General features: G+C 41.5%; 3 protein-coding genes across 6 annotated transcripts; 1 reads left to right on the top strand and 2 right to left on the bottom strand.

Annotated features, from left to right (window-relative positions):
* Positions 1 to 20,782: 20,782 nt before the first annotated feature.
* LOC115042836 (piggyBac transposable element-derived protein 4-like) lies at positions 20,783 to 23,529 on the bottom strand. The gene is made up of 2 exons (XM_029501094.1): positions 23,300 to 23,529; positions 20,783 to 22,499 (listed from the first exon to the last, which is right to left on the bottom strand). The coding sequence occupies exons 1-2, from the start codon at positions 23,464 to 23,466 to the stop codon at positions 20,783 to 20,785; spliced, it is 1,884 nt and encodes a 627-aa protein (XP_029356954.1). The 5' UTR covers positions 23,467 to 23,529.
* A 5,233-nt stretch (positions 23,530 to 28,762) lies between these two features.
* Positions 28,763 to 35,304, top strand: pmm2 (phosphomannomutase 2). 2 transcript variants are annotated; one of them, XM_029511843.1, is made up of 8 exons: positions 28,763 to 28,951; positions 30,457 to 30,568; positions 30,655 to 30,731; positions 30,852 to 30,943; positions 31,024 to 31,123; positions 31,796 to 31,871; positions 31,956 to 32,071; positions 34,721 to 35,304. In XM_029511843.1, the coding sequence occupies exons 1-8, from the start codon at positions 28,877 to 28,879 to the stop codon at positions 34,823 to 34,825; spliced, it is 753 nt and encodes a 250-aa protein (XP_029367703.1). In that variant the 5' UTR covers positions 28,763 to 28,876; the 3' UTR covers positions 34,826 to 35,304. The 2 variants fall into 2 exon arrangements, with proteins under 2 accessions (XP_029367703.1, XP_029367711.1); XM_029511851.1 differs by lacking the exon at positions 28,763 to 28,951 and adding an exon at positions 29,056 to 29,244.
* A 237-nt stretch (positions 35,305 to 35,541) lies between these two features.
* On the bottom strand, positions 35,542 to 52,520 carry mtmr7b (myotubularin related protein 7b). Of its 3 annotated transcripts, none has more exons than XM_029500333.1 (14): positions 52,279 to 52,520; positions 51,144 to 51,269; positions 50,707 to 50,869; positions 50,002 to 50,159; positions 48,944 to 49,072; positions 48,686 to 48,820; positions 48,363 to 48,495; positions 47,940 to 48,049; positions 47,736 to 47,861; positions 38,042 to 38,091; positions 37,448 to 37,648; positions 36,990 to 37,124; positions 36,737 to 36,863; positions 35,542 to 36,344 (listed from the first exon to the last, which is right to left on the bottom strand). In XM_029500333.1, exons 1-14 carry the CDS (start codon positions 52,300 to 52,302, stop codon positions 36,003 to 36,005), a joined length of 1,959 nt encoding a protein of 652 aa, XP_029356193.1. In that variant the 5' UTR covers positions 52,303 to 52,520; the 3' UTR covers positions 35,542 to 36,002. The 3 variants fall into 3 exon arrangements, with proteins under 3 accessions (XP_029356193.1, XP_029356200.1, XP_029356208.1); XM_029500340.1 differs by having other exon boundaries at positions 51,158 to 51,269; XM_029500348.1 differs by having other exon boundaries at positions 36,164 to 36,344; positions 36,691 to 36,863.
* Between the last annotated feature and the right edge of the window lie 242 nt (positions 52,521 to 52,762).

Below are 52,762 nucleotides of genomic sequence, written 5' to 3'. Positions count from 1 at the left end.
ACTGAGCAGTCACTAAACATAGAAAAATAAAAAATACAATGCTCAGGACATGAAGCTCTCGAAATAAATGTTTATTGTTCACTGTAGGCTAAATGTAAGTTGCAATACAAAAAACCTGTGCATTAGCACTTGTACATAGTAAAAATATAAAAGTACAATAAACAGAAATCTTGCACATTTACACTTAGCACTTGTACAGTACAAAAGCAAACAGAAATCTTGTGCATTTAGCACTTTTATACAGTAAGCCTGCATAAAAATAAAGTGCCAAAATATACAAATGAGAAGCGTGTTACTGAGCCACGGCATCATTTTTATTATATTGAACCACTCTCTAACCCGGAGGGCTCTGTGAAAACTCACATTGTCCCAAACAACAACATAGATGGGATGCTCATCCTGCTGCCCTAACATAGCATCTCACATGTGATTGAGGTTAATGAGGAGCTGATGAGTGTTGTAGGGCCCAAGGTGCATGATGGTGGACCACCTCATGATTCCTGATGGCAGCACACAATGTGACATTGCCACCAAAGTGCCCAGGGACACCAACAATGACCCGTTGGCCAATCACACTACAGACACTCTTTCTCTTTTGGGTGAGATTAAACCCTGCTTCATCCATGTAGATATAGTCATGGGGTCTTTCCATTGCACCCAGTTGAAAAACTCTCTGTAGAAATAGACATAGTTTTGTAAGTGATACAGAAAAAGTGATTTAGGCCACTACAGTAAATCACTACTTACAGCAATCAACATTGAATGTGTCTGGATATATACCAACCTGTACATACTGGAATCTTTGCTCTTTGACTCTGTCTGAGTTGTGTTCAAAGGGCACTCTGTACAGTCTTTTGCGCTTGAGGACACAATCAGCAGTAGAGAGGCTGACACTGTTGATAATCCTTTAAAGTTAAATATTACTCCGTGATCTTCTGCTGGATTTTATGCAGTTTAATGGTGTTGTTCTCTTGGACCATATCGAAAATTAGGGTCTCTGGTGTGTGGAGAACATAGCTGTCCTCCCACCCCCATGTGGCAGTCTTTCAATTCTACAAAAAGAGAACATGCAGTTACAAAAATATACATGGAATACAAGGCCTACAAACAGTTAGACTAACCCTACATTACAATACTACAGTACATCGGCACAGTGATATACTGAAACATATATTTACTTACAGTATGCTGTGGTACAGTATATAGTATAGTCATACAGTAATTGCTGTCAACTTTTACATACTATAATGTCAAAAAAGGTAATTGCCTGTTCTCTTCTCTCAATCTTCAGATTATGGTGGACACAATGGATCTACTGACGTTTGGTTGTACCCTTTGTCCGGCCTCCCTCATGCTCATACCATGGACAAGAACATGGTCAATCAGAGTAGCTCTGATTTCATGAGTTATTACTGTTCTTTGTCTTCACTGATGACCTTGACCTCCTCGACCACCTCTCACACTTCTATCCATTGTAGTGCCTCACAAACAAGTGCTCTCTGAATTGGCTTGTTCCCGCACATCATTAGCCACAAGTGTGATCAATTTTGAGTTGTTGTGTTCAACTGGTGACACCTGTGTTTTAATTGTGTTTGACTTTTGCCACCTGTGCTCGCCAACATGCAACACAGGTGCATCACAATGAAAATGTGTTGGCAAGTTGTGTCTAAACAGGTGAAAAGTGCTTCTGGTTTTGCCAAACGAGTGACTGATTCACTCAGTGGGTTCAGGCAACTGAGCATTTGGTTCAGGCAATAGGGTTTAGTGTTTTAGCAATTGAGAAAACTGCAAGCCACAGGTAAGCTCTCCGTGTGGAGTACAATAGGGAGCAGGAAGAGTGAGAATTAGAGGAGGCAGAGGAAGAGGACAAGGAGGTGAAGAAGTAGGAGGAAGAAGAGGAGGAAGAGGATGTGGAAGTGAAGAAGCGAGATGGAGAGGACAACAAGGACAAGGAGGTAAAGTAAGAGGAAGAGGAGGAGGAATAGGAAGGGTAAGAAGAGTAAGAAAAATAATTACTGATGACATCAGAGCTACAATAGTGGACCATGTAATCAACCATGGAATGACCCTGAGGGAAGCTGGCCAGCGGGATCAGCCTGACTTGAGCCGCTACACTGTAGCAAGCATCATAAGGACATTTTGAAATGAGAACTGGTTATTGTGGTACATGGTGATTGCAAATAATTCCATAAGGCTACAAGAAATACAGCAGCACATAACTCTTGATAACACCACCTTCCAAAACATACACAATGTGAGCATTTGTGTATTATCTCATGTACTTACCCGCAACAGAATCCGAATGAAAAAAATCTACAGTCCCTTTTTAAAGAAACAGTGAGCATGTAAAACAACTGCAGTGTGACTATGTGCAGGTAAGCTATAGTATCATTGGTGCTGAATCGGGAAGTGCATACTGTAGTGCTGTGCTGCATTTGTTTTGTCTTTTCCAGAGAGTGATGGTGTTGGAGGCAGATGCCATGGGTCATGAGCTGCTTTTTGTGGATGAGGCAGGTTTTGACCTCACTAAAACATGGCAGGAACGTTATTGGACACCATGCCATAATCCATGTCCCAGCACAACGTGGTGGTAACATCACCATGTGTGCAGCTATAAGTCAAAATGGTGTTGTTCACCATCATACAACCCTAGGCCCATATAACACTGCACACATTATTACATTCCTGGACACCTTACATGACATTCTCACTAATGTTCACAGACCAGATACATCATCATATGGGACAATGTTAGTTTCCATAGGGCTGCTTTGGTCCACAACTTTACAAATCACCCACTCTTCACTGTACTCAACCTCCCACCCATACTCTCCATTCTTAAATCCAACTGAAGAGTTTCTCTCTGCCGGGCACTGGAAGGTCTATGAGCGTCATCCCCATCAACGCATTGCCTTTTCACCGGCAGTGGAGGAGGCATGTGGGGATATTGACCAGGCATCATGTCAGGTCTGGATACAGCGTTCCAGAAGATATTTTCCCCGGTGCCTTAGACTAGAGGACATTGCATATGATGTAGATGAAATTTTGTGGCCGGACCCAGAGAAGGTTAGGGTTAGATGTAGACTGATTTATTTATTTATTTATTTATTTATTTATTTATTTTTCTTAGTACAATTACTATTTTGTGTTTTGACTTGGAAAAAAAAACACTCGTGTTTTTTTTTTTTTTTGATGAGTGTGAATAAACACCAATACTTGAGGTTTGGATCCTCGTATGTTTACAGAACTATGACAAAAGTATGACCTCAAACTGACATAACCTACTTTGTGCACAGACAGTAAATTAACAGTAATTTGTAAAAATCTTTTTTCACTTCGACATGAATTTTTTTGCAAATTTGCAAATTCAAAAAGTACAATTATATTGACCATGTTTTCATTTATTAAAAAAAATGTCCAAGGGGGCTGGATATTTTGTACATCATTTAGAATTTAGAGAAAAATACAAGAAACTTGTACGACAAAAAGGGACCAGACTCAGTGATTACCTTCCTAGCAACAAACTTTCGCCCTGCTCTATGTGCCCTACAGATAATATCCAACTAGGCCAGTGAGCAGTGATAGCTATCATGTCTTTGGGGTCATCAGGTGGGAACCTCCTTTCGTCTGTGTTTCATCTAGTTAGGCCCACAACACCGCCAGGAGGCTAGACCGTGAACACTGGCATCCCAGAGTCACCCCCTAATGCCAGCCATCACCACTCCTCACACAAAGACAACTATCTCAAACAGCACAACTGTCAACTACTCTGACCTCTCACCAATTGCACCGGTGGGGATACAGACCCTGGTTTGGGTAGGGGAGAGAAAAAGTGGAGCTAAAAGTAGGGATGGGATACAGACCCTGGTTCGGGTAGGGGGCATGAAAGTATAGAGGGTGCAGAGGAGGAGCAATACAAGCTACACTAGCAGATTCAGCAACTAAACTCACCTGACAGTTCTCTACTCAAACAAAATCAACATGCCAACTCATCTGGACTAACGGCATGGTGTCAAAGAGGCTCAAACAGGCCACACCCTCCACTTAAATACACTTCCCCTTCCTGGATTTCTTCCTCTGCTTCTCCCTACAGTCTTTCTATCTTAAGCGCTCCCCCTGCTGGGCCCCCAGCTACTATTACTTCTTCTAACCCAAATCCACTGACTGGATCTTACTGCCTCATCTGACATTTCCTTCACTAATTTCCTCACCCTCTGTCCCCTTCCTCCTAACTCATTCAACAAAGCAACAGCAGATCTTGCTACAAACCCTCTACATCCTACTTCCACTGGACAAATCCTAACCTTCCATCCTCGCTGCTCAGCATTCTTACCAAGATCTGCATACCTGAGCTTTTTCCTTTCATATGCTTCTTCAACGGAATCCTCCCACAGCACAGTCAGCTCTATGAAATATACTTTCTTTCTACTCCTAGACCACAAAATTATATCAGGCCTTAGCTTTGTGCAGGCTATTTCCTGGGGAACAACAAGCTTTCCCCCTAAATCTACCTGCATCTCCCAGTCACTAGCATCCTCTAAGCTGCCTTGCTTCCTTATTATCTTATTAACTTTCCCTCCTTCCTGAACAAACTGTATTGCAACTCTCTTTGTCTTAGACCCTCCTGAAATTGCCTGCCTCCATATATATCTTCAATGCCTGCAGCTAAGCTTTTTAAAACCTGGTTATGTCGCCATGTATATCGGCCTTGTGAGAGACTAACCTTACAACCAGACAAGGTGTGCTTTAGAGTTGCAGCACCTGAACACAACGAACATAACGGGTCTCCATTTACCCAGAGTTTTAGGTTCTGGGGAGTTGGCAACACATCATATGTTGCCCCTATCAAAAATCTAATACTACTTTCCTCCATACTTTACAGCTCTTTCCAACTAAGCTTTTTCTTCTCAACACCTTCCCAGTTCAACCACTGTCCCTGCTTAGCCTGAGCCACTGCCCTCGCACCCCTTAATATTTCCTCCTGTCTACGAACCTGCTCTACAACTAGCTTCCTATTCTCTTTGGGACCTGCTCTACTCCACTCCGGTTTGCTAGGGCCAACCCCAAGCCTCCCTGGCGTATCTGTACATTACTCACAATCTCTGTATGCCTAAGAGTTTGCTATGCTTCCTGCACTGCCATTCTTGGATTCCATTTTCTCCCCTTGGTTGGGTTTGGAACCACCTGACTAACAACCACATCTTTACTCCCAGATAACAGGAGCTCTGTCCTAACCTTAGTACATTTCAACTCCTCCACTAGACTAGATACTGGGAGCTGAAGTATGCCTTTCCCATACAGTCCCACAATGCTTAAACATCTCGGACCACCAAGCCACTTCCTAATGTAAAAGCTTACTAGTCTTTCCATTTTCTCTGCAGCAGATATTGGAAGCTATACTGACAGTAGCCACCTGGGAAATAATCCAAACTGCTAACACCACAGCTTCCACTTTCCTGGAAGTCCTGATTTATCTGTTCTATCCAGTCCCCTCAGCAACATCCTTCTAGAACTGCACTACCTGTTCTCCATCATGCAAATCTGCCTTATACCACCTACCTAGGCTCTTTACTGGTTTTTCCCTAATTATTGGAATTTCCTCTTCATCTATTGCAAACTTTCGATCACTTAATCTTCCTCTACTTATTGAGATACTTCTAGACTTACTAGTCTTGATTCTCAGTTTTTATTAAGTCTCTCAAGTATTCTTTTCATACATGGCACCGTTAATTGGTTTAAGGCACATCCCATCCTGCCACCTCTCTCCACCTACAACCCACCTAGAAGCTCTAATAATTACCTTCATTGCCATTGTGAATGCTAATGGAGAAATCTTACACCCTGCCATAATACCTATTTCTATCCTCTGCCAACCTGTTGTAAAGCCTGCAGTACTTAAGCATAGTCTGATATCCTGGAAATATCTTCTTACTAAATTGACAACTGCTCCAGTCACTCTATAATAATCAAACGCCTCCCAAAAAAGGCTATGTGGCACTGACCCAAATGCATTTGCTAAGTCCAAGAATATCACATGCAAATCTCTTTTCTCACTCTTGGCTGCCTGAATCTGATGCCAAATCATGCTAGTGTGCTCTAAACACCCTGTGAAACCTGGTATTCCTGCCTTCTGTACTGTAGTATCTATTAAGCTATTCCTTTCTAAATAACTAGCTAGCCTCCGTGCAACTACACTAAAGAAAATCTTCCCCTCTACATTCAGGAGAGAGATCATATGACTCAGCTCTGAAGACTCCTTCTCCTTAGGAATAAGAACACCCCGCCCTATGCCATGCTCTGGGAATAGACTGTTTCTTCCAAACTATTCTTATTTGCCTCCACAAAAACTTTAGGATATCAGGTGTGCTTTTATAAACCTGGTAGGGGACTCCATTTGGCCTGGGGCTGAAGAAGCCTTTGCACGCCTGACTACTTCCTCAACCTCCTTCCACCTAGGTGGTCTAACATCCATTTCCTGATCTATCTCCCCTAATGGTGGCATTTCAGGTGGAAGTCCTACTACTCTATTCTACTCAGAATCTGAATATGCATTTCTCATATACTCTTCTACTTCTATCTTTGTCGCTTTAAGCTGCCCTCCCTTTTCCTGGTTAAACAATCCTTGAACAAATTTGAATGATTATGATTATGCACCATGGCATGCACCACAAGTTACATGTTGTGGTCATTGTATCTCAAGTACCAGAAAATGTGTTTAGGCAATTGAGAAAAACTGTAATACTGAACAAGCAAAGGCCCAAGTCACTGATGAATGGAGAAGTGTTTTCCATTCAACATACTGTTTTACATTGAGCACTTCAGTGTTCAACCGGGTCTTATAAATGTCTATTCATTTTTTGGTTTGTGTGTGTCATTTGAAAACAATACACCTTTTTGAGAAGAAATAACATAGTTTTGAACGTAAATTAAATTTTGCAGGAGATTTGGGGGGTGTTGCCCATTGTGTGCATGTTTTTTGATTTGTGTGTTGAGTTTTAAGAATATGAGGCATGTGTAGTAAATTTGTGTAGACAATTGAGGAAAAACTAAATAAATATATTTATACATATATCATTTGTAGTACAAAAATTCTTGCATAATTTTTTCAGTAGGCCTTCACTCAATATCTTGAAGGCCCAGAGGGTTCCCCTCCACAATGTACAGTTTACCTCCCAACCAACACAAAGTTGCACATACAGCAGTCTGCATACAAAACAGCAGAAGAATTATTTACTCTATAAAGTAACAGTAAAAGAAAGAAAGAAAGAAACAAAAAAAATATGCTACTATGCTACTACACACAATTGTGTGTAGTGTTTTGAAAAAAAGTGTCATTTAGAACTGCAATTTGAGTGTAAAAAAGGAATTGTGCTTGTAGTTCTGCAGAATTGTTTCAGGTGGTTGGTGCATGAGTTACATGCTGACAATTGACATGACAATTGAGAAAAACTGTAATAATGTTGTGAGAAACGCACCAAAGCGACTGAAAAAACTGTAATAAATATCTTGAATGAATGTTTGAATGTATGGAGTGGAACTTGAATATATTGAGTGAAAGTTTGAATATATGGAATGAAACTTGAACATATTGAATTAATGTTTGAATATTACTAATAATTGTTTTTCTACAAGAATGGCAACTGCCTTCAAAGAATTCCTGTGTGTTTGAGTACTTGGCAGATAAAGCTGATTCTAATTCTTATCATGATTTGCAATATTACTTATTGCTATTCTTTCCAAATATATAATTCACAGTCTGTATGGATAATCATTTTATTGGAATTCAAGTAAATTTCCCATTCATGTATCCATGAATAGATGAATGGCAGATTATAATGTTTGGTGTTTGCCTCTGCTACCACCATTCACCAGAGACCCTCTGTATCCTTTTTATGGTCACTTATGGTCACTGCTGCTTGTAAAGCTATGAAATACACTCTAAAAAAAATTTTTTGGATAAAAAAAAAAAAAAAAGCAATTGACAACTGTCTTTTTGAGTTATGACAACTTCTAATGAAATTATGTTCAACCAATGAACTACATTGAGCTAGGTGAATTAACCTTTCCTCTATACCCAGAAGTATTTTTAAAAAAGTAATCACTGGTAGCATAAACACAAGTTGAATGCTCATAAAAATCAAGTTGTTCCAGCAACTTTTTCTGCATTATTTATTTTTCTAAATTTCTTTACTGATCTTTATTGACAGTTCAGAAAAGTACATCAGTTTTACATTACATCAGAGCGTCTGCATTAAAGTGAAAAAACAAAAAAACAACAAAAAAAAAACAAAACAACCCCATATTGCCTTGTGAAATTAAACATTAAGCATACTCAATTATGCTACCACAGCAAAGTTATAGGCCTTTACATATTTAAAACCACAGTGCCTAACTTGCAAAATTATTTTGTAAAACCTTTTTAAACATTTTGTAATACCACAGTAATGTTCCGAGCAAGCGCTGATAAAACTTTCAATGGCCACCAATGTTCTAAAGGTCATTTTTTTACAAAAATTGTAAAGGACATGTTTTTGCAGCAGACATTATTTGAAACAATATGAAAAATTTCAACACAAAATGCTTGGTCATCTATCAGTACACCTCTGAGGATTAAATGCTGGCATGGCATAAAAGACTGAGCGGGTTCTAAGGCGAGTATAAAAGATTTTGGAACACATCGAAATACATTTTAAACAATTGTGACCCCCTTAAAACCTGAGTCTTCATGAAAATAACAGCCAAAGTTAGGTAACGTGGAATGGAATTTTCTTGAGACTTTCAGTTGAGGCTTTCAGTCCATCAAGTTCAAGAAACAGCTTCTGAAACACCTCACAAGTATATTTAAGTTCTTCACAATAGCTCAGATTCAGAGCATATATTATGCCTATCAGCAAAGCACAGCACCTTGGGATATCCTTTTCCTCCAGGATTTTGATTCCTTCGATCACAATGGTTGCCGTCTTGTGGTCAGATCCTGGGATGAACCGATGACCGATGATGGCATTTTTCATCACTTGCCCATCAAGGTGTGCTCTGTGTCCTTGTAAAGCAAATGAAAAAATAGGTTAGTGTGTTAGAGAAAATTAATTGAATGATTACTGCTGACTGTTTAGTCATTCGTAGTGAATTCAGTTGATCAATGGAGCCATTAATTATATTAATTTTAACCCCCGATGAGCAAGCACTTGGCAACAGTGGCAAGGAAAAACTTCCTTTAAGAGGCAGAAACCTCGAGCAGAACCAGGCTCAGGGGGGGCGAGAGAGAGGAGAGGAACTGGGAGAGACAGAGACTTTGGCAGAACATGGTTAGTAAATGCAGTATAAATGCTTAGAACTGGGTGAAACTGTTGTTTTTTTTTTTTAAGAAGGATGGTTTTTATCAGCGCATGCAAGGAGGGAGTTAGAGAGAAAGAGGGAGAGGGGGAGAGAGGGAGAGGGGGAGAGAGGGTGACAGGGAGAGACAGAGAGAGACAGAGAGAGAGAGAGAGAGAGAGAGAGAGAGAAGCTCAGTCCTTCCCCCAGCAGCCTAGGCCTATAGCAGCATACCTAAAGAGTAGAGGACTTTTTAACTGTATGCTCTGTCATACAGGAAAGTTTTAAGCCTGGTCTTGAAAGTTACTAAAGAGTCCGCCCCCCGGACCGATGCTGGGAGTTGGTTCCATAGTTGAGGAGCCTGATAACTGAACGATCTGCCTCCAGATTTACTCTTGGAGACTCTAGGAACCACAAGTAAACCTCCATCTAGAGAGCGGAGTGGCCTGCTAGGACAGTAAGGAACTATGAGCTCTCTGAGATACGATGGAGCTTGGCCATTAAGAGCTTTATACGTTAAAAGAAGGATTTTGAATTCTACTCTATATTTTACTGGCAGCCAATGAAGAGCAGCTAACACAGGAGAGATGTGATCTCTTTTCCTAGTTCCTGTTAATATTCGTGCAGCAGCGTTCTGAATTAACTGAAGGCCTTTTAGAGATTTGTTTGGACATCCAGATAGTAATGAGTTACAGTAGTCCAGCCTAGAAGTTACAAATGCATGGACTAGTTTTTCTGCATCATCCTGAGAAAGGATGTTTCTGATTTTCCTAATGTTTCTCAGGTGGAAGAAAGCTGCCCGACTAACTTGTTTTATGTGAGGGACAAAGGACATGTCCTGGTCAAAAATTACTCCAAGGTTTCTTACAGTGGAGCTGGAAGCCAAAGTAATGCCGTCCAAACTGATGAGATGATTAGATAGTATTTTTCTGAGGTGCTTAGGACCGAGTACAATAACTTCTGTTTTGTCAGAGTTGAGAAGTAAAAAATTTCCAGTCATCCAGACTTTTATGTCTTCAAGACATGCCTGCAGTCTGACTATCTGACTGACTTAATTTGGCTTCATTGATAGGTACAGCTGAGTATCGTCTGCATAGCAGTGGAAATTGATGCTGTGTTTCCTGATAATGTTGCCTAGAGGAAGCAGATAAAGCGTAAAGAGGATTGGTCCAAGTACCGAACCCTGCGGGACTCCATGACTGACTACAGTACATGAGGAGGAGCTGTTGTTTACATGAACAAACTGATGTCTATCTGATAAGTAGGATTTGAACCACTTTCGTGCAGTTCCTTTAATTCCAATTTCATGTTCCAGTCTCTGTACTAAAATATTATGATCTATGGTGTCGAATGCAGCACTAAGATCTAGAAGGAGAAGTATGGAGGCTGATCCATTGTCTGAGGCCATTAGAATGTCATTGGAGACTTTAACCAGCGCTGTTTCTGTGCTATGATGGGCTCTAAATCCTGACTGAAACTCTTCAAACAGACTGTTCCCATCCAGATGCTCGTGTAGTTGTTTTGCTACAGCTTTCTCAATGATTTTAGAAATAAATGGAAGGTTCGATATGGGTCTATAGTTTGCCAAAACATCTGGATCAAGATTCGGCTTTTTAAGATGGGGTTTGATGACCGCAGTCTTAAGTGCCTGAGGTACATAACCCAGAAATAAAGTCAGATTAACCAAATCTAGAATGAACTGCTCAATTAAATAAAAGATCTCTTTAAAGAGGCTAGTTGTTACTGGGTCTAATAGACAGGTTGACGGTCTGGATGATGAAACTATAGAAGCTAGCTCTGAGAGATTCAGAGGTGAGAATGATTCCAGATGTAAAAGAGGCGTCGCAGCTGATTCAGCAGTTGCCGTCTTCAGAAGGGGATTTTTATCTAACGTAGGCAAGAGCTGATAAATTCTTTCTCTGATCATGAGAATTTCGTCAGAAAAAAAAAACTAATAAAATCATTACTGCTTAGAGCTAAGGGGATCACTGGTTCAACTGAGCTATGGCTCTCTGTCAGCCTGGCTACAGTGCTGAAGAGAAACCTGGGGTTGTTCTTGTTTTCTTCTATGAGTGCTGAGTAATATGAACTTCTAGCACTGCGGAGAGCTTTTTTATACGTTTTTAGGCTGCCTTTCCAGGCTCTGTGAGATTCTTATGACTTACTGGAACGCTAGTTTCTTTCTAATGTCCTTGATGTCTGCTTCAAGGCACGGATTTGGTAACTATACCAGGGAGCCATCCTCCTCAGATTGAATACTTTCTTTTTGAGAGGGGCGGCATTGTCGAGATTCAAACGCAGTGTGGCCATAGTGCTAGTCAGGTCATCAACCTGCGTATGGGAGAAATCCTCATTTGAATTTAGATATGGCATTGTTGGGAATGATGACCAAATGTTCTCTTTAAATTTAGCCACAGCAGCTTCAGATAAACATCTTCTATAGCTGAATTTATTCCTCAATGCTGTGGAGCCCATTAAAGTAAACTCAAATGTAATAAGGTAATGGTCAGATAGGAGAGAATTTTGGGGAAGAATTGTTAGCTTATTGAAATCTCCCAGAATAATGATTTTATCTGTACTGAGTACTAACTCTGATATAAACTCAGAAAACTCTGATAGGAATTCTGAGTACGGACCAGGTGGACGGTATACTGTGACTAACAGAACTGGTTTTTCACCTTTCCAGTCTGAGTGGGAAAGACAAAGAGTGAGGCTTTCAAAAGACCTGCAGCCAGATTTTGGTCTGGGGTTGATTAATAGGCTTAACTGAAATATTGCAGCCACCCCACCTCCTCGACCTGTGGTATGAGGGATATGAAAGTTAACATGAGTTGGGGGTGTAGCTTCATTAATGCTAACATACTCATCCTGCTGCAGCCACGTTTCAGTTATACAAAATAAATCAATGTGATGATCAGCTATGAGATCGTTAACTAGCAGAGATTTTGATGATAATGATCGAATGTTCAACAGTCCACATTTGATCGCAGTGTTATTTGAGACTGAATTTGTGGCTGTTTTAATTACAGTTAGGTTTTTGTTTTTAGCTCCTGTTCTGTTTAATTTGGGTTTTTTAACTTTTCTAAATTTAGGTGGTCGGGGGACCGACACAGTCTCTATAAAGCTAAACATAGACAGACTCTATTCTATTCTCGGCAGATGACCGCTCTGACTGAGGCGCAGAGGAGCGTGTTAAACTGCGGCTCTGCCTCCTGGTCTCGACCCGGGATTGTCAGGGTTTTGGATTTTTAATAAAATCGGCCATATTTCTAGAAATGAGAGCGGCCCCGTCCACGGTGGGATGGACACCATCTCTCCTAATCAGACCAGGTCTCCCCCAGAAAGACTTCCAGTTATCTATGTAGCCCACGTTGTTTTCGGGACAACACCTCGACAGCCAGCGGTTAAATGACGACATGCGGCTGTACATGTCATCACTGGTCCGATTGGGGAGGGGGCCGGAGAAAACTACAGTGTCCGACATCGTTTTAGCAAACGTACACACCGATTCCACATTAATTTTTGTGACTTCCGATTGGCGAAGTCGGGTGTCGTTACTGCCGACGTGAATAACAATATTAGCATATTTACGTTTACCCTTAGCCAGCAGTTTCAGATAAGACTGGATGTCGCCTGCTCTGGCCCCCGGGATACACTTCACTATGGCCGCCGGTGTCGCTAACTTCACGTTCCTCAGAATAGAATCACCTATCACTAGAGTCGGCTTTTCAGCGGGTGTGTCGCTGAGAGGGGAGAACCTGTTGGAAACGTGAACTGGTCGGTGGTGAACCGGGGGCTGCTGCCTCTTGTCTCGGACAGTCACCCAGCCGCCCTGACTAGATCCCGGCTGCTCGGGAGCCACTGGGGGGGAGGAAACTATCTTAGCTGCCGTATGAACTCGTCTAGGTTGGCCCGCACCGGCTACAGAGGGGGGGCTAGCTACACTAGCATAGGTTGGGCTAGCTAAAGTGCGGAGCCGGGATTCTAACTCATTAATCTTCGCCTCCATTTCTACCATCATCCTACATCTATGACAAGAGGTGCTATCATAAAAGGAGGCAGAAGAATAACTACACATGAGGCACAGAGAACAGGAGAGGAGAGGAGGAGGAGAAGGAGGAACAGAGAGTGGAGACAGAGAGCTAGAGGACATTGCTAATCGGGTAGTTTGATTAGCGGAGGAGCAGAAACGGTTATAACCTTTGGAGAAAGGGGAGATATTGACTTCTAAAACCTAGTGTTGGTGTGAAAATAATTTCTGCCTGATTACTCGAGTGGAATTAGGAAATAATAGCAGAAGAACAGTGGAAACAACACAGAGATGACAAAGCACAATAGAGAGCACAACCGCCAGTGACCGGAAATGACGCAACACGCTTCATACAAGCATATACATGCTGTGTATTGAGGGCCAATGCCTGCGCTTATTCATTTGACAAGTTCACTGTAAAACAGATTCTAGTCTACAGTAAAACAGTAACAAAACTTAACAATCCTTTGTCAAAATGTCATTCTGATGACAAAATTATAAATTTTCAGATCAGGACAATACACTAGTCTACTTTACATAAAACACTACAGTTTTTGGGTTTCACTGTTCAGTTAGGGTTAGGGTTAGTTCAGTTAATTCAGTTCCACACAAGGCATGTTTCTACAACAACCAAAAAATGAAATACTCAATACTGTACATTACAGCATTGTACTTCACAATACAGTAGATTCAATTAAAGCAAACATAAAAAACAATGCACTACTGTAAACAGAAAAAAAAAAAACACTGCACGTAAGTGGGCTTATGGATCCTGCCAAATGGTGAATAAATTGATCATGGTTGGTGAACCAGTGCACTTAAAACTGCATTTTGTGTTAACTCGTGAGTTATCTTATAAACTTATATTTAAGTTTGCTTGATCTGAAATGGCTAAGAGTGACAAAAAAAAGTAAGAAATCGGTAAGGAGGCAAATACTTTTCACAGCACTGTACAACTGCATCATGAAGTGCATCTAGAAATGTCATAATGTCTTGCGCATTATAGGAACCCAATTTGGCATGATGGTGCAGCAGCCTTCAAAGGCTTATGGCGGCACACAATGTGATATTTCCCCTGCACTCCCCTGGGATGTGCACAATTGCCCTTTGGCCAATTAAATTACATCCCTGTCGTCTATTTTTGCTATCGTTGAATCCAGCCTCGTCACTGTAAATAAATTCATGAGCTCCACCCATATCCAAGATTCTCCGTAACAATAAATACATATTGTGGATGGTAATACTCAAAGCACACTACTACAGTACTATACATACAGAACTGCCCCACCCCACCACACAGGTACCTGTGTAGCTTTCTGAATGTATCTATGTGGTACTGATCCAATGGTAGATATTCAGTTGTCACTGGACTGCACCCATTCTGTATCGTAATGTGAAGGACTTAGAAATCCCTGTTTCTCCCAGTTCTAAGCATTTATACTGCATTTACTAACCATGTTCTCCCAAAGTCTCTGTCTCTCCCAGCTCCTCTCCTCTCTCTCCCTGTCCTCATCCTGCAGGTGGTGACTCATCACCATCCCATGTTCCTGTAACGCCTGCTGCCCCCTTATCCTCATGAATTCCATACTACAGCATCATCCCCATGAACTTCATGCACCATCCTGCTTACACCTGTTTTGAATATCCCCCTCTCCTGCTGTCATTCTCACCTTACACTACCCCTCCGTGCCTCTCTCGCTCTCTCTCTCTCTCTCTCTCAACCCAACCGGTGAAGGCAGATGGCCGCCCCCCCGAGCATGGTTCTGCCCAAGGTTTATGCCTCTTAAAGGAAATCTTTCCACTTTTCCACTTTTGCTACTGTTGTCAAGTGCTTGCGGTTGGGTCTCTTTAAATAATTTTATAAAGAATTTGGTCTAGACCTGCTCTATATGTAAAGTGCCTTGATGTAACTATGTTATGATTTAATTCCACGTGCTGTAGTTTCTGTAACCTACATAGGAATTGCATTTGTTATTTCATCACAGAGAAAGCCTCACATTATATTAATTTAAAATCATTTGAATAGCAATTCTATTTTTCCATACATAGTTGTAAGCATATTGATTAACACCCTGATTTGTATCTAGAATATCTTAACAGAATTAGATTTTTGTGAGAGTGGCACTAAAAATGTTTGCTTTCATTTTTGAAAGATTGATGAGTTTGTCAAGGAGAAGCTTCATGAGTGGAACCTGGCAGTTGATCCCAACTTATGAAGGTATGTAATCATATTTAAAACAAATCCATTAATGGCAGTTTGTTGAATTAATGAACTAATACATTGAAAACACTAAAACAAAATTTCTACGCAATTGTTTGATTTCATTGTATGTCACGTTGTTTTTTGCAGCTCAACATATAGACAGACTCCTTCTTTCTACTGGATGGAAAGTGCTTGACCTCCCTCATTCCTCTTATTGGGCCACAGCTGAAATTTCAGCATCACCTAAAAATGTTTCTAGAGGTATGCCTTGAGCCACAGTTTTACACCTACAGTAGTAGATGTAAAAGAAAATCTTAAATGGTCATTAAGATCTTTATATTTCGGAATGATTTAGTTTTATAAATTGTGTACTTGTTGGCCAGTTTTATAATTAGCATGAGTGTTAAAAGTCAACATTTCATGACCAACAAATGTTTGGAAAAGTATTTAATTTTTGTTGTTTCATCTTTTCATATTTGATGAATAAAATTTGTATTTTTTTAATCCCAGCAAGCGCTGGTAACCTGATAATCCAGAACTTTGGTTTTGTTTCTTTAACCCATTTCTTGGTAGCTTTAACCCAACACGGGTAGTTTCTACCCATTGTTGAGTAAAAATATTAAACCAGTGTGCGTGGTCAAATTTTCTACCTAACATGCTGGGTATAAATAACCCAACATTGGCTCTGTCCTTTTTGCACCCACCACTGGGTTAGCAATTTCACCTAATTTGGGTTACTTTCAACCCAGCACAAGTGTTAACACAGTCATTCAATGATCGTACATTGTTTCAGTCTATTAAGCACTATCATAAAAAATTCAAAACACATTTATAAGAACCCTTTTTTAAGAAATAGAGTGATGGATGATATTCAGAAATATTGTTTGAGAGCATTGTTAAGGGATATTTTTCATGACAAAAGTATATTGACAAACCCAATACATTATTCATGATTACGTTGAGGTATACAGTACAAAGTACACAAATACTATACACGTACCAAGCACTGCACAACACTGATGCTGCAGACTGAAAATATTTATTTCTTACCATATACTCAGCTATAGTAACAGCTCAATTAACAAGGAAAATCAGAACAAAATATTGATATTCCTATCTGTAGACAAATAAAAATTGCTGTATGAAGTACATACACTTACAGTAACTCTGAAGTAAAACTAAAGCAACAACAACACTGTAACTGTAAACATTATCTATCTGTCTGGCTGGATCAGGCCATAGGATTTCGTCCACATAACAGGCCATGTCTTCAATTGGCAAGGCACCATTAGAAGGATTGCCTGGTGTGACGAATCCACAGAAACTCAGGGTGCTGATGGAACCAATTTTGGACCTGAGCACATCGGTGGAAACATACATTGTCTTAAACCACTATGTACTGCATCTGGTCCGCTTGATTTAATGCTGTGATTATGATGTGTAATCTGTCAAGAAATGCAAGTATTAGATTGGTATTAAAGAGTCCCAGAGTTGCATAGCGGTGGAGGACCCCATTTTAGGTAATGGCAGCGCAAAGGGTGATGTTACCCACATCACCCACGCCCACACCCATGCCCATTGTGAGTGTTTCTTGATTTGTATGTAGAGTTCTGAGAGCACGAGGCATGCTTTCAGAAAAATTGTGTAATTGATGCTGCTAATAAAGTTGCATACAAGTGCACAGTGGATTCACGTTTATTATTATTTATAGAAGAGCACAGTTTTATGCCGATTGTATCATTTTTATTTTGTTGGATTTATCCACCACACCTTAAAGGCCAGTTCGTGGAAATATTGTCTGACATTAAGCTGGTCCGCAAAAAAGGTTGGGGAGCGCTGATCTACAGGACCGTTGATTAAAGGACGTGCCATGTTCAGGAAAAAAAAACAAGTTTGTAAATATACACTGGAGATCAAAATTTGAGAACAACCTACAATTTCCTAAATTTCAAGGTTTGAAATGATCCAAACAGGAGTAAAAGAGAAGTTTTTTAAGCATATTTCATGTGTTACATATATTCTAAAGCACAGTATAAAAATTTTAATGAGATATTTGAAAAAGACCACTGATCAAAATTAGAGAAATATTTTAGATACCTTCCAGTTATAGGTGGTAATTTCCTTAATCATCTAAAAAAACCCTATTTAACTGGCAGCCTAACTTTACATGTTGCAATGACTGCAAGATGGTGAGCCGTTCCCAAGTGACTGAAACCCTCAGGCAGCAGGTTGTCCTGATGAAGGCCAAAGGGACAACTCTTTCAGCCATAGCGAGACAAGTTGGTTGTTCTAAATCTGTGATTTCTGTAGCAACGGATCTCTACAACATCACAAATTCATTCAAATCCCTCAAGAATGCTGTCCTTCAACGAAAGACAAATGCGAGAGAGGACAGGATATTGCAGAGAATCTCAATAGGCAATGGTTCAAAATTGCAGCTGGAATTGCTCAACAGTTCAGCACTGAACGGGATAAGGATCTGTTTCATCATACAGTGTCTCTGTGTTTAACAGAATTTGGACTGAAAGCCCACTCTGCAGTGACCAAACCTCTCATTAGCAGAAAGAATCAAAAGGCCTTTGTTGAGGAGCATGTTGTGTGGACAGAGGAGAACTGGTCCAAAGCTCAGTTTAATGATGAAAGCAAGTTTATTTGGATCTGATGGGAAACATTATGTCTGTCGTTAAACTGGGGAAAGACTGAACCCAAAGTATGTTAAGAAGTCAGTGAAAGGTGGAGGAGTGTCATGGTTTGGGGGATGTTTTCTGCAGCAGGAGTTGGGCTTCTAACACAACCTCATGGCAGAGTGAATGCAAATGTTTATCGGAACATTCTTTGACCACATGCATTATCTCCCCTGCACTCATCACCCAATCAGCCAGCAATTTTCATTTAGGACAATGCCCCCTGTCACACAGCAAAACGGGTAAAGCAGTTCCTTGAAGTTGAAAACATTGAAATAATGAAATTTGACCAGCACAGAGTCCTGATCTAAACCCAATAGAAAACCTCTGGAAATATCTTGGCAACAAATTTATGGCTAAGAAACCCAGAGTGTGAGAGACTAGTGATGTATTGTGGCCACAGATGTGCTTAATTCAAAACAAGGGCCTGAACACTTCCTACTAATTGTTGACTGTTGTAACTCAGAAATTTTGGTTGTCATCTTTCTCTGTGCTCATTGCTGTTTTGATCATTGCGTTTTCAACAAAACGAAGTTTATTTGTTTATATGCCTGGGTTATTTAGTAAAACTTTGTTCTATTAGTATGGGTATGGTATGGGTATACATCAAATGCTCCTTCAAATTTAGAGAAATCGCGGTTACATTTGCTGTTTTTAGGATTGGGTATATTATTCCCTCTTATCAAGTCTCAATCTGGAAGGGATGTTCTTTACTATGGACTGACTTAAAAAAAAATACAGAAGGAAGGAGTATAACAATGGCTTACATTTTTGGGGGTTTTTATTAATTAATAAGGGATAAATCAAAACATGCTCATTATATACAGGTGCAGATCAAAGCATAAACTAAATGAAACAGGTACGTAAATGGAATGGCATGATATGACAATAAAGGCAGCTGGTGACTAACTTGAGAACTTGGGCGAATGAACGGAAGCTTGTTTGTCAAATACAAGAATTTTTCTGAGGAAGGAGAGGGGTTGAAGCTAAAATTAGGATCGACATTGTTTAATAGCCATGTCTCACACCACTTAGAACAACCCGCTGGGAGAGCAGATAAGTGCAACCTTACTTTGTGTTGGCGTGGAGATGTCTGAAGAGAGTGGCCGCGTCGAAGTCCTTCCTCATGGCTTCCCAAGCTAGACTGGTCCTTGGCTGAAGTGGCGATCGGTTTGGCTCGTCCCTCTTCAGTGGCAATGTTGTCTTTTTTGCGATTGGCTTGGTTATTAAGTTAAGGTCCAAATTTGACACCGTCTTAAAATAATGGCCCATGTCATTTTTTCAGGTTTTTTTTAAATTTTCATTTGAGGTGCCTTGTTATTGTCCTGCACAAACAAGTACCATGGCCGTAGAGGCAGAAATGTGGTAAATGGGTTGACTCAGTGGTGTTATATGGATTTTGATGTTTGGTTATTAATTTAGTTGGAGTTTGACCTGTGTCTGGAACATGTAACATGGCTGATGAAGCCATGAAGCCTGGTTCTGCTCTTTAATTTGATGTAGAAAACATTGCTATCTTCTTCTGTGATTAGCGCATTATTTTACATGATGTCCTGTAGTGCATTCCCCAGGACCATAATTTGGAGGCCCTTCAGTTTTATAAGTAATTTTTTCAGTTTTTTCAAAAAACTGAACCAAGGCTTAAGTCACACTCTTGACATAGGCCATTATACTACAGGGGTAAAAATCGCATGATCTCTTCAACTGAGGATGTAGACAGTTTTAACAGAGGTGGCCAACATCATGAGGAGATGATTTAAGCAAAAATATAATTTTGTCAAAAAAAAAAAAAAAATGACATAGCCCTTTAAGCCTTAACCCCATTTTTGGGTTTCTGCTTGAAAATGGCACACTCTTAATAGAAAGATGATATCTCTGCCACCACAAGGTGTATTAATAATTTCAGTGTCTCATACACCTGCAAGATTTGTTCTGAGGTGTAAATATCAGTATTCATCTTATTGGTTAAGAGTAAATCAGGATGGGACACAAAACAAATAAAGAAAATGTCATGTTTTAGGGTGATTATTCTTCCTTTGGAATGATGCAGCTGCAGCTCTAAACCTCTATCAGATTATAACACAATATAGCAAAAAGTTTGACACTGAAGATAGAACAAAATTAGAGAATTTTTAGTATAGAAAGTTCAGACAAGGGCTCAAAAAATGGCCATTTGGCACATTTTGGCTCTATCTGAATTTTCTCATGTACCAAACTATATATTACTTGCATATTACTAACAGTGCTAAAAACAGCCAAATACAGTTCTTTGAGTTTTCAGCTTTTTTTTTGGAATTTCATCATCTGTGTTATATACATGTCCTATATATTTTCCCATAAAAAAAATAAAAATAAAAAATAACCACAGAAAGCCACTGTATGTTAATCCAAAAAGATACACATTTACTCGCACATACAAAAACAAATTAAAACACTTAACATGCAAAACAAAAAAAAAAAAAAAAAAAAAAAAAAAAAAAAAAAAACAACACACACACACACACACACACACACACACACACACAACAAGAAAACCACCCCCCCCCCCGGAAATTACTTTCCATCGTGCCACTGCCGGAAACAGTTTTTCTTCTGGGTGAGACAGAGAGGAACCTGACATCCCCGACAATAAATATTTGTCTTCACCCGGGGCTTTCCATCCTTGAAGCACCTCTTGCAGTATTTTCTGAGCCCCTCAAAGAACAAGGGAACGCAAGTAGTTGAAGGTGGTGGTGGGGTGACCGTTGCGCCAACAAACTCCAGCATCTCCTTGGCCAACTGCTCTCTGAAGGCCTTGTGGGTGAAGGGCTTTGTTTGGGTCTGGTCATTTCTCAGCTTGTGCAGCTCCTTGTGGAGGAGGTAGCTGTTCACCACAGCAATGTCCATGAAGTGGTAGAAGAGGGTCTTGTACCACTTCATTGTCTTATGGCCCACACTGTAAGAGCCGATCAGAGCATCAGACAGATCAACACCACCCATGCTGCGGTTGTAGTCCTTGACGGTGTCCGGAACTGGTATAGCTATGATTTGCCACTCCCCATCCAGCTTCACCCTCCTCCTCACTGTCTGTCCACTGTAGGCCTGATGCACTGTGGAGCACATTGCCACCTCTCTTGTGTCCATCCACTTCACAAAGAGGAGTTTGCCACTTCGGATCCAGCGCAAGTCCCCCCTCTCAGGCTTTTTGGGCAGATCATTGTTCTGGGTCCGAGGGAAGTCAATGTGATTCTTGCGGATGGTTCCACAACAGCCAAAGTTCTTCTTAGACAGCTCTGTAAAAAGCGCAGGGCTTGTGTAGAAGTTGTCAGTGTACAGCATGTACCCACTGCCAAGAAGAGGAAAATGCAGAAGGTCCATCACTGCTGAGAAACTCAAGCCACGACCTGTGGGGGACTTGTTTCTGCCTGTGTAAATAAAAAAATTCCAGGTGTACCCTGTGGCTGCATCAGCCAACACAAAGAGTTTGAAACCCCACTTTGTAGGCTTGTTTTTCATGTACTGCCTCATGCTGATGCGGGATTTACTTGCAACCATCCGCTCATCAATTGAAAGATTCTGATACGGCTGGAAATGAACTTTGCAGGCAGTGACCAACTCAGTGTAGAAGGGCTTGAGTTTGAAGAGCCGGTCATACTCTAGGGTTTTCCTTTTGCTGTCATTTTCTTCGTCCTCTTTGGGATCACTGAGGTGTAGTGACCACAAAATGGCTTCAAAGCGGTCTCGTGTCATGTGGTCACTGGGGAAACAAAAGTTGTATGGCCATTTCTTCCTCCAGTAGTCGGCTCTGTGGTGCACTGACACAAGGCCAGTGAATGTGATGATGGCCAAGAAGATGTAAAAATCTTTGACAGTGAGCACTTCCCACTTAAATTTCATGCCTGCTTCCTTCCTTTTGGCCGCATTGGCATTTGTGTTGTCAATAATTTTTCTTATGACAGATGGTGAGAAAAAAAGCTGGAAGAGGCTGAGGGGTGACCATGCTGTGGTGATGTCAAATGTAGGCCCTGGGGTCCTGGTTGGCATGAACTTGAGAGGGGAAGGTTTTATGTCCTCTTCCTCTCTGTCATACCACCTGTCCTCCTCCACACTGTCAACAGATCCACCTTTGCCACACTTGATAGCTGGAGCAGATGTTCTCTGAGTTGATAGGCTTCTCTTCCGATTAGAGGTTTGCAGCCCTGGGGACAGGGGTTGCAACAATCCTGGCGGTGATCGTCGATGCTTTTGTGATCTTGGAAGTTTGGAAATTAGTGACTCGTAATCCTCATCACTGTAAAACCAAATGTGGAAGGGGGGAAAAAAACAAAACACATATACATTCAGTTTTCTGGTTCTGAAATTGTAATACATGTAAACATAAAAATGATGTAACACACACACACACACACACAGTTTAGACTTTTTTTTTTTTTACCTGTTCTGTTGGCAGGCAGTATGAATGTTTCTGGTACCTTGTTGTGCTGAAACAGGTTTACTCTGAAAAAGAGGAGTCTGACATACTCCTCTTCGTTTATTGATAAAGCAACAAGACTGAGCCTTAGCAGTGGATAGAGAACATAGACGGGGGCAACATCAACGTCAGACAGGAAGGGGGGAAAAAAAAAAAAAAAAAAAAAAAAAAGCACAGTTCATTTGTATTTTAATAGCTCCAAGTTCACACCTGTTGATTTGTTCATAATTTTAAATGAATGAATAAATATCATGCTTTGTTGTTGAACTTATTGTGCCTATGCAACAGTTTAACTTGTTGATCATCACAATGGCAATGCTGTAGGCCTATAGCCTATTTTATGGGCATGTCGTGCAAGAGATAACAGATAATCAGTAGGCTTTCAGGAAAAAAAGTGTTCAGTGGATCATTGATTTTCATATGAACTAGGGCGTAACCTAATTCCCAAACCAATTTCCCAAGGGTGCAAAGTTGATAAATCCAGGTGGCCAGGATCTTAACCTTCTTATGGCGGGGACGTAGTCCAGGGCAACCCAGACCCAGCTAGGGGTCCACCGCAAGGCCAACCCCAGGTAGACCCCCCCAGGACGCCGAACGAACATTTCTAAAACAATCCATACCTGTCCGATGATGGAGGACAATAGTCCGAGTCACCGTCCTCTGCGTTTTCCAGATGAATTAGATCCTCGTCATCCGAAGATGAATCATTCGGACAAATAAGGCTCCCAGCGTCCTGCTGCAACACTTTTAGTGCCTCATCGGCACTAGAAGATCTCTTCCGCGACATCTCTCTCTAGAAAAGTCCCACAATTTGGCGAAAACCAACCGCTAACAACACTCCAAAACTCCAACACAAACTCGTACTGTGCGGTCTCACTCCTATTCCAAGAAACTTTTGCTTAAATATGGAGATGCTCAGTACTCCCTCCTGTATCTCCGCAACGGATTGGTCAATTTCAGTGAATGACACATCATTGTAGCCTGTACGGCCAATAGAATATAGCTATATACACCCAAATTAGATTGACCGCACTAGCAGCCAATCAGAATCAGCAGTCTCTTCTTTTTATTGCAAGTAACATACAAACAAGGCACAAAAAGTCACAGAAACCCAATACATTGTGCCTTGGGTTGAGCACCTGCAATGTGTAATGTACAGTATATCAAATTAAAATTAAACAAAAAAAAAGGAAACACAAGGGCTTTTTTCACATTAACTCATATGAGTTTAGTAAAGAAATTATATTTGTTCAGCTTCAAGGACTTACTTAAGAGTTTTAACTCATTCTTCCAATCATTCACATAAGGTTTAGTCTTAAAGTATTCGTATGTGTCAATAAAGAGCTTTCCCAATAACACTATAATACTGAGAGCAAAGTCCAAGTTCTTATTTTCAACAAAAACACCAAACTTAATTAACTTCATTGTTAGAGGTGATAACTTAATGCTTTTGGACTGTAGCCAGCTCTGCATCTCTCCCCAGAAAGACTTCACTAAATAACAATAAAAGAAAACATATTACAAGCGTTCTATATTCCTTTCACAAAACACACAGTTGTTCAGATCAAAATTAAACCTTATTTTTAAGAATTTGCTTATTGGGTAAATTTTATTTAAAATTTTGAAGTTAACCTGTTTTATCTTAGGAGGGAGTAGAAATGAACTGTAGTTTTTTCTTAACCTTTACAGGTTCCATAATTTCTTCTTACTATAATGACTTTGTTGGAACATTTAAAATCACAGATGTTCACTCCTTCAATATAGAGCAGTCTTAGTTCAGGGGAGTTGTTAGAGTTCCTGATATTCTCTAACCATTGATCTCACAGAAACTGGTATGGCTTTTATCATTATACTGCTTACCATTACATTGAATCTGATATTTTTCACGGAAGTCCTCGTGTTGCAACAGGTTTCCATTATCATCCAAACTGTGTGCAACAGCCCATATTTCTTTGGACCTCCAATCCTCGATATACACAGATTTTCTACTTAAAAATATGTGCCTGGATTGTTGTGTGGTATAAAATTATGTTTGTAAATTAGCTTCCAATAGAGCAGTACTTGCTGATGGAAAACTTAAAATTCAACTGGTGGTGATCTACAATCACGGGGGCTAATAATTTGAAAACGAAAGAGCGAAAAGGAGATGGCATGTCAAGGGATGTGAGAACAGTTAAATAAGTGGATGGTGAATGGCAACAGGTAGGATTATTTAAAGTGTGATGTCTGTGCTTGGAGGCTTGCAGTGGTTACTGAGCTGTAAACTGGAAAATATTTAATATTAAAATGATTAAAGCCCATATATGATGATATCCGGCCAAATAATTTATTCATTATTACTGTTCTTTTTTCTTAATTTGATGCAATAGTACATACAATAAATGCCAAATGCCGTAATTGTTTATACCCCCCTGACACTGGGTAGCGCTCTTGATCGTTTCCCCTCCGCCGTGGGCGGGGCTTAAATGTGGTCTGTCTATGGAGGAAAGACTTCACGACGACGAAAGCAATGATAAAGATAAATGTTGATTGTCTGAAGAAGGAAACCAATTGTTCATTGTTAAGTGAAATGTCTTATTTTCTCATGTATATTTAGAATTGCTCTTCCACTAAAAAAAAATATGTTTTACCCGATTACTTGATTAATGATGGAATTTTCAGTAGAATACTCGATTACTACAATATTTGATAGCAACAGCTAGGTTGTTCATAATTTTGAGTATATTAATGAACATGCAGCTTTAAATTCATTTTACTGCACAATTGGGATAAAAACAATGACGTTTTGTGCTATTGCTTTGGTTAAATTATGAAACTAATGGTGTAATTCCCCTCTGCCCCCGATATCTTTGGCCCTCCTCACAGTGAAGCTCCGAAGCTTCGAATGATTTTTGGTACAAAAAAAAAAAAGAAAAAAAGCTATCACTCGCCAATCACTAGAAAATGCTTAAAAAGTTTGAGAATCACTGAATTATATATGTCGCTGCTTCACCGAAAAGCCAAAGAAGATGAGAAGGGGCGGTGCCGACTGCCATGAAAAACCAAGAAGCAGACGAACAAAGAAAAGGGGCAGTGGGGGAGGAGTAGGAGGAAGCCGGGCTGGTATCATTCTTTCTTGAGGATTTGGGCGAATGAATGCCAGATTGTTTCTCAAAATACAAGGGTGAGTCTGTCTGAGGAAGGAGAGCTCTAAAATTATAATTTGATTCACTGTTATCTAATAGCCATGTCTCACACCACTTAGAACAACCCGCTGGGAGAGCAGATAAGTGCAACCTTACTTTGTGTTGGCGTGGAGATGTCCGAAGAGAGTGGCCGCGTCGAGGTCCTTCGTCGTGGCCTCCCAAGCTAGACTGGTCCTCGGATGAAGTGGCTATCAGTCTGGCTTGTCCCTCTTCAGCGGCAGTGTTGTCCTTCGTGCGATGGGCTTGGTTATTAAGTTAATTTCCGAATTATTCTTCTCTTTTCTGATGAAAACAGACGGGAGCCATGGGCAGCACAAGCGGCCCTGGTTACCATGGCAACTCGTGGACTGGAGGCTGAGTGCCGTACAGCCATACTTGTTCTCCAGCAGCCTGGCTTCAAATTGAAACTTGTAGCTAAGTGGCTAAATTCTGATTTCTGAGTTTCTTTTTCAGTTGTGGTTGTTTTTGTCAGGTCTCCTGGGGAAGCTCTCCTCTTCAGAACTTCCCCAGAACTCCACCAAATTCAAGACCGCCTAAAATTTAATTTTCACTACTTTTATTTGGGGGCCAACCCACGAGTGTGCTCTGGCTGGCGGCCAATCTGGTCCAATCAAATTTCTCCCTTCAGGGCATAGCTAGGGCGGTATTTGGATTTTAACTACGCCTTTCATTCACCCAAGTTTGGAGTTATATATAAAACAAAGATAAATGTATCGTTTTGATAAGTACAGTTTTCGCTGCTTGTTGTGGTTACTTCGGTGGACATGGTTTTATCTGATTCAGTGTAAAACACAATTAAATGGTTATTAGGTAATCACAACATCATAGAGCACACAAACAAATGAACAAAGAAAAGAACATTTCCATGCATATCCTGACTGACTGTGGAAAATCAGAAACGTATGACTGTGGACTGTGTATGAAGTTTCTTTTTACAGAACAGTTATAGGCAACAACCAAGCACATAGATTACACTGCTCATGCAACATGCCACCGATTCCGGTGGTTTGTCATTCAGGTGGCGCTGTTGTTACATAATAGTTCACTTCTGGTGTAAATTCTATCTCAGCCAAACTATCTTGTAGAAAAATGGTTCGAACAGATGTGAAGTCCTCTTCTCACGGGGGAATCAGTTTGACATGTTTACAGTCTCTTATTTGATCGGAATATCCAATTTCTTATGATATCAATCTTTGTGTCCTTGTTGGCCTGGATGCATTCCAGAATGGCAATTTGCATCCGTTGCCTGATAATGTTATCAGGCCGACCCGAGCGGAGGGTAAGAGAAGGGGTACCTCTCTGCGAGGTTAGGCAGGTTTATGCTGATTTATGGCATGGACTGCAATTTATTGTTTGATAAAGGTCCAGGATAGCAGTTAGCAGAGATCTGGGAAATCCCTGTGGAGGCAATAGTCTCTTTAAAGAGGAGATTGGAATCTCCACCCCACATCCACCCCCCACCTTTGTGGACCTCACAAGAAGTGGTAAGAAAGTTTAAATGTTAGGAGATGTCTTGTTGGAAGTGAATGGGAGTCAGACAGAACAGCATTAAAGACCATTTACACAGGACTAGTAAGACCTATATTAGATTATGGGAGCATCGCATTTGGATCTGCAACACATAAAACTGGACAACATACAATATCAGGCATTAAGATTATGTACAGGTGCAGTTAGAACAACCCCAACTTCAGCATTACAAGTGGAGAAATGTCTTTAGAGTTAAGGAAAATACAGCTTACTCTAAGCTACTGGGTAAATTTAAAAGGGCATAAGAAAAGACCACTCAACACAAGAAGTACTGAAACCGTGTTGGGAAAAAGAGAGGACAGAAACAAAAAGCTTTGGGTGGGCAATAGAAGGAAAAGCAAGAGAACTGATATAACAGCAATAAACATCAGTCCAACAGTTCCACTCTCAGTGACACAAACTTGGATACTTCCTGAACCTAGCGTGGACCTCACTTTGTTAAACAAAAAACATAAAGATAAGGGATTTAATCTACAACCACAGTTAATAAAGGATTATATAGGAAATAACTACAATGATCACATTCAAATATACACAGATGCATCAAAGAATGCGGACAGCAAAGTGGGTATTTCATTTGTAGTTCCAGAATTTAACATTAAAGGATGCAGGAGAATCAGCGATGAGGTATTCAGAGATGATGGCACTGTTAGTGGCATTCCAGTGGGTTGAAGAGGTGAGACCTGGGAGGACAGTAGTGTTCTCTGACTCCAGCTCATCTCTGATCAGCATAAAATACACACCATCAGACAGCTAAAAAGATATGTTATTGGTAATTCAGAATCCAAATGATGGGACGGAATATAACACTAGTGTGGATACCGGCTCATATAGGAATAACTGGAAATGAAACAGTAGACAGGTGGGCAAAAGAAGGAACAAGAAACAATCAAATACCATTAGCCCATTAAGTAAAACCGAAATGAAAACCAAAATTAAGAAAAAGTTAAAATTAAGGTGGCAAAAGCAATGGGAAGAAGAAAGAACAGGCAGATGGTTTTATAGAATTCAAAGAAGAGTTGGAATTAGTTGAGAGGCAACAAGAGCCCGTAGAGAGGAAACAATAATAGCAAATGCCATAATTTACTACACCAAGTATAAGGAAGAAAGAAAAGATCTGATTGTGAGCCTTACAAAACAGAAGCTGAGGTTAGATTTAAATAGCATGCAACAGAGAGTATCAAGTGAAAAATGCTATGACGCTCTGCTACAATATCTTAGAAGAACTGGACTGATTAAAAGAATACAATTTTGCTTTATTTAATTTTATAAGTTTCCTTAGATAGAACGACTAAATAATAATCTTGGTCCACACTCCATACCAGTCGGTGGCGGTAATGCACCTTAACGTTTTTTGCCAACCGCCAATAAACCCAACAAGAAGAAGCGGGCTCACAGCTGGGAAACAGCAGGGATAGAGCGGCCGCTGGAGCTGCACCGAGAGATCGTGTCCGCTGAGACCGCTGATCACGCTAACACAAGATGACTGATGCCGTCGTGGAATCGCGCACGCTCTGTCTTTTTGATGTGGACGGCACGCTGACTACCGCGCGACAGGTAAACAGTGCTTCGAGTGAACCCGTCACATCGGACTTGGCACACCGTCACTTCCGCGTTCCACGTTGTTACTGTAGCTGGTCCGAGCTGTAATTGACTGTGCTTTCTGGTGCCACCTGAGCTCCCGCTAACGTCAGATTATAGACACATACCGGTCATGTCCGCGACAGATGACATGGATGACGTGTGCAGGTCGTAGTCAAGATGTGAGGCAGGAAGTGCCCATACCTCTCAGAAGGGTCGTGTTTCTGTGCCGATAAAGAAAGCCAGGGATGGGAATAACGGCGTTACTAGTAAGCTAATTGATTACTCTTTCAATTTTCGTAACGCCGTTAGCCTTACTGCCAAAAATGCTACGCGTTACTATAATTGAAGCTGTTTTTTCATCAGACCAACTAGATCTCTGCGCTGAGAGGCAGACGTCAGCTCTGTAACGAGTGTTTTTCCTTCGTTCACAGCTCATAGCAGGGAAGGAAATAGTGACGGTTCGCCAGGGGAAATGGGGAGTTCAGTGAAAAAACATGAACTGTTGCTTTCGCCACAATTACAATGATTAGCTTGATATGTTTCTCCAAGTGCTGTTAGAATAGCAGTTGCACAGTCATGATATACTGATTGGTGTCTTCAGTTAGCTGTACAACTAATTAGCGGTAGCAGGGATGAGTCGGTGAATGAGTCAGTGGGGACCAAGAATCGTGCTTCATGAGTCAGTAAAGTGATTCTCGAATATTGAACGATTCGTTCATGACTCGCACAACACTACCAAGACACAAGTGAGTCAGTCAATGAGAAACAGGATTGATGAGCCCAAATAATCCAAAAGTAGCCTTATCTAAATCTAAGTAGAGCCATTACTTTTCCCTCCAAGAATTAGAGGAATGAATGGAACCGTGTAATGCACATCATGCCCTGAACAAAAGTGCCTCTCCACGTCGGTGTCAAGTAATTTAGACTTACTCAAATATCTTACAATTGAACATGCACTGTGTATTTTAATTTCTGTTAAAGTGGGGTGTAGGTGGGCTCCAAATTCCGGCAATTTGAGCATTCAAGCATTTACTTGAAAGTCATGCAACAGTTACTTATATAATTTGTAACTGAGTAACTAGTTTAGTTGTGTTTCGGAAGAGGTAACTACTAACTGTAACTAATTACTTTTAACTTGCCAACACTGAAAAGAGCACTCCCAGTTCCTGGTGTCAAGCCGTTTTTTTCATGCTGCACTGATACTGAATCCACTTTCAGTCGATATCCTGGTTTGGTAATGAATGTTGATGAGGTCCGTGCTTTTGTGTCTTTGTTTCCCTTTCCCTGGGTTTGCAGGTGACGTGTGATGGATTTACTGCACTCACTCAGAAAAGAAGTGGAGGACAGACAGACACAATGTTTGAATAAAATTTGGTGTTGAACTTGTCAGCTGAGCTGGATCAGGCTTGGCACACCCAGGTAGTCTATCCAGGCATGTCGTGTACTAAGTCTTGATGGCCTACCTTTTCCTGTTACAGCGTGTCACTCCAGACATGGCAGACTTCCTAAACCACCTGAGGAAGCGGGTTCATATTGGTGTGGTTGGAGGGTCTGACCTGAGCAAGATCAAGGAGCAGATGGGAGATGATGGTGAGAGAGATAAGAGGACTCAGCTGTAGAACAGGACTAGGACCCCATTTACATCTCACCCTGTTCTTATGTTTGTCTCTGTGCAGTGATCCACAAAGTGGACTATGTGTTTGCTGAGAATGGATTGGTGGCCTATAAGAATGGAAAGCTGCTGTCGGTCCAGGTAAAACAGCCTGAGTCCAAGTTTGAGATGGCTGACTATGATATTTCCTCTGATCTTGAATCATTGTTTTTGATGAGCTGAGATCCTGGATCTGATTGACTAATTATTTTCCTTTGTCAGTCCATCCAGGCCCAGATGGGAGAAGAGCTGCTGCAGGACCTGATCAACTTTTGTCTCAACTACATGGCCCAGATCAAACTGCCCAAGAAGAGGTAGAGACCCGCCACAGCACTGACCCAATGCTGTCCCAGACCTGGTCCAGACTAATGTGGACTAATGTACTGTCTAACAGGGGGACCTTTATTGAGTTTCGCAATGGGATGTTGAACGTGTCCCCTGTAGGACGCAGCTGTACGCAAGAAGAGAGGAGGGAGTTTTATGAGCTGGATCAGGTGACATCACAGATTAATGTGTATCAATAGATGACATCACACTTGAAAATATGATTTGGTGTTTTCCACTCTATCTGCAAATAGAATCAAATTTATTTCTATAGTCCCAAAGTATTACATCAAGCCACTCTACATATAGAATAGGTCTAGACCAAACTCTTTTTAGAATTGTTTAAAGGGATCCAACAGATCCATCCACAAGCATACACCAAAGAGACAGGGGAGGGAAAACCAGAGGCAGCGTGAGAGCGTGCAACATCTATGCCTATACCAGCAGAACTAAAATTAAATTTTTTAATTGTAGGCTTTGTCAAAGAGGAAGGTTTTAAGCCCAATCTTGAAAGTGGAGACAGTCTGCTTTCACCTGGACCAATACCTGGTTCAATGGAAGAGGAGCCTGAAAGCTGAAAGATCTGTGTCCCGATTTACTCTTGGGGGAACAACAACTAAACCATCTAGAGAGCGAATTGACTGAGATAAGATTCAGTTTGGTCAATAAGAGCTTTGTATGTTAGGAGAAGGATTTCAAATTTTAATCTGAATTTGACCAATAGCCACTGAAGACGAGTTAACGCAGGAAAAATGGGATCTCTTAGTGATTTTACTGTTGTTGCACAGGTGTGTGCGCGTCTGTGTGTCCTGCAGCTCTGAAACTGTGTCTTTGTCCCACAGAGAGAAAGGATCAGGGAAAGGTTTGTGGCTGTTTTACAAGAGCAGTTCAGAGGAAAAGGTCTCTCCTTCTCCATCGGTGAGTCCACTTGAATTCAGGTGAGCCAAGGTCACTCTGGATGACCAGTGTTATTCTTTGTGTAATGGTAGTGTGTGTCTGCAGGAGGACAGATAAGCTTTGATGTGTTTCCTGAAGGCTGGGATAAAAGGTACTGCCTGGGCTTCGTAGAGAAGGACCAGTTCTCCACCATCCACTTCTTTGGAGACAAGACCAAACCAGTGAGTAGGGCCACACTAGCAAGACCACACCAAAGAAAAAGATCTGACCAGTGGGTAAATACCACACCAGTCAGAAAGACCTGGGGCCTCATTTATATAACTGTGTGTGATTGTTACTAAAAGTGCACTATGCCCAAAAGCCGAAGTTTATGTGCGTCAGAAAATATTCAGATTTATTAAACCCTGCGTACACACACTTAAAGCAAACTTGCTTTTATAAATCACAGACTTGACGTGAAGTGTGCGCAGCTGTGTCGGCTTCATGTCACGTCCTGTACATGCCCATTTTTAACCATAAATGGTCAATGCAAAGCACCTCATAAATGCGACTTGCATATAAAATAAAATTCAGATACAAGTATTATGTCTTGTTGGAACCAATGGCGGATGCAGGAAGAAAATGCAACAAAAAAAAAAGAAAAACCCAAAACATTTTCTGAAGTGGAGACGCTTGTTGGTGAAGTAGAGGCCCAAAAAACCATCATGTTTGGAGGTCACAGCACCAGAATTACAAACCAAAGGAAGTGAAGTGATTGGCAACTGGTTGCTACAGCTGTGAACAGTTGAGTGTTCATCAATAGAGTCCTGCAGGTACAAAGGGAGACAATACAAGCAATCAACAACCTGACGGAGGAGTTGAGACAAATGAGAAATGGTTGAAATTGCAGAAATATTAAAAGGCAATGTGGAAAAATTAACCTTTTCGTTGTCTTAATAAACGCCGCATGACATCCTGATGGAGTCTCTCACCCTGGTCATATCCCACTTGTCTTGAAGGGGGCTCTGCCTCTGGATCATAATTCTGGTGGGTTGGGGGGGGGGTACCATTCCTCTGTGCCACATTGTGTATCACGCCACATGCTCTTATAATGCAGCACACTTTGGCAGGATGATAAAGAAGCCTGCCCTCCAACAAATCCAAAGCTCCACCACTGACGGATGCACACAATGAGGCCCGCCCGGGCATGGGCCTCATTGAACATGGTTTCCTCTGTGTGCATTTAAAAACGGGGAGGGGACTGGTGCGTTGCCCTCTCTAATGCTGGACCCAGTTCAGCACATAGATCCAAGAGCAGCTCTCGGGAATCTAAAACGGCTCATAAGACAGTCATCATCATGGGTTAATAAGTCGTTATGGTCACTGAAGATTTATCCTTCCTTCCATTGGCATAGTTCTCCTGCAGTGTCATGGTGCAGCATTACACACCGGGCTCACTGCTTTATTTATAGGTTTACAATAATCAGACTAATAATGAGTTTGTGCTAACCCCCACCATGAAAAATATTCTTTAAACTGAATATTGTGACCATTACCTTTTTATTTATGCCTGGTTTGTTATGAAAAGCATCAAGTAGAGCTGACAAACTGAGAACAGGAAAGTATAAAGTATCATCATTGTTAATGGCTTTGTTTTCCACACTTAGGATTTCATTGGCATTTGACTATGTGTTCACAATATCACAGAAAAATATTATGTTATTTACACGTTTTAGCTGTATGCTTTATGTGCCGTCCTCTCATCCTCCTGCTCCTGGGGAGTGGACAATATGATGGACAGACGGTGGTGATTAAATATAGGGATATCTAAATATAAGGTATTTAGATGTTTAAGTAAGATTCTAAAGAGATGTTTCCAAAACAATTACTCAGTCCAACCGGTTGAGGCAGATGGCCGCCCCCCCTGAGCCTGGTTCTGCCCAAGGTTTTTGCCTCTTAAAGGAAGTTTTTCCTTGCCACTGTCGCCAAGTGCTTGCTCATCAGGGGATCTGTTGGGTCTCTTTAAATAATTTTATGAAGAGTTTGGTCATGTAAGTCATGTAAAGTGCCCTGATGTAACTTTGTTATGACTTGGCGCTATACAAATAAATTTGATTTGATTTGATACCAATGCAAAATAATGCAGTTGAAGTAATTAATTCTGATGACATGGCTCTAATTCATGATACGGGTTGAAATTAAATGTGGGAAGGGCAATAATAAAAACATAATCTATTCTTCCCACTCTTCATTTCTGCAGTCTGACTTCAGTTCACCATTGCATCATCTGGGTTGCCAATTCCCCTTTTCCTCCAAAATGTGCGTACGCATGGTTCAAAGTTTCCATAGGGATGTGCACATTTTCCAGCCAAGTTTGCTTTTTAATAGATCAAAACCTTTGCATGGAAAGTGATGCACACAAGTTTTTGTGTGTACACGTTTATAAATGAGGCCCCTGACCAGTAAGACCAGACCTGTGACCTACATAGTACAACATCAGAAGATAGATAAACATAAATGCTGATAATTCTAATAATGAGTCTATCAGCCAGACTGACTGGGGACAGTGAGCCCATAAATGTACAGTAGCCAGACATCAGCTGACAACTACATTTCTCACGTGATTGCATTGTGTGGACAGGACTAACAAATTATTAAGACAGGGATGGGGGAAAATAATCCACTAGTAGGATATGCAATTTTAGTAATTTATTAAGTTGAAATCAAAATATACAAAACAGTTCTAATATAACAAATAGTTCTAAGTTACAAACTGAAAATGAGCTGCTGAAAAGAGGGATGATGAGGGATGATGTCAATGTGTGTGTCTCTGTGTATGCCACTCTCTGTCTATGCACGTATTTGTGTGTTTGTCTGTGTGTCTGCATCAGGGAGGAAATGACTATGAGATCTTCTGCGACCCTCGGACCATCGGCCATGAAGTTTCCTGTCCAGAGGAGACTCGCCAGCTGTGTGAGCAGCTGTTCTTCTGCTGATGACCTCTGGCCTCACTTACCTCTTACCTTAAAATGTGACAGACAGTGAAAATTCTCTTCTTCCAATGAGGTTACTGGCTGACTGAGCAGGTGTTACAGGGTCACTGGCGTGTCGCGTGTCCAGGTGATCAGTGGGTCAGAGAGTGCTTGGTTGGTTGGTGTGTTTTCAGGGAACTCTGCACTCAGACCAGTCTGCTCCTCTGGATTTATCTATGGACTCATCTTGGCAACTTGTCATCTTCCAGGGAGAGAAAACATAAGTTTTGACCTTTGACTGTCTGTGTGTGAACAACCACATAGTGTCATTAATTTCACCAGATTGTGTTTGTTATTCATGGTAATATTGATCACAATCTGGTTCTAATTGAATCCTGGTCAGATCGTGTTTCAGGTCAGGTCTCAGTCTCTGTGGGTTAATTTTTTCTCATGGTCTTAACTAAAGGTGTTTTAACATTAAAGCTTTAAACCTGAATCATGAACATGAAATGTGGACTTTCATTTTAAAAAGGTGTGAATTTTTTTTGGAGGGGGGCATCTAGGATCAGAAGGCAATTTAAGATGGGTTCTGAGACCAAGTGACTCCGCTTAGTGACAGAAAGTGGACTACACAGATCTAGGTCATGTTGCACTTGCTCAGCAAGTCACAGGAAATGTAAGAGGCGTCTGTGTGAAATACTGACAATTCTTTAACCTTTATCATTGTCTTTATTGATCTGTTACATCACTACATACACACAAATTCACAGTTCAGACTACAGAGACAATACAGAAGTGGGAGGAGTTCAGTCGTGATGTCACACAGCACAGAATGTGCTATGTACTCAGTCAACACATAGTCCACTATGGATGTGGTTTATCTGAGTCCAGGTCCTGCTCCCAGAGTTCAGGCCTCATGTCCGTTATTCTATGAGCAGCCAATCCAAGACTAAGACTACGTGTGGACAAGGCTCATGAGCTGAGCTGGTGCCATTTTACAATTAAGAAGATGTAGATGAACTTGTGTTAAGGAGGGTAAGGGAGGCATTGTTACTATGGTGATCATTGTGACCCAAGAACAATAAAAGCAACAACATATATATAGATCCAGGAAACATCGCCATCTTTGACCCTACACCTCCTGTTTTCTTTTGTCCACTCCTCTGTCAGCATTTCCCATCAGGCAACAGCACATGTGTCCTCATTCCCAGTCTGGGTCCTTGGCATAGTCCCCACCGCTGGACGAGCGGCTTCTGAGGTCAGCTACGCCCGATTCCCGGTCACTGCAGGTGGAGCAGTCGTCTGGGTCGTGGTCTTTGAGCTTTGAATGACACTCTGTGGGCAGGTAGAGGTTGGGCTCCTTGTTCAAAGCCATTTGATTGGCTTGTTTAAGGGCGACTGCCTGACCATGGCCGGTGATTGGTTGAATATAAGAGGTGGGAGGGTCCGGCCCAAGGTGTCTCTGCTGCAGGTGGGTGGTCCTCCTCTTAAGAACCTCAGTCTTCTCCCACACGATTGGCCGCCCGGTCAGCGCCGCTATCCTCTGCACAGCAGAGACAAGAAGTGGTCACACCACAAGACCTCATGACATCATCACCTTCATCACAAGCAATTTTTCTTAAACTTTAACATGTACCCTTATAGACCTCAGAGCTCTATGACCTGTAGACCTTGGACCTGTGTGGCCTTCGACCTGTATGATCTATAGACCTGTAGCTCTTTGACCTGTATGGCCTTAGATCTGCATGACCAGTAGACCCTTGGATTTTAGGCCAATAGGAAGGAGGACCAGGTTTAAGATTAACTCTGATCAGACATCAGTGTGTATTGGGACAGGACCTCGAGAAAGACAAGTGGACTTGGTCATGTGGTGTCTGTGTGTTGTATGCCTTGTCTGGAGCCCGGGTGGTGGTGGGCGGCTCCTCCTGGGGGTACCTCCTGGTGATTGGTCAGCTCCTCCTCCAGCTGCTGGGACTCCTCCCTCATAGCAGACAGGAAGTCGGCAGGTGACTGGCAAGGAGGCATGGACTTGTCAATGTGGCTGTAGAGACCTTTCCACATTCTGTAAACCAGCAGAGAGAATCCAGGACAAATTATCAAACAAAATCCCATCTACAGACCATGAGACCTGTTGACTTTGAACCTGTAAATCCGTAAACCTTTAAACCTTAGACCTGCAGTGACTCACTTGAAGCAGTATGGAGTGGTGTTAGGTCTCAGGACTCTCTGACTCTGACTCAGATCAGCTTTAAACAATGGGTTCCTGAAGTCGACTCGGTCCTTCCACAGCTGAGACCACACAGAGTGAGTTCTCTCAGGAAGCCTACACAGAGACACATACATATGTTTTGAATAATATGCTAATGGTTTGCTGTCATGTTTTATCCAGTATGCTAACAGTTAAATATTATATTTTGGACAGTATGCTTTAAGTTAGCTGTGATTTTTTGGACAAAATGGATTTTGTGAGTGGATATTACAAATACGCATAAAGTGTATACAATTTTAAATCTATAAACTAGCCCCTGGGTTAATTTTTGACAGTCAGTGTCAGTTTAATTCTGTGGTCACTGACGAGTTTGGTTACTTTGGTGAGCATGATGTACATGTTAGCTGGAGATGCTAACTGTGATGGCTGGCTTGTACCTCAGCTCTTTGCGCTCCCTCTGGGAGTTTCCCAGGAATGTGCCATACTGACAGGAGTAGACATGTGTGTGTATGGTGAGGAGGAAGCGCTCGTTGAACTCGAAGGCACATGGGAACTGCTCTGAGAGCTGCCACACACACTCCAGGAACTGGTCCATGACAGGGGACACCTCTTTGGGGTCTCCATCCAAGTGGGCATACCTGCAATGAGATAGCTCATGACTGATGACACCTGACAATAACAGCCCTGGTTCTCATGGTCTCTCTGGAGCTAATCAAAGTTGTCCTCAGAGAGAGGGATCATTCCATTTGCTCTATCAGATGGACGTGTCCCCTGCTCTTGTTCACATGCACAGATAACAGCTCCTGTAGCATCTACCTGTGCTGGAAGGAGATTCACCATGGCAACAGGAAACAAGTTAGTCTTCCAATTTAGCATTCTGTTAACAGCAGCCATTGTGAGGCTGCTTGTATTGTGTTATTTGCTATGTTGTGTTGTCATGTGTTAATGGTGGATCTGAGAACAGTCTTTCTTCGTCTCACTCTGACAGGAAGTAGCTCTCCTGTCCTTCAAATTAAAATACAATTACTGACCTGTGAGAGAATTTGTGTCCAAAGGAAATCCAGTCTTTCTCTATTAACACCTAGGAGAGGAGAAGTTTTGGTTAAAAAAAAAAAAAAAAAGCAATTTTATTAACCACTAGCAGAAGGAATTATACAGTATAATTGTCACATTGTTAACTTCAAACAACAAAGAATAAAAGAAAAGTTTACATTTGATACTGAGAACCAACTCCCCATTTCTTCCAACCAAATACAGAGCTCTCAGCCCACTCATGACTGAAGGCCTTAAGATTGTCCGTCATGTAGAAGTAGGCATGTTCAGTCCTCAACCTGGCCCTCATAGTCCCTTCTAAACTGAGACTGGCTCTATGCCACCAGAATCCAGCTCTTCATGGTATAGTCCACAATTTTTTTTCTCTTTTGGTTTCCTCCTATTTAGGGTAGTCCCAGCAAATCCGTTCCTGTGGCAACAGTTTTTACACTAGATGCCCTTCCTGGCACAACCCTGCCCATTTACAGTCGTGGTCAGAAGTTTACATATACTGCATGTTCCTACACTAAATCTCGTGCTAAGTTCAAGTTACACACTTGAACCATGAACAAACTAGCATCCAGGAAGGCCTAGGGTTAATACTTTTGAGAAATAAAAAGAAAAGGCAAAAATTCCTCTTAATTTGACATTTATTGATATTTCTTTGTTTTTTTACTGGGTCATAAGTTTACAAACACCTTTGTCTTCAGGGCTTAGTACTTGGTAGCATTTCCATTAACTTTTATAACTTCAGCAAATCGCTTCGGATAGCCATCAATGAGCTTCTCACAGTAATCCTAGGAAATTTTGGCCACTCTTCCTGGCAGATTTGGTACAACTCGGACAGATTTGTCGATCTTCTTTTACGGACTCGTTTCTTCAGTTCACTCGACATATTCTCAAGAGGATTGAGGTCAGGGCTTTGTGAAGGCCACTCCAGTACTTTCACCTTGTTCTGCTGAAACCATTTTGAAGCTAATTTGGATCATTGTCCTGTTGAAAGATCCAATTTCAACCAAGCTGCAGAGATCTGGCTGACTTTTTGAGGCTTCCTTGCAATATTTCCAAGTATTGCTCTTTCCTCATGATTCCATTGATCATCTGGAGTTCACAAGTTCCTGATGCTGCAAAGTAACCCCACAACATGAAACTTCCTCCGCCACGCTTGACCGTCAGGATGGTATTGTTGGGATCAAAAACTTCACCCTTTCGCCAGATACCGTATTGCTGGTAATTATGCACAAACAGTTCAATTTTCGTCTCATCCGACCACATGACACTCTTCCAGAAGGCTTTATCCTTATCCTGGTGCTCTTTCACAAACTTCAGCCAAGCTTTTCTGTTTCTCTCTTTGAGTAATGGCTTATTTCTGGCCTACCCTCTTAGCCCATGTTGATGGAGAACCCGTGGACACAGACATTTGTTCCTGAGGCAGCCAATTCAATGCAGATGGCTTTCTTGGTGGTCTTGGGGTTAATTTTCACCTTTGTCTCAGTACCCTCTTAGCCCATGTTGATGGAAAACTCTCTTCACCATGGACACAGACATTTGTTCCTGAGGCAGCCAATTCATTGCAGGTGGCTTTCTTGGTGGTCTTGGGGTTAATTTTCTTTCTCACCAAAAGTTTTTCATCTCTGGATGTTAATTTCCGTTTCCTTCCAGACTGTGGCATTTCAGCTGTTCTCCCAAGGTGCTTATATTTGTAAACAATTGTCTAAACAGATGCCCTTGGTACATCAAGCAGAGGCGGTTTGTTCATAAGGGCGATCGGGCGACGCACCACCAAAGGGGAATTTTTTTTTTTTTTTTAAATCATATTTACAGTGCTATAGTGGTTGTGATAGTTCTAGACAGTTGGAGCTGCTCTGTATGTCATTATCAGCGTAGGGCTGTGCTTCATGAAGTACCGCCCCTTTTGGGCGATTTCAGTCAGAATGAAAATCGCCCAGACTGCCCTCATTGACTCTCATGTAATGTCAGTTTTTTTTGTTTTTTTTTTCATATTTCAGTTGTTACAGTGCATTCTCTATGGGTTCCGGGAGGGCTCGCCCTAACATGCTTTCATTATATGTAACGTGAGCATAGCCCACATAGCCACCGCGCTAGTCGCATTCAAGGTCAGCATGGCAAGTGTACGGAGCAGTAATGAAGATAAATTGGCACCTAAATTGGTCATCTTGGTCATCATCAGAACAGTTGCCCTCCCTGAGAAATTTGTCAGGAGCCGCCACTGACATCAAGCTGTCTTGAAATGGTCCCCAGAGACGTGCCTTACTTATGCAAGGCAACATTTCACTCCCTGATGTCATGGCTGTATTCTTTTGACTTTCCCATTGCAAGTCTCAAGTCGAAATGCAGTGTGTGTTAAGTCAAGCTGCTTTTATACCCCATAATTTCTACACCTTGGCTTTTACACAACACGAATGAACACCACACTAAAGGGATGATTCCATGAATTATTGCACAACCTGATTTCAACTAATTTACTGTTAAATAGGCCAGACAAGTGGGTGTATGTAAACTTATGATCCACAAAAATCTGAGGTCATTTGGGGAAATCAACTAAATATCTGAGGTCCAAAAATATTATCTGCCCCATTGGCAGAATAATGAAGACACTATAATTGAATAACCACATATGTCTTCATTCAAATTGGGTGGCAAATGGGGTTAAAGCTGTCTTGAATAGTGTTTGCTTTAGTGTATGTAAACTTCTGACCATGACTGTATCCAGGTTTGGGACCGTTACAAGCCTACCACTGGTTTGCCTTGTGGCTGGGGTTTGAAACCGGAATGCCCAGGATAAATGTGCGCTCTATATCTGTTTGTGGCTATTGTACCACGCACCATAAGCCTAAAAACTCCCCTTTTTCTGCCACTATGGGGAGACCATATTCAATGCCCTCAACCTCTCAACCCCACAGAGTCTGATTCCTGATGAAGGCTTTAATATGGTATAACAAAGTAGCAGACTTCTTTCACCATCAAGTGAATCAGCCTGGCAGAGGTGATACTCCTCTCTCTCAAACGGTCCTCAGATGTGGGTAGCAGTTTCAGCAAGTCGCCTAGTTTAGTACAGCCAGCCTCCCTTAGCTTGGCCCAAAGACTGCAAGGTTTGAGTCTTTATGAAGTTGTTGAAAACCAGGGGCTCCTCAAATACCAACAGTGTTATTGGGAGTCTTCAAAGGTTGTAAGTAGAGATAGACTGATATGGTTTAGATTATTAGTAGTCAAGGAGGCCAATAAAATATTTCGAGCTGATGTTCATTTGTAGTAAAAGGGAAAATATTGGCGTCAAAATTTTACATAATACAAACTCTAACACTTCGTTTAAAGGCCTTTAAGCACATGTTTATTAAACAGCTTATCAGACTTGCAACATGTTAAAGGTTTTTTTTTAGTTTTTTTAGACTATCCCCTCATTGTAAATCATGCAATATCATTGAATTAGTTTAAACGTCCTGCTTAGCAAAGTTAAATGTTTGAATGAACATAAACTATGTGACTGTATGTTATATACCGCCTTTGCAAAACGTGTTTATTGTTGCCATAACAACAATGGTCGCCAAGAGTGTGTGGAGAAATGTAAGGGGCTATATGATTGGCTGAAAGCAAACACACCTGATTGGCTGATGAATCTGTCAATCATCAACATACATTTGATTGACAGCTTTATCAGCCAATGGTGACGTTGGTTGACCTGCGACATCAGGGCAGTCTCAACATTCAGTATACAGATTTTGTAAATGCACATTCAGCAATTTGAATACTCCGTGAATTTATATCACAAGTGAGCCTCAAAATTACATTTGTGAAGTCCGAAATAAAACTACAAAACAATGCGTGTGCATTCGTGAGTCCGAAATATGACTATGAGACAGTGAAATACAGCTACGAAACAAAGCATGTGCATCTGTGAAAAGCACCTTGGGGTGTTCATTCATTACAAGACTGTTCTCACTCCATATGCGGCTACATCAGAGCCAAAATAACCCAGATTTAAACTGATCTCTTATCAGCGGTCCAATTACAAAAAAGGCTGATGCTGATATGCGTCAAAATGCCACATCTGTAGAACTGAGCAGTATAATGCAGTAAGTTCAGCAAGGTCAAAATCCTTTAGGTCTATCAAGAAAGAAAAGCTGCTTGTTATAACAAAATCGTCAAACTCTCAGTTTAAAGTCTGAAAGAGGCTTTTTAGACACAATATCCATGAGCCCCTGTCCTCCTTCAGACACCAGCAGATAGAGCACTGCTGCACTGATCCAGTCATGACCAGACCAGAAAAAGACTCTGCATTCAGAGTCTTTTTCTGTATTTATTCAGACTGAATCTACTATTCAGTTGTAGAAGTATACGAAAGGAAAAGCTCAGGTAGGTAAGGATGATGAGCAAGATCTGTTGTCGCCTTGTTGAGGGAGTTAGGAGGATTAGAAGACGTAATAGTAGCTGGGGCCCCAGCAGGGGGAGCTCTTAAGATAGAAAGACTCGTGGGAGAAGCAGAGGAAGAAATCCAGGAAGAGGAAGTGTATTTAAGTTGAGGGTGCGGCCTGTTTGAGCCTCTTTGACACCATGTGGTTAGTCCAGGTGAGTTGGCATGTATTGGTTTGATTCGACTTGAGCTCTTTCTCTGTTTAGGTGAGCTTGCTTGCTTGCTAAATCTGCTAGTGTATCTTGTCCTCCAACTCCTGCACCCTCTACACTTTCATACCCCCCACCCAAACCAGGGTCTGTATCCCATCCCTACTTTCACTGGTGCAGTTGGTGAGAGGTCAGAATAGTTGATGGTAGTGCTGCTTGAGGTAGTTGTCTTGACATGAGGAGCAGTGATGGCTGGCACTAGGGCCATTGATCACTGTCTAGCCTCCTGGAGGTGTTGTGGGACTAACTAGATGAAACACCGGTGAAAGTAGGTTCCCACCTGATGAGCCCAAAGAAGACATGTTAGCTATCACTGCTCACTGGCCTAATTAGATATTATCTTTAGGGCACATAGGGCAGGGCGAAAGTTTGTTGTTAGGGAGTTAGTCACTGAATCTGGTCCTTTTTTTTTTTTTTTTTTGACTGCACAAGTTTCTTGCATTTACTCTGAATTAATGTGGACCTCCAGATTTCTGACAGCTGCTTTCATCTTGACAGAGACAAAAAAGTTCACTGCCGGCAAGCATCTGGGTCTTTCCTACCTCCCACCATAACTTCAGAAAATGAAAATCAGTTTTTGTTTTTGTTTTTTTTTCTAATTATTCCAAAAAGTTCAAAACTTTGACAGAAAGTATTATCCTGAAGATGTTTGGCATTAAAATGCCAGTAAGATGTTGCTCTTTCACCTAATGTAAGAAATGTTTGTACAGTGATGAGATGGAGATCTTTGAAACCAACTGGATTGATATGACTAAGATCTGAGAGTTTGAGCAATGCAAATTCTGTCTATTCTACCTGCACACCCTATTATTATTGATTTTAAGCCATGTATATTGTTTGGACTGTGGGTGTCTGGAATGTAATGGAATGGAAGTTTGTCATTATACATCAGCACAACTTAATTTACTCACCCATTTGCCTTTGTACAACTACATCAATTAATCACAATTATTACTGGTTGAATCCAATAATGGTACACATTAGAATTTATATAAACAGCACATATACACTTGTTTGTGTATGTACGCTAAAACTTTCAAAAGTCTGTCATCTGAATCCATTTATTATCTTCCATTTATTACCTCAGTGCAAGACAAAAAAGGCGCACTGAATGAAAGCCTAGCAGAACTACTACTCTCCCACTGAAGTTAGTTCCATGATTATGGTAACAGGAACCCCTTAACTAAATGCCCCAATTTGTCTCATCAGAAGATGTGTACATTTCCTACAAAACAGCACATCGAGTTCTGGATGAAGAACTCAGACAGGAAAAAGAGACAGGCAGCAAACACCAGAGGACAGTCAAGAGAAAGAAACACTCTGAGGCATGATCATTTAGTTTTTCCCAGGTTCACTGTCTGCTTTTCTCAAAATTGTCCTGTGTGTGTGTTAAGCAAGTGAAGGAGATATTTTAGTTTCAGGGACAGAGCATATTGATTAGTAGAGGAAAGACGGTGATTCGAGGCCATGGGTATTAAGTAGAGGTCAGGGGTAGTTGGAGGAAGTTGGGTATAGTTTGTGATGATCAGGGCTTGTTAGTGGATGTCATGGGTAGTTAGTGAAGGTGATGATTAGAGTTGTAACAATTACAAATGTTGCTACACAATTAATTGTCTTGCAAATAATTGTGATTAAGTAATTATAACTATCAATTACAACTAATTATAATTGTCTCTATTGGTCCAATTCTTAAAATAATTTTTTCATTATCCAAGTCCAATAGTCATCACTATTTGTGTCAAAAGATCACCGCTTCTTGACTTGCATTTTTTCCCAGCTGCATCTCCCTTGTCATTTTAGTTGATAGGAATGTGCCTCTCACTAATTGGGCCGCGGAACAACTCCGCATGCGGCTCCGGAGTTGTTCTCAGCGGCCAATGATCTTTCCTCTTGGCTCCTGAGATATGGTAATAAGTTAGCACGTTGAGGAGCAGTCAAATTTCTCTGCTGTCTTCCCATTGGCTAGCACATGATCTGGTCAGTATTTATACCACATACAACTCTCACAATTTCACAAACTTTTACATCAGTCTGCATTGTTTTGTAAAAAAATGTCTCTTTAAAAATCTGCATGGTTTGAAATTAAATAAATCTACCTGCTTCTTTTATTTGATTTTGAAACATTAAAATAAAGCAATGCCTTCTGGGAATTTCAATATTGAATCAAGTAGACCGCGCTCTCTGATAGACTGGAAGTTGGAGATTGACACAGAGGTAGCAAAACACTTAATTAATTCGTACCCTGCTAACTGTATGAAGGTAAGATGTGTTTTTATTATGGAGCAGCTGGCTCTGGTGTTTTATTAATTTTTTATGCAATGGCGTTGTGGATATATAAATGTTTTGGGTTAGGATTAGGGCAGTTATCTATAGAATTTGTTCATCACTGTGGCTATGAAAAGTGTGCTTTTTCTGTTTGTCAAAAGTTGTAGGCCTATCTGCCAGTTTTTGTTTGTCATGGGCGTTTACATTCATAACTGGGGCTACAAAAAGTGTTTGTTCTTTCTGTGAGTCTATCTGCGAGTTGCGCACACCCCATTGATTTTGAGGTGAGTTGTCTATCTGCGAGTTGCACACCGCTCCCCCCGTGGGACGCTGGTGTGCGGAAAGGCCAGGACCGCTTTTTGTTCCCAGTCCATCACTGCCAACAACTAACAGTTTTTCTCAACTGTCTATACACATTTTCTGGTATTTGAGATACAATAACCACAACATGTAACTTGTGCACCAACCCCCTGAACCAATTCCGCGAAGTACAATTCCTGCTTTACACTCAAATTGCAGTTCTAAAACACACTTTTCAAAACACTATACACAATTCTCTGCATTTTGGCACAATTTCCATTGAGAAAACCTTTTGTTTTCACAAGAAACACACTGTCATTCAAACTTCTAAAGTTATTGCCCTGCTATGCACACTGACTCAGTGACATTTTCCCACGTCACACTGACATGGGAAAATGCCTGTCACACAGTTTTACAATTAGCAATACAGTAAGAGCTTTAGCATAAAAGGGCAACACGTGAGCTCTTCTGTTTTGGAGCAACTTTCTGAACTTTCCGAAATGTGAATAGGAAGGAAATCTTCTCTTAGTAGAAAATTGCAGTACTGCATATCAATATAGTACTCAATGGGTACAGTAGCACAGTATTGCCTGTGGACTGTTCTGTAGGAACTTAAAAATAAAGTATGTACATAGTATTTACAATATTTTGTATTTTACTATACATTACAGTATTTTAGTATTTTACTATACATCGGTCAGTGTGCCATCGTTGAAGTTCCTGGCCAGGGAGCATCACAATGTGTGCAGCGATTAAGCACCACGGCATCATCCATCACCGTGCTATCCTTGGCCACTACAACACTGCCCATCTGATCACATTCCTCGACACCCTACACAACACACTTATTCCACCAGAGCAGCTCAGGTACGTTGTCATCTGGGACAACGTAAGTTTCCACTGGGCTGCTCTGGTTTGTAACTGGTTCACTGCCCACCTATGCTTTCATTGTTTATCTCCCTCCATGTTCTCCATTCCTCAATCCCATTGAGGAATTTCTTTCTGCCTGGTAACAACAATACAAATATATAGTCCTCTGAAAAAAAGGACATGGGGTGGTGGGCAGGACGTCACTGGGCTTGCAATGATGCCAGCTGTGCTGAACATTTGCTGTCACATTTATATTTTTCATCTGCCGGCTGAACGACTCCACTATCCCCAGCTCCCAGGAGACATAGCCAGCAAATCGCCTCTTCCAGATTTGTGGACTCTCCCCTCTAATTTGGCTTGAACCCAAAATAATCCCACAATGGAGAGGTTGTACTAAATTTAGAAACAATCTCCATCTCATGTCTCATTTTCCAAATTCTGTGTCAAAATGATGATGTAGTTGAAGGCAGGATGACAGTCTAGTCCCTCCCCAAATGACTGATCATTCAATTATAATTTAGCTGAAACCAGGTGGGCTTGCAGACTCCCCACATTATGATAGCACCAGCAGGACAGTACCAAGCAACACTTTTTCTTTCATCCTTTTTTACCAACACTAAACGAAAACTCCAGTGAAACCAAACATGTGCCATCTTAATGTTATAGGCATTTCTCAATACCGCTTCTCACAAAACTACCCAATGCTCTTTGGATTGTTAGCATTAGAAAGCCGATTTGACTCTGCAACTGTAAATCAATGCGCGTGAGGCGTCCTCTGATGGGACAGTTACTGTTCTGTCGCGCTGCAGGATGCACACAGACACTGGAAATGTGTTTGATGGATGCAAAAAAAGTGTTACGATGCTTTCACCCATCTCATGAAAATAAACCCCACCACCCTCCCAAAATTGCTATAATTTCAGTAAAACAAAGAAACTGCGAATATCTCAAAAAATCGTGGCTAGACAATTATGAAATAATTGTTACAGGCCTTGTGATGATATTTAGTGACAGCGATGGTAGTGGAGGTGAGGGGTAGTTAAAGGATGTTAGGAGTAGTTAGCGGATTTCAGAGGCAATTAGCGGAGGTGATGACATGGGCTTTGTTGGGTCAGAGTTACAGAGTTTGGTCTAGCCTGGCTTTATATAGAAAGAGCTTTGAAATTAAGCTGTTATGATTTGGTGTTATATGAATATATTTGATTTTGTTTTGTAATTGATTGTTTTGATTTTGTAATTGATATTTAGTGGAAGTGATGAGTAGTTAGAGGAGGTCAGGGGTTGTTAGTGGAGATCAGCAGTAGTTTTAGGAGGTCGGGGTAGGTAGTGGAGGTCAAACGTAGTTGGTAGACTTCAAGGGTAGTTAGTGGGGCTTATGGTAGTTGGTAGAGGTCAGGGGTAGGTAGTGGAGGTCAAACGTAGTTGGTAGACTTCAAGGGTAGTTAGTGAGGCTTATGGTAGTTGGTAGAGGTCAGGGGTAGTTAGTGGAGGTTATTGTAGTTGGTAGAGGTCAGGGGTAATAGTGGAGGTAATGGTCAGTGAAGGTGTGTGTGTGTGTGTGTGTGTGTGTGTGTGTGTGTGTGTGTGTGTGTGTGTGTGTGTGTGTGTGTGTGTTACCATCAGTCCTCTGATGGTCCTGTAGTAGGGGTCTAGAAGTAGGCTGGCCACAGAGCAGGCTTGGGTGGTCCGGTCCCAGCCATCTGAGCAGTGGACCAGGACACTGATGCCTTCATCCGCCACAGCCTGAAGGCATATATGTGGCAGGACATATCATGGATCTGTCCTTTTTTGTGTGCATGCCTCTGTGTGTGTTCTACTCACCCTGGCTATAAAGACTCCAGCATCCAGAATAGCTTTAATGTGTTTGAGCCACCCAGAGTTTTCCAGACCCCAAAGGAAGTCTGTCATGGACGGGGACCTCATCTCGCCAACTAGAGGAAGAGAAGGTGCTGTCAGAACCAACATGAAATGCATAACCAAAACCTACAATGGGCGTGTATATGCTTATGTAAACAGAATATGTTAAATGAACAGTCAAGACATTTGAATGTAGGTGCAAAGAAAACAAGGTCAGTGGTACTTTAATCCAATCCCCATGTTGCCTCTGGTCATTCAGCACAAAGTGGTAATCAGTTGAGATGAGTCAAACATTGTAACCCTAACCCTAACCCCTCCATTAGCATCTGATGGCGCTGCTCTGTGTGAGAGATTGGCCTCTGACAACCAAACACAAACACTCCTCACCGTCAATGATCTTTTGCTGGCTGCTCCTCATCACATGGATGTTCTCGATACCAATGAATTGCAGCTTGATATTGGTGTAGTGGTCTTCATTCTCATAGCCTTTGCCTGCCGCTCGGTTGGCCATGGCATTTAGCTAGACAAACACACACACTCAGTATGTGCATCTTGTATCTGCTTCTCCTTTATTATTTGTACATGTATGGTATAGCATACTTACTCACTTGTTATCTTATACTAGGGTTACTATATCTGTGTGTACATTGTTAATAGTTGTCTAATGATTGTGCGTGCGTGTGTGTGTGTGTGTGTGTGTCCCGACCAACCTTGGGCCTTGTGTCTACCACGTAGATGAAGTCACTGCCAGGGTTGGACCTCATCACAGCCTGAAGCATCATCTCATCCTCCTGACAGCGTCCACTGAATCCTGACAGTGGCTGACTACACCGACACACTGCAGCCTGTCATGACCATCATCATTATCACTACCATTGTCACCACAGTAATCATTACCATCAATGATCATAAGTAACACTACCACTGTCATCATCATTGTAATATGTATGTGTGTATGTGTAACTGACCAGTGTGTCCTGGTGGAAGTAAGACAGAACAGGAAATCGTCCTCGACTCCTGAACCTTGAGCTGCCAGTGATGATGGTGGGTGCGGCTGACTTCGGAACAAACAGCTCTGAGGGATAGGTGTCACACACCTGGAAAGAAGGTCCACAGTATTGTACATGTGATTATACCCTGTCTATAAGATTATCAAAAATTCTTTTTTTTTTTTGTAACTATTAACAGGGCAGCACAGTGGCATAGTGGTTAACCCAGGCACAGTTCTCCCTGCATGGGTTTCCTTTGTGTACTCCAGTTTCCTCCCACCGTCTGAAGACATGCATGTTTAGGTTTATTGCTGACTCTAAATTGCAGGTAGGCTTGAGTGGTCATTCATCTCTGTCTGTCTCTGTGTGTTGTCCCTGAAATGGACTGGTGATGTGTTCAGGGTGTACTTTGCCCAGTGTGAGTTGTGATTGCGTCCAGCACCCCCTGCAACCCATAAACGGATAGCTGGTAGCATGTGAATGATAAAACTCTTAACACAACTGAGAAGGACATTACATGGAACTGTTTTCAGCTGTGGATGAATCCTCACTTGGGGCTGTAAATACAGCTGCAGCAGCACAGTTTGTTTGTGTTTGAGCCAAAATAAGCGCCATGTTCATGGTGATTACCTCATTGGTGTGCTTAAATTAACAGTCATATCAGAAATCCATTAGGTGTATAAATATACTTTATATTTTAAATCACCAACTAATCATCAGCAGCACACATTCTGTATGCAATCAGCAATATACAGTCAGCACAAACTCTGCACACAGTCATTAGTACACACTCTGTATTATTGTAGTCAGCACACACTATATAAACAGTCAGTACACACTCTGTACAGTTAGTGCAGAGTTGGTAGTACACACTTTATAGTCACTCTCAGTAGTATACAGTCAATAGTGTGCAATCAGTAGTACACACTGTATAGGTCGAATGATTAACTGGACTCCATTTGGTCTGAGCTTTTTGCTCTCTGTATGTGATCTGATGTCAGTTCAGTTGTAAACATAGATATCACAGTCACACCGACCCTGTATTCACTGTTAGCTGCTGTCATCACCCACAGGTTGTTAGGAACCCCCATTCTCCTGTAGTCGGACATGAGGTCTATGAAGCTCCACGACTCCTCCCTCTCCTCTTTGTTAACATTGGGGTTAAAGGAAAGGCAGTAGAGTTCACTGTATTTCTCTGAGAGGAGGGGGCGAGGAAGGGGAAGAGATGACAGGAGAGTGGACAGGCAAAGAGAGAGTAAACAAAGATGGGCGCCATCACAACAAGTTTCTGAAGCACAGAATGAGCTGCTCCACTGCAGCCATCCAAACAGTGTCTCACTCTGCCCCTAACTCCCAAATATGGCCAAAGCCGTGGAGGCTTTGGAATATGAGTTTGCATCATTCATGCATCACCCACCTGCCAATTAAAAAGGCTACGCCCCCTACTCCCGATAACTTTACTCCTAAACAAATAGTAAAAAGTTGATTTCTATAAATTCTTCCCAGAGTTGTCATGAAGGAAGAAATTAGCTCAAGAGACTAAAACAGTTTTTGTTTCTCACTGCAAACATGCTGATTTCTGCTGGAATTGGATAATTAATATGGGAGTCTAGGACAATACGTCACAGCCGGAGGAAAACTAGTGGTCCTGTAGGTGAATTGTAGGGTTTAACTCCTCATTGTTGGCTTTTGTTTCAAATAAACATGACATCATTTTCACAACTCTGTGATCACAAACACACCTGGCCGTGACAACCTGACCAATGAGGCATGGATGTCCAAACAGTCTCTCTCCTGTGGGATGAGGATCTGGAGGACCCGGAAGTCCTTACAACGAAGAATCAGCTGACTCCCCGCAGGGCTGTTAGAAGGCATCTCCACACTGTTCACCATGCTGTGCAACACCTGGAACACACATGCACAGAGACGCTACTTAGACTGCGTATCTCAGGTTTTCAAGAATGTCAATGTCAAGTTAATGCTGAGGAGGACAATTATCCACTATAGGTCAGTGGGACGAACAGAGTCCTGATCTCTGCCAAATTCTGATCCTTCCAAGTTCTAATCAGACAGGTATGATCACAGATTCAGGTGGGACCAGAGACACGACAATGACAACAATGAAGTCAAACACAGTCTTCGTGTTATCATCTTGCCCCACCCCCTGCCCTCAGCTTACCCACGTCTCCTTACGTGTCTCAGGATTGTCCTCAACAAAGATGGAGTGCGTGGCAGAGAGGTAGAGAGTTCCAACGCTGGCTCTCCTCTGACCTGATGACCGGTCCAGGAGATGCACATTTTCTACCTGACAGACAAACAAATACAGATACACACATCAAGCGTACAAAACAAATACACCCCCTCCTACCATTACTCTCCTCTCATCCTCCTGTCTTTTCACCTTCCCTCCCCTCCCTCTCCTCCTTCCCATCCTTCTCTTGCCTCTCTTTTCCCTCTCTACTCTCTCCCGATCCCTTGTTCTCCCTTTCTCTCCTCTCTCTGTCATCCCTTTTTCTTTTTCTCTCTCCTCCTCCTCCTCCCCCCTTTCTCATTTCATTCCCCCTCCCCCTTCTCTCTTCCCCTCTCTCCAAGAACAACGATCAGATTGTTGGTGAATGCAAATGTGATAAACATTAATGCTTTTTAATACTATAATGTATGTCCTCACATTGTGTGTGTGCATGTGTGTGAGAGATATTTTCAAACTCAGCCCAGGTATGGTTTTTCTCTGATCGAGTAAAAGTAAGAAAAAAAAAAAAAGAAAGTTATGAGTATGATACTAATGTCATTCTTGTTTTTGTAACACCAGTGCATTTCCTTTAGGGTTGGTTGCATGCTTTGTGTTTAAAAGAATTATTCAAATGTACAGCAAAAGGCTTTTCTTCATTATTGTGTGTGAAAAAAGGTGCGCCTGATAAAATGCATATCCTTTAGCGTAGATGAATGTAAACGTGTGCATGGATTTTGGACATAATTGGCCTCTGGGAAAAATAAGCCCCCTCAAAGGCCACTTATTTCGAAAAAACCTCTATCCGCCACTGTCTCTCCTCTCTCCTTTACTCTCTCTAATCAGATACTAGTCAGCTACTAATCTGATACTAGTCATCTATTTATCTGATACTGGTAATCTATTTGTTTGATACTGGTCAGTTGCTTGTCAGAAATTTGTCGGTTACTGGTCAGTTACCAGTTGGCTACAGATACAAGTCGGGTTCTTGGCGATGTGTAAAACCTCCATCAGCGGGGAAGGAATGGAGTAAAGAGCTGAGTCATGGGCGATGGTAACACACATGAGAGAAGCTGTGTATCGGTACCTTGGGCGTCCGGAGATGCTCCATCACTGACAACAAGATGGAGGAGATGAAGAAGAGCTGCCCGCCGTGCTGTCCGTCTCTACCGCCAGCCAGTTCAGTCCCCGGATTCACGTCATCAGACGAGCCACGGTTTCGTTTCCATGTTTTCCCTGAGTATCTTGACAAAAGAGGAGGACATGGGTCGAGGTCTGATCCAGAGATCCCTCTCTTTCGGACACTGACACTGAAATTCGCTTCCTCCCGCTCCGTAGTCTCATTAACCGGGATGAAGCAGCCAGCCTCCGGCCAGACATTTCAAATTAAAAGCCGCTAAACCCGTCCTGTCAGATCAGCCTGTACCTCATCCACATCAGTACGTCTTCCTGTTATTGTGGAAAAAATGGCACTTCTGTATGGATCTTTCTGTTTTCTGTTTTTCCAGTTTTTATTGTATTCAGACTAATTTATATCTGCAACAAATACTCGAGTTATAATACCAAGTACA

The sequence above is a fragment of the Echeneis naucrates genome, chromosome 1 (genome assembly GCF_900963305.1).
Source record: "Echeneis naucrates chromosome 1, fEcheNa1.1, whole genome shotgun sequence".
Classification (NCBI taxonomy): domain Eukaryota; kingdom Metazoa; phylum Chordata; class Actinopteri; order Carangiformes; family Echeneidae; genus Echeneis; species Echeneis naucrates.
Note: the sequence above shows the minus strand (reverse complement) of the source record. Positions and strands in the feature narration are given on the sequence as shown.

What these genes read in the sequence shown, in the direction of transcription:
- LOC115042836 (XM_029501094.1), bottom strand. Translation starts at nt 23,466, where the DNA reads ATGTCGCGGAAGAGATCTTCTAGTGCCGATGAGGCACTAAAAGTGTTG. An exon ending in TGTCCTCCATCATCGGACAG is followed by an intron (nt 22,500 to 23,299) that starts GTATGGATTGTT and finishes TTGGTTTTACAG; the next exon opens with TGATGAGGATTACGAGTCAC.
- pmm2 (XM_029511843.1), top strand. Translation starts at nt 28,877, where the DNA reads ATGACTGATGCCGTCGTGGAATCGCGCACGCTCTGTCTTTTTGATGTG. An exon ending in GGAGCAGATGGGAGATGATG is followed by an intron (nt 30,569 to 30,654) that starts GTGAGAGAGATA and finishes GTCTCTGTGCAG; the next exon opens with TGATCCACAAAGTGGACTAT. An exon ending in GAAAGCTGCTGTCGGTCCAG is followed by an intron (nt 30,732 to 30,851) that starts GTAAAACAGCCT and finishes TTCCTTTGTCAG; the next exon opens with TCCATCCAGGCCCAGATGGG.
- mtmr7b (XM_029500333.1), bottom strand. Translation starts at nt 52,302, where the DNA reads ATGGAGCATCTCCGGACGCCCAAG. An exon ending in AGACACGTAAGGAGACGTGG is followed by an intron (nt 50,870 to 51,143) that starts GTAAGCTGAGGG and finishes TGTGTGTTCCAG; the next exon opens with GTGTTGCACAGCATGGTGAA. An exon ending in GGTCAGGTTGTCACGGCCAG is followed by an intron (nt 50,160 to 50,706) that starts GTGTGTTTGTGA and finishes CCCTCCTCTCAG; the next exon opens with AGAAATACAGTGAACTCTAC.